This window comes from Misgurnus anguillicaudatus, chromosome 9, assembly GCF_027580225.2.
Source record: "Misgurnus anguillicaudatus chromosome 9, ASM2758022v2, whole genome shotgun sequence".
NCBI classification, from domain to species: domain Eukaryota; kingdom Metazoa; phylum Chordata; class Actinopteri; order Cypriniformes; family Cobitidae; genus Misgurnus; species Misgurnus anguillicaudatus.
The window spans coordinates 15,079,595-15,151,683 of NC_073345.2; the positions used below are offsets into that span (position 1 = coordinate 15,079,595).

Sequence of the window (72,089 nt, forward strand, 5' to 3'; positions counted from 1 at the left end):
ACGGTTCGGGCGTCCCGGTGGCTCTCGGCCCCTCTCAGAGTAGACTCGCTCTCGGGGTGCCGGCCTTGGTTCCTCTCGCGCCCTACTTTGGCGAAGTTCTCCCAGGAGAGTCTTAGATAGTTCCGACATCTGCTCTCGGACGTCTTTCAACAACTCTACTCTCAGGGCTTGCTTCCAATCTGCGTGTTCAGGTGGCGCTGCTGTGTTTCCACTTACAGCTGCACATACAGGGGTTTCACTTACTTCGACCTCATCACCCTCCAAGGCCAGCGCCTCCTTCTTTAGGTCCTCAAAGGTAAGCACGGGGTCCCTCCGAAACTGGACCCTCAGACTTTGTCTCACGGGGCCCTCTTTCATCCCCAGGAGGAACTGGTCGCGTAACAAAGTCTCTCCGTCTCATAGCCCATAGTCTCGTCGGGCTTGCAGGCGAGTGAACTGCTCTCGCAGCCTGAGGGCAAAAGCTCTAATAGGTTGTCGGGGGACTTGCTTACAATTAAAAAATTGTGAACGGAGGACAGCTACGGGGGTATGGTCACCATATTGTTCGGTAAGGAACTGGAACACAGTCTGGGCGGTGGCTCTAATTGCTTCGGGGGCGGCTTGTACCTCTCGCCGTGCTTCTCCCTCTAGGGAGTTCAACACAAACTGGAGCCGCTGGGCGGCGCTAAGGCCCTGTAAGTCGGCCAAGTACTCCAATTGGGCCTTCCATTCGGTCAGTCGTACCTCCGACTCCGCTCCTCCATATTTCTGGATCCATGGGCTTCCCATGATGATAGACGTGGCACGGGGTGGGGCTGCAGGCCCCGCGTTGTCAGTCATTGGGTGACCTTGGTTACTCAACTCGAGGTGGGATCCTGCCGACTGCGCCAAAATCTGTCACCACCAGGGGCTGGCTGTGTTAGACTAGAGCCACGCCCCTTTACAACTCCCACCTCGAGGAGGTCCCCAAAGCCAACCCAATGACCAGACAAACACGGAAACAGGTGAGTAAAATTTAAAACAAGCTTTATTTAATTTAAATACTTAAAAGAACTGGGGAATTGGGGAAAGGGGAATTTAAAACTAATAGGCTTCTTCTCCTCCCTCCAGGGAGACTACAGCCACGGGCAGACTGGGGCAAAGGCAACAGGGGTGCCAACCACCATAAGCCGGGGGGAAGAGGGAGACGTCAGGCTCCGGCCTGGACCCTGCTAACCGTGGCGCCCTCCTTCTTCTTTCCTGGAGGCAGACAATTTCGGTGTGACTGGTAGGGGATTTCCCACTGTCCGTGTACCTTTCCTCAGTTCGGCAGGGGGTCTCGCCCCGCGTGCCTTCACGTTCCCCGTCGTACGTCCACCCTCGTTCTCCTTATTCCCCACAGGTGATCACTGCGACACAGAAACACTGTTAGCTTGGATTTGGTATATTCCTCACCGGTTCTGCTGTTTACTGCTCTCGGGGTAGGTAGCACGTTCCACGGTCTGTTCTCCAATTGTTCACTCTCGTCTTCCTTTCTCTCCCAGGCGGCCACTAAGACACAAAGACACTGTTACTGAAACTTCGAGTATTTCTCACCGGCTCTGCTGCTTACAGCTTTCTGGGTAGGTATCACGTTCACAGTCTGTTCTCCAATTATTCACTCTCGTTTTCCTCTCTCTCCACAGGTGGTCGCTAGGATACAATGGCACTGTTACTGAAACTTCGAGTATTGCTCACCGGCTCTGTTGCTTACAGCTTTCTGGGTAGGTATCACATTCACAGTCTGTTCTTCAATTATTCACTCTTGTTTTCCTCTCTCTCCACAGGTGGTCGCTAGGATACAAGGGCACTGTTACTGAAACTTCGAGTATTTCTCACCGGCTCTGCTGCTTACAGCTTTCTGGGTAGGTATCACATTCACAGTCTGTTCTTCAATTATTCACTCTTGTTTTCCTCTCTCTCCACAGGTGGTCGCTAGGACACATAGACACTGTTACTGAAACTTCGAGTATTGCTCACCGGCTCTGCTGCTTACAGCTTTCTGGGTAGGTATCACGTTCACAGTCTGTTCTTCAATTATTCACTCTTGTTTTCCTCTCTCTCCACAGGTGGTCGCTAGGACACAAAGACACTGTTACTGAGACTTCGAGTATCTCTCACCGGCTCTGCTGCTTACAGCTTTCTGGGTAGGTACGGTTTCCTCTGTAGGTCAGCAGAGGGGCGAAGGTCACACACCACCTCGCCGGGTCGAGCGCTGCCCTACCTCCACTGCCCGTAGGCCGATCGAATCCTGGACAGGGGCGCCCTTTTGTAGAGACCCGGGGGCGGCGGACCCTTTCGCCTCCGACTCTGCGACAAAGACAGACACAGGTAAGTTTACACCACGAATATTTCCAATATTTTACTCACAGCCCTTGACAGCTCTTGGTCTGTATCCCTTCGTGCTCCGAAACAGCACACAGCGTATGGTAGCAGTAATTTCTGAGGTCGTTAGCCTCTCCGTCCTCTGCCCAGTAGAGGGAATGGATGGTACGGGGCTTCGTCTGACAAGACACACAGCAAATACACAGCACCACTCCAACGTGAAAAGCTTATTAATTGTAAAATCTCACTCACCACACTATCAGTGCAACACCACAAGGGAAAGCGCCCGGTGTCCTCCACTGCGCTTGGGCTGAAAGAGGGGCGATGGAAACACGACCAACATAAAGTCTCGTTGCTGTGGCTGTTTGGACGTACACTTCTAGCGGCTCGCCCACCACGCTGTTATAGGGGTAGGGCCGCCCTCCTAGTCCTGGAGGACTCCAACGATCACACAGGTTAATTTATGCAAGTTACTCCACACCAACGGGTATACTCACAGCGGATAGCCTTTGTTTACGTTGTGCAACAAGGTCAATTTTCTTCCCGTTTACTCCTTCAGAAATACTGGTTAGACCAAGGTTCCTTTCTACCCATAGGATTCTTCATTTACTCCAGCAGGTCCACCGTAAACTACAACAAGAGAGGGAGAGAGAGAGAAATACCGACAGCCACCACGTCTAACAATGAGCACAGCTCCGTTCCTCAGCACACACTACGACCCCCTACTGTGATCTAACTGTGCTTTTTATACTCCTCTCTGTACTCCAGTTATCCAATTGCCCGGCGATCTCTTTAACTAGGCACAGCTGTGCCCAATCGGCTGATTACAGCCTTCGCGAAGCTGCCGGATGTCCGGTGTTTCTGTTTTCCGGTCTGGACGGAAACATCCGGGCGGAACCAAACTTCTTCAACTTTTGGTTCCACCCCGAAAAATCGTCACCCCGTGACATCGGCCCCAAAAACTTATTTCAGTTTTACATGCTGTAATTTATCATTTTAAATGTGCTATATATGAAACACCTTAGAAAAAAATTAATGTTTTTATTCCATACTGTCATAAATGTCCAACTGAGGCAAGCGTAGTGAACCATATGGAATGGCACTTACACTCAGAGAACACATCAAAACTAGACAAGAGACAATGGGAACATAAGGGTTATATTAAGGGAAAGTTAACCAATAAGAACAAAATTAGACAAAAGAACCAACAAGAACGAGACACATAGAACAGGGTAACCAATGAGAACTTGACACATCATGAAAAGGGGAAACTGGAGACAAACATGAAAAACAAGAACTTCAATATAAAAGACCAAAACATTGAACAGAAACACACATTACACATACAAATGTATTGGTGATAAAAAAAATCATGATTGTCACGATTTTGTAATGGGCTACTTGTCTGGGTACTTCATAATTGTATAAAAATTGATGTGGCATAAATCAATTATTCAAAAATGTTAAATTTTTCAACTTGAATGCATTACATGTCATTATATAGTAAGAAATGCACGACTCAAATGCATGAGCTTAGATGCACTGCATCAATTTTAATGATATCTAAAAGACAACCTTTATTTTGCATCCTTTATTTGGCTTCTTTTGAAAGATGCATAAAGTGTATCCATCGCATCCCACAGTCATATTAAGCTTACCTCATTTAGTTTCATAACAAAAACAGTTTTGAAAGACGAATGCATGACAGCCGTTTGACAACAGTACACCAACAGAAAAATCAATTTCACGCAGAGGCATCTAAAAAAAAACTAAACCAGTGACAAAACCCTTTGACAAGTTTCAATTATAATAAAATAATAGTGGATTTACTGAATTTCTCATCAGAATACTTTGCTACATTTATTAGTCAAACATCCATGGAAGATGGATTTGCCCACATAAATTATAGTAGTGTAGTTAAAGCCAGTACTTTATAGTAAGGATTACTGCTAACCAGACAGATCTTGATTTCTTCACCAGCCGTGCAACTGTCGTTGGGATAAATATGAATGATAACAGAGAGATTGTGCTGAAGGTCTTTATGTGAAAGGTCTTTGATATCTCCGGCCACAAGGGGGCGATATTGATTATGCTGCAATAATACCTGGAAATGATGACAGAATTTTTGGGTGAACTATCCCTTTAAGAGTTAACAACTAAACACATAGCACAATGCCATGCAGAAGATTGTTGGTTTGTTGCTTATAATACAGCTACATATACCCCACACACTATAGATACATATGGGAACTTTCTTACAATAAAAAGTGACATTCAAGTGTTCGAGATACTAACAATCTTTTGTTTACTGTAATGTTTTCAGACGTGTCCTGTGATTGAAACCTCTCATAATCTGCTCAGTAGTGAATCACTGTGATCTACATTTCCCGTCCCAAATTCTCACGGGGGATTGATCATTAGAATGTGACCTAACTAAACCCAGTACTCAACCTCTGTAACCAGAGTCAAAGATGAGCATGATCTCATCTCATTCCTCTCTATTATTCTACAGTTCCTTCCTCTGGATGAATAGATGAGATATATGGAAACAATTGCATCAGGTTTACTGCTTTATAGGGTGGGTCATTTTCATTACCTCAGCAAGATGGCACTCCCATGACCTGCATGAAGTCAAGACAAACAACTGAAAATGTCACACTGATCCATGCATGCCTCTTGCAGTTTTGTTGATATAAATATTCAACTCTGTAATTGCAAGTCTGTTGGTCTCACGTTTATGACTTCTTAAAAATAATGTGCATGTTGTCTGTTCTTTTGTATATTTGTATAAGCTATTCATATATTTTATTATATATTTAATGCTCATCCAATTGAACTCTTTCTGTTGTAGTTGATTCTATGTATATTATATTTGACATAAGTTTAAAAAAAACTTAAAGGTGACATAGAATGGTTGAACGGAGTATTTATCCTTGTTCTGTGATGTGACATGTAGACAAAAAAAATTTTGTTTGGGTCTGTAATGCCTTAGAAGCTTCCTAAAAACCTCTCTCAGATAGCTCTATTAGGGTGGGTAATTTCAAACAATTGGTTTTGCACCTATTTGGCTCCCCCTACTGGCTTAACTTGCAATCTCATTACTGATTGGCTGACTTTGCTGCCACTCAAAAAATGTAGCCAATTATTTTAAAGTGGATGGGCAGTTAGATGCCTGTGATGTCATAAGCATCAGTTTTTCAGATTGGGCTGTTTTCTGGCTGACATTTCTAAAAGAGGAATTTCTATGAGACTGAGATGTTTAGCATGTTTAGCACTTTTTGTATGTTTGTGAATGTGGGTAGACTACCATTATTCAACAAAGACAAGGTAAAAATGGTTTTTCATTCTCTGTCCCTTTTAAAAAATTGGATGTAATGTATATTTTTGAGTCATGAACAATGTGTTTAACAACATTTCAGTACATTTTAATGATTTTTTCCACAATAGTTTTGAGTCAGGTGGTACAACCAACTATTATCTATTTTCCAGATCAGTTTTATTGTGCTTCCTGTGTCATAATGATTGTTTTTTGATAGTGGCATTTAAAATTATAATCCTAAAAATAGTTTGAATGTGTAAAACTTTACCATAAAACTAACACTTGAGAAGTATAAATTTAGGAACAATATTAGTTTAAGTATAAAAACAATTAGACAACCTTAGTTTGCATTTATTATTATTAAAATTATTAAAAGCTTATTAAAATTATTTAGTTAATGTTTTTATTACTTAGGGACATTCATAGCAGTTGTACCCTTTGACTTTCTGGTAGCACCACCTGACACAGAAAATGTGCCAGCCTACCCATTACATTAAAATTGCTATTTTTTTCTGTATTTGAGAGAAATAGTGATCTTTTAATTCAGCCATAAAGACCAGGGCTTCAATAAATGATGTGATATCATGTTGTCCATTTATACGTGATAATTTCTTAATAAAAGGCCCATGATTGCGGTTGTACTGCCATGACATTTATGAACATCCAGATTGTTGGACAAATGATTTTTATTTATCTTAACATCGCAAACAATACTGAAATTTGTTTATATGAAAGGCTTAAAACTTAAAATATCCCAAAGTATCTTATTTTTAATTTTCAATAATGTATAAAAATGATACATTCATCACGAGTATATAAAGTGACAAGTTATATGTATTAAGTTATTATGTGCAGGTCCCCAGAGACAAAAATATGCATGTCATGTCATTGATCCATATCAAGATCTAAATTACATATGATTTCAGTAACGTAGTGCTTTAAAAGACAAGCAAGATGGCGTTAGTGTCCATTTTTTTTTTAATAAATTGTTAATTTAAGGGCTTTTAGATGTACCATAAAAACACTAGTGTGTATTAATATAAACAAACAATGCACTTGTAGGTATTCAGCAGAGAACCTGCACATATTGTCTGTGTTGACAAAATTCTGTCAACCCAAGAAATGCTTTTCATAAAGCCATAAAAAACATGACGAGTACCTACACGTCTTATTTTATGCTATCTATAGGCATTTGTAAAGGTTTGGGAAGTCATCTTGGGAAATAACATAGTCATTAGGAGTAAATTGAGGAGTGAACCACAGGTAAATGACATTAATTCAAAGCAGCATCAGCAAGTATCTACAAGTGAAGTGAATATCTAGGGCAGGGGTCTCCAACTTTTTTGTAAGGGCTACCACAATGGATAAAATCTGGATGGCTACTTTTTGATATGAATCTACTCAAAACACGTTTTTGTTTTACTTGTTGATCCTATTTTATCTTACTTGTAAATACGTTTTATTGTGGTTTAAAAGGTTAACATCCATTAAAGAAGTTAAGCAATACAAAAAGAAATACGATAAATAAATATTACAATTGAGACTATTAATAGAATGTGCTTTAGCGGGCACCTCACAGACTCTGTGCGGGCAACCTGGTCAAGCATGTTGGAGAGCACTGATCTAGGGTATACTGGGAAACGTATTGGACAGAAATAAAGAGAAGAAATGCAAAAGTCTTGTCACAGTTAAGTTTTATTCATTCAACATTTCACATTACAAATATTTAAAAATTATGCATATTGTTATAAATAGTTGGCTGCAAACAATTAAATAACATTAGATTTTTCTTTTTCGTTTCACTAGCACTTACAGACCAACTCCTAGAATATGAACATTTCGTATAACATAACTTAATTAGAAAGGAAAATACAAAAATAGGAACTTATAAAGTGAAATGACAATAAAAATTAAGGTGATATCTTAAGTAAAAAAATGCTATTAATAAATACAACAACCTTCCCATACACAGTTAAAAACTATTGAAATTTTGCCATTAAGTAACATCATTAACAGACAGATATTTAAATATTTATTTTCCTTCAGAAAATGTGAACCATATATTGTGGAGCACAATATAGCAATTAGTAAAAACTAGACACTTTAACATATTAAAAGCTTCACCTCAAAAATATAACAAAAATCTGATCAAAATTATAAAAATTAATTATACATTCCAATTAAAAATATACCAATAAACAGCTAAATACATTATTGACCTAATAATTACAATGCGATCGATCACAGTAGCTTGAAATAAACAAAATAAGCAAATGAGCACAAAACCTTTAATGTTTTAAAAATAACTTCAATTATTTTATATTAGTACAAATAGTTTGATTTCTCTTTTCTTTTTTACAAACACCAGCATGAAAAGGATTACAATAACAGTAGAAAATGACTGTGAAAAACATATTAACATCTTTAAATGTCGGCAATTAAAAATGGCATTAAAGAATTACATTGCAAAGAGTCTTCTTATATCTGGAAAAAGTTCAAAAAAAGTATTGCACATAACAACTCGAAGTTAACTTGCAACATTTACCACATTCAAGTCTTAAGTTCCCCTTTCTCCAAACGGGTTTACTGATTTACTTCAAAAAACAGACAGTGGGGATGAAATTCTCAAGTCTTTCCAAACAGCGTACTTAGATAGAAGATGCTTTCGTCCTGCACTGCAAATTCATTCGGTCATTCGTTCGGGTTTTCTCTTTTAGGACTCGACGCGTTTCTCTATGCGCATCCTATATATCGGACACGTCGGATTACGGGGAAGGCGTCGAGAATAACATGGGAAGGGTGCAGGGCGTCGGGCGGCCTTAACAAATTAAATGTTTAGAGAAACATCTGGTGCACAACCACAACAAGTAATTATTTCAATAGCTAATTCGTGTACGTCTTTTTTTCTCATCATGCATGCTAAGGATTACAATAGGAACTAGTTGGCAGTTCAAGAATATATAGAGATTTTCAAATGGTAAAATATCTAAACATCAAACATCCATTCTTGTGATACGAGGATCAGCCTAAACATGAACCAGATTTAGCATTCTCCTTAGATTATAGTTTATATTCCAGCTATGGAGAGGAAACCAGAAAGACATCCAAGTAGGTTAGCCGTTTCCGCAATATTAACATGAACGACAACGTGTTCTTACCATGCTGCTGTCGAACGAGTTTAAAATCGAAATCATTTTTGCCATCTAGTGTACGAGAGCCAAGACCTTAAGCGGTACACTACGATCTCTCTCTCTCTCTCTTTCTCTCCTCTGCAAGATTTGTCGCATCAACACAAGTGCGTGCTTTGTTGTAAAGATTCCTCAGCACTGAAATGTATAAAAAGCATAATTGAAAATAATATATATTAAATTCACTCCGTGTTTTTTTTTTCTTCTCTTAAAATGAAAATTTCCATATATGCAGATCTCTCAGTAACAAAAGTACAAAAGCTACCTTTCACAATGTGAAAAATTGAGGTATTGCAAAAAGGAGTTTTTCCATTTGTGAAAAATGTGCCTAAAATGACTGTCGAAAAACAAAAGTATTTAGAAAAGTAGTGCATAATAAATGTCGTTTATATGTGCATGACAAAATAATTTAGCTAGAAAACACTGTACCAAAAAATCAGCAGGCCATGTATAAAATAATCTTTTTTTTTTGCCATCTCATTAACAGCAAATTCTTCAAAAAAGTGTTTAACTTCGAAAATGTTCAACCACCACACCCACAAGCTCAAGTGACAGTGCTGAACGGGTGGCGTCAAAACGCCATCGAGCCAACACAAGGATCAATTTCTCACTAGTGTATCAAGTCGTAATTGATCACTAACTCCCTGACTTTTACTCTAGTAGCTCTACCAAATTGGATGCAACGTTACGTTTCACATCTGAAACCTGACGCCTGGCGTAAACTCCTTAACAATACCCGACCGACCAGTGAACTACATACCACACACGTCTCCTTCGTTTAAACCTTTGGAAAAGCGGCTAGACTCGCGAAAAGGCCGACGCGCGATGGGTTTTCACTAGTGTTGCTATGATTTTAACTGCATGCTGATCAATTCAAGGCCAATCTTTGGTTTCTGGAGCCCGTCTGGTCTTTAGATCGGATGGGATGAGGGTTGACGTTATCACTTCTGAAGGGCGCTATACAGAAGAAAGAAAGCAAGAAAGGCAATGTCCGAGGTTCCGCTAGCTACTACACAACCATCTTTGGTTCCCTAATGTCTAAAAGTCAAACTTCGGCAGGTGAGAGTTGGGGGGCAAGGGGCCAACGAGCGGAGAGATGCATTGACTACCTTCAGATATGCTCGACACTCAGGCTGAGTGAGCACGGGTGCTGGAGGACAGGAGGTAAATTGTTCGATCATTCGTTTTCTCTTTAAAAAGTAGCATTCGCTGTTTGCGTGTACCTCACTTTGGGTTCTGGGGTTTCTGGGTAAAGGCTCACGAGACACATATTGCGAGAAAGACAGACAAACGAAAACAGAGACTTGCTGCTTACAGCCTGAGAGAACAACGGGTGGTCCTATCTTTAAACCGGACCAGAAATTAAGTCCCTTACGTTCGAACCAGCTTGCAGGCAGACTACTGCAACTTTAACAACACACACACACACACACACACACTCCCCACTGGGATGCAGTTTCACAACCACCGTCGGAATCTAAATATCAAACTAGGAAGTGACAAAGCAGATTTTCTCAATGTGCCATTTGCTGATGTCATTTTCCTTTTCTGTGGTCCTGGGGGTAAGGAGGAGACCAGCTTGTTTGTTTTCTATTAAATATTTGACTTAAAACTAGCAGCTAAGCTTGAGGTATTAGTTTTCTTGCATGTCAAAATAGAGATCGAATCCAGACAGCTGTTGTCGTCGCCAGGAAACGTTAAAGATTAGCATGGTCTTATAGAAGAAATGATACAAAGAGTCGAGAGAATTCGCTTCTTTAAAATCCCAAGCTTTGGTTAACAACTTAGATCTTAGACAACACATCTGCACTCTGGGAAGCAAAGAAATAAGTGCACTCTTCTCACACCTTTTCTTTTCCTATCTGCTCTTTCGCCTTTTCGATTAAATTAAAATAGGACGTAATACTAACAATTGCAATGTGAAGAAAAAGCCAATTCTAACGTCATGCAGATACTTACTGACAAATTATACTAATACTCAATATATTCACATCTCTGTGCACTTGAAAATGAAATGAGTTATAAAAAAATAGAGAGATGGATTAGACATTTTCATTTCCTGAAACTTTTTTTGGATACACACACATCCATTTTTTATAAATATTAAATGACAAATTAAAATTGTAGATTTTTCGTTTGTCTCTGTCTTTTTTTTAAATTAAACTAAAAAGGAACCAGCAACAGAAAAGTGCATTTATTCAGATGATGATTTTGCGACTCCTCCTAAACCTACTCTCCCCTCCTCTTTCTCTCTCTGTATCTCCCGACCCACCAGGTTTAGTTCCAGCGGAAGGAGATGTGGCGAGGTCTGTCGCCGCCCTCTTTCACCAGGGGCTTGTGGAACTCCCGGCCGGCACGCGAGTGGATGGCCGCCCAGCAGTATTCACAGTAATACTGGAGACAGGTCACGTTAGCGCAGAAGAAAGGAGCGAACTTGCCTCCGCAGCGAGTCCCCTGACATTCATCGCACAGCTGGTCATCCAGGACGTATGGCTTCACTTCCACCTGTATAAAAAGATACCAGACTCTTTAAATGCTTAGCAGCCATTTTTTCAAAAAAGCCTTTAAAAGTTTAGAGTAAAAACTTAAAGCAAGAAATTTTATTTTTCTCTTTATACAGTAATATATATATTTTTTGTTTTTGAACAGGGGGAATTGTCCGCCTTGTGAAACCATCAAGATTTTGATCATAATATTTTGATCATGAAAACGTTTCACCCAAATTTGAATACAGTCCTTGGGCATCTAGATGTTTTGAATCTACCTTTACGGTTTCATTGCTGTAATGCTACTGTAATACAAGATTTTTTTTAAACCAGATAAAAGGCAATATAACACATAGTACCCAGGGCAGCACTTTGCAGTTCGGGCGGCCCGCCTAAGATGGGAAACCCTACCGCCTTAACTAGGTTGTCCCAAAAAAAAAGATAATTCGCTGCACAAAAGGCTGTCAAGTGCATCTCGGAGAATAGCGCTGACGCCCTTCACATCGCGAGCGCGCACAAGCGCCACACGGCCAAATGAGAGAAAGACGTGGTCTGTCACTGTCTGGAGGATAACTAGTAGCCAGTTGATAAAACATCTCGGAGAATAGCGCAGACGCGCTTCACACCACGAGCGTGCACATGCGCCACACGGCCGAAATGGTCCGTCAACTGTCTGGAGGATAGCCAGTTGATAAAACGTGTGTTCGTGAGAACTGTAAGTGGACCTATGTTTTCGGTTTATTTCAGTCTGTTGCATTAGTCTATAACTCTTGCAAATTTAAAGTAAGTTAGCTGGTGATTTTTGTTGTTTGAGCAACCTGCTAGCTAGGTTGCACGTGCCTGTTGATTAGATATAATTGTTGAGCGTTATTATTTATGTGCATTATTTACGTGCTACAGTAGTTACACTCCTTTAAGATAATGTAATTAATAGTGGGAAATAATCAGTTTTTACAATCTTTCCGCTATCTATTATCTATTATTCATTAATAAAGTAATGTATGTGTTTATTTTCTGTCATAGTTTCTTCAAAACTAAGTTTTATTTGATTATTTTAAATAAATATATTTTCATTTTCATCATGACGCGTACGCCCCGCCCCGTTGATTGCCACAACCACCCGCCCAACCCTACCACCTTAACTAACAATTTTTTTGCGGAAACACTAGTACCACAATGCAGAATTACTTTTTATTACTTTTACGATTCGATTAATTTATCAATATTTTCATACTGCGTGCCTAGTTAAGCATTTACATTGAACATGAACGCTTAATTGAAGGTCACGTTCTTCCTGATACCATTTTTTAAACCCAAGTTAGTGTGTAATTTTGCTATACTAGCATAAATAATACCTGTAAAATGATAAAGCTCAAAGTTCACTGCCAAGCGATATATTTTCTTCAATAGAATTCCTCTTTAAAAGCCTACAACGAACGGCCGGTTTGTACTACAGTCCTCTATTTCTTGCTTTAATAACGTCAGTAAAACAGTTTGTTGACTAAACTCCGCCCACAGGAATACGTCAGTCACCAGCTTTGGCTCAAACGGCTCTGCTAAGCTAAGCTGCTATCGAATCACAGCACACTAAACAAACTACACAATCAGAACTCGATACATATTTCTGAAGGAGGGACTTCACATAACAAGGAAGACATCAGCCTGTTTTGAGGACAGTGAAAACAGCGCTATACAGATACAGGGCCGTGCAGAGACAATTGGAGGGGCAGGTGCTCAAAGAATAAAAAGGGCACTTTGCTCGCTGATATGCAAGCACACAACTGAAACAAATAATAAAGTAATACAGAATAGAAAGATGATTTTAAGTCTAACGTTTTTCTTTATTTTCCTTGCAAATAGAGTGAGACAGAAAAATCTATATAGACTGAGTTTTATATCTATATATTTATGCATTTGGCAGCCACTTTTATCCAAAACGACTTACAGTGCATTTCATTTTGTGTTTGTGTGTGTGAACAGTATGCAGTTTTAAAATTATATGATATTATTGCATTGTGACATTAAGATATTATTACGTTTACAGGCTTGTGTTTTTGTTGTCATAAATATAATTCTATTCTAATCCTGTTCGAAATTTGTATACAAAGAGAGTAGCCTACATATTTTAGTTTTGAATCGTGTTTGTGTTGTGTTTTTGCACACTTTGATGCCTTGATGACAGGGCAATAAAATAATGACATTCATCTCTCCTTTCATTCAGTTCATGAAGCCTCTAGTACTTTCTTTATTTTCAGGTAAACTAAAACTGGTTGCAAAGCTGGAGAGTTTTTGACTGAGTTAATAATTTAGCACGAGTATAGCTATATTACCCAACATCAGCTCACATTGTCTTTTATCAAAGGCGAGTCCAATCGTAAATTCAATATGATACAAAAATTAAACGAGTTTTTTACCGTATTCATCGGATCTTGCTCTTCCAACAAACTCCGCGTGACAGGTGGATGACATTAGAACAGCTCGAGAGCAATTTGAAATCAAACTCCTCCGTATGATCTCCCGAATATTTCTCGCGGTACTTTGATGTCATGTGCGTTTCGGTTCTTGCATTGCTGCGTGAAGTTGAGTACACCTTAAATCTCGAGACAGCTACCTGTATGAACTCCCGGCAGAGAACGTCCCTGCCTTTGCTTCATCCATTGTTTTTATATGGGAAGAATGTTTTCTTTTCAGCGTGAGAAATGCAAGGTTTGGCGAGTAAACTGGCTGAAATGCGTGTGTCTCCCGCCGAATGCGTGAGACTTGAGAGCCCTGTTTGCATCTAACGTTCTAGAGATGTTAATACACACAGACAGCAATAAACAAAAGCTATGCATGCTCTCCTCACGTTGTTCTTGTAAAATAATAACAATATAACAAGCATCGCTTCGGTTCAATGCCGGCTCGAGGGGGATCCTCCCTCTACTGCGCACCGTGTCATGCACGTGTGGGCGCTGTTAGCGCTGTGAGCTAGCTAGTGATCGTCCCTAAAGAGATTGTCCAATAAAAGGTCAATACGTCATCATGTGACTAATTTTATTTGCGTCTAAATTATTTTTGATTAATTTTACTAATAGTTAGATTGGGCAGGCCTTCACAAAAGGGCATTTAAAGGAATAGTCTACTCATTTTCAATATTAAAATATGTTATTACCTTAACTAAGAATTGTTGATACATCCCTCTATCATCTGTGTGCGTGCACGTAAGCACTGGAGCGCGCTGTGACGCTTCAATAGCATTTAGCTTAGCCCCATTCATTCAATGGTACCATTTAGAGATAAAGTTAGAAGTGACCAAACACATCAACGTTTTTCCTATTTAAGACGAGTAGTTATAAGAGCAAGTTTGGTGGTACAAAATAAAACGTAGCGCTTTTCTAAGCGGATTTAAAAGAGGAACTATATTTTATGGCGTAATAGCACTTTTGGTAGTACTTCGACTCGCCTGAAAAGTCCGCTCCCCTTCTCCCTCTCATAATGGGAGAGGGAGGGTGTTACTGCACCGAGTCGAAGTACTCCCAAAAGTGCTATTACGCCATAAAATATAGTTCCTCTTTTAAATCCGCTTAGAAAAGCGCTACGTTTTATTTTGTACCACCAAACTTGCTCGTATAACTACTCGTCTTAAATAGGAAAAACGTTGATGTGTTTGGTCACTTCTAACTTTATCTCTAAATGGTACCATTGAATGAATGGGGCTAAGCTAAATGCTATCGAAGCGTCGCAGCGCGCTCCAGCGCTTACGTGCACGCACACAGATGATAGAGGGATGTATCAACAATTCTTAGTTAAGGTAATAACATGTTTTAATATTGAAAATGAGTAGACTATTCCTTTAATTACAAAAAAAATGCCTTGACAAAAAGGGCACTTTGGTCATCCAGGGGTAAAGGGGCAGGTGCTTGGGCACCCACCGCCCCCCCCCCCCCCCTCTGCACGTGCCTGTACAGATAAGTAAATTGTGTGAAAAATACCGCGTTTTTTTACACGTGAAACATGAACACATGTTATATTGCCCACTATAAACACAGTCAAAGCCTCAAAATCACAGACAGAACGGGAGCTTTAAACTCTTTGAAAATGGCACTCTATCCCAATTGGAACATTTCAACAAACTAACATAAGTACACTTTTTTAAATAAAGAAAAATTAATAATGAGGGGCAAAATGTCCTATAAAATCAAGCTTATGGTGGTCACAGTCAAAGTCTTTCAGTATTTTGTGCCAAAATGTGCAATAGTGACAATTACTGACGTAGTTTTATTGAATTAAAAATGTAATTAAATTGAAAAATAAATTAATATAAAAAATAAAGCTCTTAAACTTAAGCACTTGATTTGTCACACAACATCAGATCTAACAGTCAAACAAGTGCTGTAGTGGTCTCATTTGAGAGATTTTTCTTAAAAAAAATCAACAACTGATCAACATGTTCAGGAGAGGACAATGCGTTTTGCATGGACAATATCACCTGCAGTGCTAAACACACGCTTGTCTTCTGTCTCTTTCGCTGTTTTTTCACTGCTACAACCGCATTGTTGCCGCATCGCATTCACTTGCTGACGCTAGCAGATGAAAATAAACAGAAATGCTCGCTTTGGCGGTAATGTGTAGATGGACATTACGTCAAGGAATGAGGACGTGGGGTGTGTCAAAATAAAGGTACCTCAAATCGTTTTTTACGTGTGGCATCGATGCATCGGATTGTTAAAAAATAAAATCAATGTATCAATCCATATCGATGTATTGTTACACCCCTACCATTTATAGTTATTTATTATTAAGTAAAAAAAAGTTTTAATGGCTGAATCGTATGCCTTGTTTATTTCTAACATTTTAATAGAAGTTAAATGTGCTGACTCAAATTTGGGTATAAAAATTAAATTCACTCAAGTTCAGTTTGACAATCTATCACTCCTGTTCAAAATGGTGAAGCGTAGAGAACTCTCTGAAAAGGAAAGAGTCCACATTAAAGCACTTCTCGATGTTGGATGGTCTTTGAGACAAACAGAAACTGTACTTGTTTATCAGTCAAACCATGTTAGAATGTCACAACTAGGGTTGGACCATAGTCCAAATTCTGAGTGTTTGCGAGGCTCATGTGATCAATGCGATTTCATGGAAGGGGGAGTGTGCGTGGGTCTTTTTTGTGGAAGTCAGCACTGACCCGTTTATCGATTTCTCCATGCTGCAGTTGTACAAAACGAGCACTGATAGCAGCAATGTAGCTCTGCTGATTAGAGAAGGCGACCCGCCCTGCTCCCTTAGGGTACTTCAGCTCTGGGTCTGTGTCAATGCCTGCGTAGCACACGCCGCCATACAGCCTGTCCATGATCATCGCCAGCTCCACTGTCAGAAAGAAAACATGCTCAATATTTCATGTCTAATAACATCATGTATCTATTACAACAAAGCAAATGACGACATTTTAATGACAACTTTTAGTAAAGTTATATATTACGTAAGCTACATTGAAAGTGTAGCTTGCCAAAATACTACTACCACATAAAAGCTTCTCAGCTATAGTTGAGTTTTCCTTTGCGGTCATGCCCAAGTTGTTGTTTTGTAAAGTTTGGAGTTACCGTATAATGAATATATATATAAGTCACAAAATTACATAGTTATTTACAGATAAAACAGTATTATTTACCTAATCACAATGCAACAGGAGGAAACTGGAACACAAATTTACACTTAAGTGCAACTAATAAAGCTAGAAATATCCCAAACCCAGCAATTACCGTATTTTCAGCACTATAAGGCGCACTTAAAAGCCTTTAATTTTCTCAAAAAACGACAGTGCGCCTTATAATCCAGAGCGCCTTATATATGGATCAAGGCAAACTCCGGGTCAATGTCAAAATGTTCCGGCCGGCTCCCGCGAGGACGCTTCCGCGGCCAGACTGTTTCATTTACAACGTGTTTACTGAATTAGGGAAAAGTTCCCTTCCACGTTTGGGGTAAGCAAGGCTAGGAGATATTGTTAATATGCACATCAACGTTTGAACAACGTCACCATGGTGAGTTTTCAGAAGGCTTAATAAAGTTTGACTTTATCTGACGTTCCCTTTAGCACAGCTGCATCTAGTGGATGCATAATGCAAACCCAGTCAAACGTTTGACTGCAGTATCTTCTATTCTATGCGCCTTATAACCCGGTGCGCCCTATATATAAAAAAAATTATAAAATAGGCCATTCATTGAAGGTGCGCCTTATAATCCGGTGCGCCTTATAGTGCCGAAAATACGGTAAGTATTTAAAGGTGCTGTGTGTAGATTTCAGCAGCATTTAGTGGTGAGACTGCAAATTGGTTCAGTCCACCGCTCACCCCTTCCCTTAAAACTACATAGAGACGCAACGGTAGCTGCCAAAGGCCAAACATGTTGAGATAACAGTGACAAAATGCGCTCTGTTGAGCAGTTTGTCCGTTTAGGGCTACTGTAGAAACATGGCGGCAACTTGTAAGGGGACTCGGGGTGTATGCAGATAAAAACGGCTCATTCTAAGATAACAAAAACAATAGAGTTCATTATGTAAGGGCTCTATACACCACTGATAATATAGTTATGTAAATCATATTCCATTTCTGTCAAGAGATCCTCCTAAAAGTTACACAGTGCACCTTTAACAAAATACGCATTTCAACACAAAGAAGTAACAATAAAAACTATGCAGGGATATTTTGTTGGTTAAGACTAAATCTGTGAATTGTTTAGCATATGAGAAAACAGTGTGCGAAAAACTGTGCAGGTCAGCAGCTTGACACGACAAAACTAGAGTGCGTCTACTAAAAGGTCTTCGCATTGCACACAGTGGGATATGGGTCTCTTGCTGTGTAGACAGCTGGTTATGGCGAGAACGATCATGTTGGGTTGAGTTATATGCTGGTAGCGTTGTTTAGGTATAATAAGGTAATTACCAAATCATTTAATGAATTCATGTTTCTAACCCAGAAACTCATCTATTTCTGACAAAACTTAATAGTTAGATAATAGATAATAGTTAGTTCATGTCAACCAATTTACCTGCACGAAGCGGGCGCGGCACTCCACCCACAAATATGGTCTTCCTTGGGTCCAGGGGCTGTGAGCCATCCATCACAAAATCACTGTCATTAAGATTCCACGGGCGAATTTGGACCTGTTACAAAACCACACAGAAACAAAATAAAACAATAGTTTAGCGTATTATAAACTTATATATACATACACATTATATACTGTCAGAACTTAGCACAGCAATTTATGGGCGGTTTCCAGACAGGGCTTATCATAGTCCCAGACTAAAATGCACGTTTGAGCTGTCTTAATTTAAAAACATCTTGCACTGACACATCTTAACATATATTAGTACCATTGTTTTGTCTTAAGATTTTAAGATTTTAGTTTGGTAAAAACGACCTAAATGTCCTAATATAATTAAGGCCTAGTCCTGGGGCCCGTTTCAATAAGGAGGTTCAACCAACTCTGAGTTTAAACTTGAACTCTGAGTTGACTTACTCTGAGATAGGAAACTCTGAGTTTTCGGTCACAGAACAGCAGATCTGAGTTAGTTCAATCGACTCTGAGTAGGTTGACTCTGAGTTAAGCGCGTGCACAGCCACAATGAAAAGCCATCATCAATGGAGCTCAGATATTACGATTTACCATGGCAACAGCACGTGACAAAGAGGTTTTAATCCTTTTTACTACTAAAATGGAAAGTGTTGCTACAAGTGTACAGCAACTACGAGCATATATTTTAAAGAAAAAAATATTTGTTGGAAATTGATACTCTAGTAAATGTGTACATTTAATTTTTCATCACAGTAAAAATATCAGAAGTAAATAAACTGAGGACTGTACGTTATTATATCCACTTTCATGCAGATGCAATCTCATGGACAAAAGATGACAGCAGCTCAGCTAAAAATGAAATTAAGCATAATACTTGGGCATAAAAAGCTACAAATTTTACAAATGTTTGTCATGAATAAAACAGAAGCATTCCGGTATTCGAACTCATGTCGTCGACAGTATGTCTGCCCTAACCACTGCGCACAGCACTACCCACTGGACCAGCGATAATGATGAATGCATTGATAAGAAATGTAAAGTCAACTGTTTAGATGTAAGAACATGGCCACAAAGACTGATATTAGTCATATAAGGATATTTATCTAAAATGACTGCAAAGAAAAATAATACCACTCACATAAATGCAAAAGAATATGACAAAAATCCACTCAGGGTCTCAAAATCCTCTTGCGACATAAATGTATCATCTACACAGGATCCTCTATAAAAGCACTTAAAATTTTTAGTCTCTACACCTAAGTATATCAAATTGGCTTTACTAGTGATTTCAATATACTGTTTAATTTTTTTGTTTAAATTTAAGTGTAATTATAAAATTTATAAAGCACTAAGGTAAAATCATGAGCACTGGCAATTTGATTATAACTTAAAGACAGCTAAAAAAATATTTTACAGTGTATGTACTAAAAATGTGCGCAATGAATGAATATACTAAAGCAACTTACAAGATTAAACACAGCTACTCCTTTAAAAATGGGGAGGAGACCACAAGAATCTCTGAGTTTACAGGATAAAACCTGCTCCCGACCAGGTTAGGTTCAGAGAGTAAGTTACTCCGGAAACAGACTCTGAGTACAAGTTACCTCTCCTTCTGAAACAGGCTTGACTTACCCCGCGGTCTCAGGTTTAACCTACCTCTCATTTTGAAACAGAAAACTCAGATTTCCCCTTATTTCAGGGATAACATACTCAGAGTTTTCACTTACCACCTTTCTGAAATGGACCCAAGGACTTATCTAAACCCTGTCTGGGAAACCACCCCATAAGGTTTAAAAAATATATCAAAAATCTGTGTTAAATATACACTGCTTTAAGATGAGGTGCAGTTTTATAATTCATCCTTACAGGTTTGTCTTTTATAGTAGGGCTGGATACACACAAGTAGAGCTTTCCGTCTTCTTCGATGCAGGCGTCAATTAGAGCCTGAACAGAACTCTCATCTTGAAACAAGAGGAACGCGTAACCTTTGGAAAAATGAATTTAAAAATGAGTAAAAAGATAATGTTACTGGTACTAATTAATAAATATACTAAATATATCCATTTTTTTATCCCTTTAAAACCTGTAATGTTTAATATCTCACAATACATACCTTTTGGTGGGAAATATGACTTGCTTTCTGCTTTATGAGGCCAGTCCACAAACAGATGCCCAAAGCGGCGAAAACTAGCTGTTATCTCATCTGGGAAATATAATATTGCAGAGGTAAGAGAAACTTAGCAGCTATTATCAAAGCCAAAAATAAGCTTTTATAGAGTAGAAGTTAGAATAAATATCCTTAATACCTTCATCAATGTCAGGGGGGAGGCCGCCCACAAAGACCTTGCGAGAATAGCGCTCCACCCTTTCTCCGTTCTGATGAGGGAAGCAGTGTGGAGATCCGAGGCCTGGCAGGCTCGGATCGGATCTCTCCTCGTCTGGGAAGCCATCTTCCATCGGGAACAGAGATGAGTGTCCTGAAGAGGGAAAGGCAGATGTTTGAATTTGGCTTGGAGTATCTCAGTGTTTATGCTGCATCCCTGGCACCAACGAGTGAAAATTATAACATTGACTGATTATTTTCAGCACAAGCAATACGGAGAAGACAGAAATGTGAAGTTTAGAGATTTTTGTGTTTGTGTAACCAAGCAAATCATAGCCCACAGTTCTGAACCAATGATTAAGCAGGACATTTGTTTTATACTGTATATGAATGAACATTGAATGTTGAATCACTTTGTCTTAATTGTTTTGAAAGGATGGCATGAGCATTAAAGTAATGAGACAGCCAGATGGCTGCAACCGCAACACTGACATCTAATATTCAATAAATTACATTTATTATTACCATTATTGCAAATAAATAAAAATAAACAACATTCAACAGAGTAATAAACTAATTAGCTGTGATTTTGTGGACACATTATTATAAAGTAATGTGCTGTCACAAGTGTGTGTATGTTGGCCGTTTTACGACAGCTATATGTGGCTCATCCAAACCCACATCAGACAAAACTAACAATTTAAGAAATATATACACCACAAGCAAAGTTTAAATATACTTACTTATACTTAAATAAACATACTTGAATTTATGTTTCTTTCACACATGTAACCTTTTCTGTATATTTAACAGCTTTATTCCATTTAGGGTCTTAAGCAGCCGGAAGACTTCAGGAAATGTTTCGTGGACAGAACCGTTAGATTGACTGTTTGAGTACGGTTAGGACACAACTGCTGTCAAAGAGTTTGAGCCAATCACAAAGCCACAAATGAGATCTACACACAACAAGCCCCCTTATAAGTATGAACATTAGAAAGACATTCAGACAACCTGATACATTCATGAGTGGAAACGGAAAGTTTTGATTAAATGTTTTACGATGACTCGGTTTTGTGATAGTTGCACATTGACAGTGAACCTAATGTCTATTGTCTCTTAAAGGGGCCATGGCACAAGACTTTTTTAAGATGTCAAATAAATCTTTGGTGTCCCCAGAGCACATATGTGAAGTTTTAGCTCAAAATACCATATATAAATAATTTATTATAGCATGTTAAATTTGACACTTTGCAAAAATGTGCCGTTTTGGGTGTGTCCTTTAAAATGCAAATGAGCTAAAGAAATTCAAACACTGATCACAATGATGGTGTTTTTTTGCAATTAAAACTCAATTGTGCTTTTCTCTGCACTAAATGGCAGTGCTGTGCTTGGATAGTGCAGATTAAGTGGTGGTATTATTACAATAAGTGCTCCTAATGACATCATAAAGAGAGCCAAATTTTAATGACCCATTTTTTCATGTGCTTTTAGAGAATGGTTTACCAAAACTAAGTTACTGGGTTAATCTTTTTCACATTTTCTAGGTTGATAGAAGCACTGGGGACCCAATCATAGCACTTAAACATGGAAAAAGTCAGATTTTCATGCCATGGCCCCTTTAAAAAATTTAAAGAATTAGTGCGATCAATGAGATGATGAAATTAGATACTTTTATCTTATATTTGAAGTAAAACTTTGCATAATTATTTTATTATGAATACATATTAAATGTTGTGTGACTAAATTCATGTTAGACTAGCGCAAATACAGGAATACAAATAAAATTAGACGCAACAAGGAGCTGGAACTATCTAATAATTCATTGTGTAAACAGATGCATACACGTTGTAATGAAACTACAAGTGTGCTGTTCCAGACACCATTTGCCCTTTACTGCTACATTTTATAAAATGGGGGTCCAACTGGTGATCAGGTTACAGAAGAATATTTTGTCAGTCTATGGCTGTATCTGTAGCCCTGCAGCATAGCAGTGATAAAGGGTGAGGGGTATTGGATATAGTATTAGTCATGTCCTCTGGCTCAATAAACTCCAGTAAATTTCCTCCTGACGTGACAGAATACAGGCCTGAGCTGCTTTATAAGAGTTTATATAAGAGATTTAGCCAAAAACACGGCCTGAATATGTGTGTGTGTGTGTGTGTGTGTGTGTGTGTGCACGCGCGCAGAAAAGCCACAATCAAATTTAATTTCACCAAAAAGACAAAAAAAACAACACTGGAGAACAGCAGGAAATAGGGTTACAATTGATACACAAATGGAAATGAAGGCTGCACGTGTACATGCAAATGATTAACAATCCCCCAAACAATTCATGCAGACACTGAATTATTTCATTTATATTTATAGAATAAGGACTTATGTTGCCAATTTAAATTGTTAAAAGATTCCTTTACCTCGTCGCCTCCCATAATTCCTTGCTGCATGTAAAATAAGATGATAACAAGTGAAGTAACATATCGCAGATGAAAATAAAACTCACTACAACTTACAGATTAACGCCATTTTCATGTATTTTAACACAAGAGTGTGTGTCATCCTTTGTGACAGGCTAACTTGAATGATTATATAATATTATAAAGTACTGTGTTTACATGAAAAGCTTTACTAGACCTAAATGGTAAAACTAAATTGTTTAGATTCTCTTGGCTCAGTGTCTAAAGATTGAGTAAATTATTTTACAAAGACCAGCTTGTGTTATTCAGCCTACCTGTCCGAGCGCGTCTCAATTCAGAGCCACTGATTATAAGCAAAATGACACGCTGGAATCATGCTACATTTTCAAATCTATGTAATTGTGTTTTCAAACACTGTTATAATAATTTTATTTAAACGACTAAGCAGTTTATAGCTTTGTAATCTGCGACAACACCTTATGAGTACGGCTAGACAATTTAAATTGGAACCTGTGAATTTTACCTAAAAATCTATACAGATCATATTCATCCAATTCTAAACATAAACTGGATTAATTTCATTTCCCAGATACATTGGTGTATTTATGCTTTAATTTGGTAAATGCATGAAGGACTCCATCTGTCTATGAGAAAGGAATAAATTCTCTGTATTCTCAGTCATGCTGAGGGTGTGAATATTAAAACAAACAGACAGTGGATTATGGGAAGCCATCAGCAAAACTTCCATATCCTTCATGCTTCATTTGTCTTATTTGGGGTGAAATTGGAAAATTATTAACATTTGCTTTATATTTACGGTTAAGCTAACAGCATGAAATCAACCTGCTAACTAATAAATGAGAAAAAGTGGCCCAGCAAGGACTTAAAGAAGGTTAATACTTCGTAGGCACAAACATTGATCTTGCTGACTGTGTCAACATGCAGCTTGTTGGACCCGTCCTTCCACCCCCTTGTTTGAAACACTAACACACCAAACCAATAAAATACATGTACATACCGTTTATGGGCAAGGGGCTGTCTCCTCCTGGATGGGTGAATCCGAGGCGACCTTTGGAAAGAGAAGAGTATAAATCAATTGCAGGAATGAAATGACAACGCATCTGTCTGGCCTGTTCAACATGTGCTTTGCGTCAATGCACAGTAGAGTGACTGGCCTCCAGTTTCAAAGTGTCCACACCCATTTGAATGTTTCGAATATGTTTACGATAAGTTAGGCTTAATGAGCCATAGTTAAATATAGCACACAAGAACATAATAACGAAGACCAAATTACCTCTGTCCTGAAAAAAGCACATACTTAGATGAAACTATCCCACACTGCTGCCACAAGGAAAACAGTCATCAAAAGCAAAGGTATGCAAGGTTTCCTGTGATAAAATTGTCTTCCAATCGCCTGTTTTTGTATCCCCCCATACACAAGAGTGCATAACACTCTACCGATCTAGATCACTTTTGATCTCCTGCTGAGCTCAGCAACATTCAGCCTCCGATAGAAGAATGAGAGGAAACTTTGAGTGAAACCAACGTGGCTTGTATGGAGCGTTTTACTCCAGGGGCATGCTGTGGTGTTAACATGGTCCTCACAGCCCCCTTCTTTTACTATTTACCCCAAGAACGGGCTGGTGGCCGGGACCGTCACAGCATTTTGTTGCTTTAGAGGGAACAGAGAGTTCTTTTACAGGCACAAGGACAAAGCTGGAAGCTATTCAAAGCAACTTGTACACTGGACTATTTCTCTTCCCCCGTCTCTTGTTCAGTCATCTCTGCCACACTGGGTTTGTGTCTGTAGGGTCACACATTTGGATTTGGTGGTTAGCACTGGTCTGTTGACCCTGCAAGTTGGCCTAATTTGGATATTGAATGGCAGTAATGTATATGCCGGAAACATGTGGCACAAGAGGACACTCACTGTGCGATTAATGTGCTTCAGTTAAAGCAACTATATAAAAAATATTTAATTGTGTTGCTTTTTGAATGTAAACAAATAGAATAAAAACGCAGCTGAAGTTTTTTGTGATTTACTGTTTTCTAAGCAAAATTATCCTATATAATGTAAATAACATTCTGTGAAAATATAACATTGAATTTATCTTTAATATTGGCCGAGTAAGATCATGTCAAAGACTGAAATCAACTTTAAATCATTGAGTGAAATCAGTAATTGAAATCAAACTCTGCTCCCATTAGATCATTAGACTTGCCTGGATTTCACATATGAGCAACCCATGATGTTATGTGGCATGAGGCTGAATATTCAATGACATGCTTAGGCGAATTCGATTTTTTTACCAGAATACGAGTCTCTAAATGAGAGCTTGCAATCAGTGGTAAAATAGTGCACCACTAACACCCACCTTTGAAGAGGGATTGTGAGGGCAAGTAAAGGCTGAAGGTCAATCTAGAGCGGGGCAACTCAACCGTGCCCCTGGATATCTACATTTCAGAAAAGTTTGTTTATTCAAATGGCTTCTAAAACAATAAAGGGGTTTTATTAGGGCTTGAGCTATATTAAACCACCCCTGGCCTACAGTATTTCAACATAACCCAACAATATCTTTAACAGTGATGCAGGCTCTATTTTAGAAACAAATTAGATATGTTTTTAATAATTAACAAAAAAAAGAAAAGGTTTTCTCCATCATCTATATAATAGTTACAAAGATTATAAAATTTAAAAACGCATTTTATCTACACTATGACTATAAACAACTTCCAATCTCTTAGGGCTGCCACAACTAGGGATGTCCTAATCCGATCATGTGATTTCAGACTCGATCGTAATCGGACGTTACCTCCCGATCCAGACTTGAGGTGTTTCTCAAATGTCAAGGACACTTCCTTGGCAGGACTGGTCCTTACAAGTCACTTCGGAGTTGTTTCGTACACAGGCTCCTCTTGAGCATTCGGAGAACAGGTAAACGGAACAGGCTTAGCAAGTGCACGTCATTGCGTCATTACGTCAGTGAAAAGGTGATTGTGGGTGATTTCAGAGCGTAGCATCCTCGAAATTCTGCAGTGTTTCCCATACATTGATTTACTCGTGGCGCACCGCCACGGAATCAGCACTGGCTGCCACAAATAGATTTTTCATGATCTCCATTTACATTTATATTTTACTGTTTAAAAATATCTTAATTCATTGTTGCAAGCACCCAGCGCGCCACCTCCCTTTCTATGTTGCATGCAGCCCGCGCCTCTCTCTCTCACATAACAGTAAAAAGGTGGCGGTGTTTTCAATGTCCGTTCCTCCGTATACTTTCTTTTTCGCGTAAACGTCAACAGTCACAGATTTTACTGACAGAGAAGACGGCGATGACTTGACGAAAGGTTAGCATTAGTGTTTCCCACACACACGTTCTCTCCCTCTCTATAATGCGGTATGCCTGCGCACGTGTATTGTAGTAACTTTGTGTAACAGTTACTGTGTATTCTCTCGTATTTCTGAATTTGCACCAAATTGTCTGCGCTATACGCGACAATAAAACTCGCATTTAAATAAAAAAAGACATTGATGAGAAGAGCAACAGCAGTAAGACTTCAATGTAAATGTATGGTGATTTATAGACCAGCTGTAAACATACACGTACATTTCGTAATTTCCTGTTATTTTTCGGGTTTCTTTCAAATATAAAAGCGCTTAAGCATTTATTTGCATTCTAGGCGAAAAAACAAGTCAGTGGCAAGTCAGTTCCTGAATACCACGACACACACTTTAAAAAGTCACAAACTTTAAAAAGTCAAATTCACAGAACTCTACCTGAAACTGACGTTCTCCCCAAACTGAAATTAAACACAGTGTTTTGAGTTTTTCTCGTCTGTGTCATGTTGTTATCAAGAAGCAACGTGCACATGACGTCGACGAGAGAGGTGACCTGCTGCGCAATCGAGTTACCCCTCCCACTTCTGAATGTTTTACTGAGATTTCTAATCCCGTCCGAATTGACCATCAATATTACAGATGTCCTGTGGTAAAATTACACTACGGCATCTACAACTGTAAAACTAATCCCATCCGAATAGGGTTATAGTCTGCTCATTTTATGTCTGACAACAGAACTGATAATATGTAAATAATAGCAATCAGTTGTGTTAAAATGCAATATAACGTGACAGATCAAAGATCAGAAGTGAAACATATTTCAGGTGCCAACACTCGATCAAAGCAAACACGTGATGACATCACATATATGCTAATTACCGTGTGACGTCATCACTGCCACAAGTCTCTCAAAATCCTGTGGGAAACACTGTTCTGGCTTCCGAGGATGCATTCTTGACATTGAGAAACACCTTCGGATACATTTAAATTGGGCCATGGCCATCCGGGGCTAAGCCCCAGCACATAGGCTGAATGTCTCGCTCTGCTCAGCACCAGAGTACGTGCTGCGCTGGTGCATTGTCACAGAGTTGTTGAATGTTAAAATAAGGTGAATTAAATAAAAAATAAGGAACATCCTGGATCTGTTTTTTCGCTGTTTTTTATTCTTTTTTTATGTATTATAGAAGTATCAGATCGGGACTCGGTATCAGCATATACTCAAAATCAAATGACTCGGACTCTAGGGCAAACAAACCTGATCGTGACATCTAATTTGATAACAATCGATTATGAAATTCGTTGTCAATTCATTTAAGGAACTTTTTCTTCGTACAATGACAGCTGCACGTATATCAGGTGTTTCTTCTCACCTTGCGATAGCACAGACATGCATCCGCTTCATACAGCAACAGCTGCATGCTCAAAGTCAAGCATACAACGCAAGATTTACGCTCAAAGTCAGCCACTTTTTCTTCCTTAAATGCGAGCTCCACGTTTATCAGGCACTTTAAACTGCGTTGGTCACACAGTTTGGTTACTTATTTAGCTATAATAAGTAAAAGTTCTAATTAAGTAAATATTTAGGTTTTTATCGGATTATAAAAATAATCGCTAGTTGCAGCCCTACAATCTCCTATAACCAAAGTGTTTGTGAAATGTCTGTACTCTGTAGCCTCAGAGTTACTGCTGTAGAAAGAAGCTCTGGCTAAGCTCTGCTGCACCGACACAGCCATTTGTAGGTCAACACAAAGTTTTATCTCTCTCCTCACTCTGTGGGTGTGCGTGCGTGTGTTTGTGTGCAGGAGTGCAATGATTCAGCGCTAATGGGCAGCTTCACACAGCTGCTCTCTCTCTCGAACCAAAAACTGAACACCACATCTGAGGTCAAGGAATAGCAAAAATATTAAAGTTTTAACAAAAACACCAACTGACCACTGTGGTGGCTCACGGATCAGTTCTTGCTCCTTTTCTCTTCTCAATATGTACAACTGCTCTATGCACATGACTTCTTATACCATTGCTAGGCAGATGCCATGCAACCCATCAATAAAACACCATTCCTCACCACTCAAACTGGATCTTCACCACTCAAACTGGATCCTCAATTCAAACACCTATTAAGTCTGTAAGTGTGCACTCACATTAGGGCAAACCCAACCAAACCGTGCCCCATCACGATATTCCCCCCTCCCTACCCTATCGCATGCACTCACACTGTACTTTGAGCAATCCGAGCCTGAGCACGCTTTCATCATTAGGATGCAATCGTTTTAAAGAAAAAACAGGAATTAAAGTACAGTCTTTACACTGAAGCCCATCGTAATGTTAAGTAATGGTAAGTTATTCGGAGTCGTTGGGTGCACGACGACACACAGCCCTCTCAAATCATATTGCTTAGTTAAAATGTCGCGTGTACAGCTCAGACGTTCACATAACCCTGCTGTGCGCATCAGAAGGTTTTTACGAAGGCAGATGAAGAAGAGTGGCCGCGCAATTTGACGTCTTTCCTTTTGAACCGCACTCTGACGATCAGATCATCTTAAATGTATTACCAACACGACAACAACCGCTTGGTCATTCAGGTACGTGCTATACAGCATTAGGAAAATCAGATCTTTCCAATCTGAGCATGCTATGCAGCTTATGACGCTTTTCCATTGGGTGGTTTGACTATGTTCGGCACGACGCAGCTTGGCTCACCTTTGCTTTCCCTCTGTAGTTTAGCATCGCTTCAAAGCGACTAGGATTGTAGACTTATCGTTAAAGTTGTGTAGCCCGCATCTACTGCTGTGACATCATTGTAAGTGGTAAGCTAAACGGTAAGTTAATCTTGCATTTAGCAATTATGCTGGTAGTTACTATTCTCTCTGACTAATCAGTGATCCGCAGTGTTTACACATTTACATGTCACGTTTCAGTATCGGTACTAGAGTTGTGACTTTAATTAAAACATATGGCCGATAACGGGCCTCAAGACGATAGTTGGCATTCCTACTCGTTATAGTTTTAAATTATAATTCTGCTATTATTATTATCCTTATCATAGTTTAACAATCACACTGTGCATTATTTGTTTTTCCTTGCATAAAAGAGCTTGTGGGCTTCCTTTGCACGTGAGAGGGCTTGTAATGTGCGCGCCTCGGACTAATCCTCACACCTGAACGCACACAGCAGCACAGGACTTCTTCTGCATCTGAACTTAAAATGCACACGACTCTGACTGTGGGTTCACACCAGCCACATTTGAGGTGTCAAATTTGCGTCCACCGTGTCTAGTTTGCCGCTTGAACAGTTTCCGTTTACTTGCTTCATTCGCGCGTGAAATTCTAGTCATCCAGACATTCACGCGGAAATTCACGTCATGGGAGGGGCTTCTGCAACTCCGCTCGCTTCCTGTAATCACGTCACTAGAGCAAGCTCCTGGTTGGTTAACGTGGAGCGTTTTTTAGTCAAAGTTCACATTTTTCAACTCGTGTGTTTGCCACAGCAACGCTCAATTCAGGCCAAAGCAGTGACCATAAAAAAGATTAGACCTAATGTCCGTTCCAAAATACAGGCTGATAAAGATTAGGAAAAACTACTTGGGCTTATTAATTATCATTAGCATGCATATATTACTGCTTTCAATTAGAAGTCCTACACAACCATTCATTGCAATCAGTTAGGGTGGAAGCATCAAAGTGATTGTGCAACACCCAAACAGCTTTAAAAAATTATGCAAAACCTGTCGACCAGCACTGGTTTTAGAACAGGAGCTCCAAAAATCTTCCGGTGGCATAACTGGAGTAAAAGCCAGTTACACAGGACATTGCAACTCAAAACACATGTGAGTGGCTGCATAAATTTAACTGCTGATAGGACAAAGGTTTTTGGCCATCAATACGGTACTTTGACACACAATCTACTTTCTCAGACGCTTATCTTACCTTTTAGTGTGTCTTGCTCAGCCCTCATGATGTCAATCAGAGAGTTCTCCAGAGAATGCATGCTGAAGCCATCGAATGATCGGGGACGATCCTGTTTGGGAGGGGAAGAGGACAACGGCTATCAGACAACAAGAAACAATGATGGCATTTCTCAGATCCCTAAGCTCAGCAGGAGTATCCCTTTCATCTACAACAGACAAAGCGATTGTGCTTTTGTTCCTTTAAAGAGAAATAAATAAGAAAGTAACAAATGAGAGGTGTAACAACTACTGGCTCGACCTATGGATTAAATGACAAGTCTAATGATTGGTGTGATCTTAAAGGTCAAGAAACTGCTTGAGAACAGAAGCAGGGGCTTTTTGATAAAATTTGATAAAAACAGATTAAGATTCTACTTGACATTCTACCAGAGTTACAGGATTATTTTATTATATGAAATCTAAGTGAAAAAATGATTAGAAATTTAGATTAATGATTCAGCACTAGGGGTGCACCAATAAATGACGATATGCAGTAATAATAACTATTCTGAATCACACAGGCGATATCATTCACAGCTATTTCATGTACTACGGCTTTGATCAGTAGGTCCTTATGGATCTGAAATCGCCGTTAGTTTGAGTCGTTTATAACATGCATTAGAAAAAGAAACACTCGTCAAAAATACTCAATATACATATTCTTTATTATCATGAAAATACCTAAAAAGGTTTGAAGAAGAGCAATATAAATATATCCTTAAACCATTTTCCTGGCGCTACGTGTCATAGATGCGCGTGTATGGTTCTTCGTCTACAGCGCATATCTGCACGAGAGTGCCCCCTGGCTTTTGGATGTAGCGGCATTTCACCGTAATTCATTGAAAAGCATAGCAGGTATCGTCGGCATAGCAGGCAACTCATGTCAGGTTTAACACTCTTTTACTGTCCTCCACTTATAATATATTGTAACAATCCAAGGCATTTGTGCTTTACAAAGAAAGTGTATAAAAAAAGGAACGGCAACATTTTTAAAACAGGTTTTCTGAAAACTTCACCCATTTGGCACTTGCCAAAAACAGATAGCTTTAGTCCACACGTACACCATTGTTTGAGCCAATGTTGGGATGCTCAACCAAACAGCAGATTTGATAGCACCACAGGTCCACAGTGTTTACACTATTAGGGAACAAGCAATTTTAAAACTGCTGACTTTACAGTGTTTGAAAATTAAGCTAGGAAAAAGACAGCATATAAAAGAACTGTAAAGAGTGTGCTTCAAGACTAAGACAACCCTTTAATAAGCCAATAAGCCTCTTTATTTTTTACAAGAGGCGATATAATGGCAATAACACCTTTAGAAACGTTTCAAACACAAGGCTTTACTAAAAATAGTGCACCTCCCTTGTATTTGTCAAAACAAGCAAAACACTATACCAAGGTCAAACAATACGCGCTTATTATTACACAAATAATTCATAGCTTGAGTCCAGGTAATGTAGTATACCTGAGCTTCAACATAACAGCTTCTAGTGCCCAACTAGACTGGAGGGTGCCGTGATTAACCACACAATCTGCTCATGCTCAGTCACGATCCGGCATCTGCTGGGATCTTCAGAGCAGCACTCATCCCCCTCAGCTTAGAGAGGATGTGCGCTCACGCAGTGCACTTATGCTACAGCGCAGGGCTGGAACACCGAGAGCGGGCCAAAGGCCATCTTCAAATAAACGCATACTACACTCCACTAAGAGCCTTTTGATGAAGAACCGGCCACATAATGATTGGCACCATCAACAGCCAAACCATGTCTTATTAAAAAGGTGTTAATAAGCACACCCTGCTAACGGGAGAGCTATTTTGGGTTTAACTATAATTAGCCTGTGCACAAGGCTTGCTGACTCAAGGTCTTTACCCACCAGGGGCATGTTTTCGGGTCATCAAAGTTCACATACAAAAAGTCAGCTGAGAGCATTCAGAAAAGGACCTTGATGAAACACCCTAACTCTAGTAATTAAGCGCGGCATGTTGCGTATTTTTGGGAATGACATTAATATAAAATGTCACATTAAACGAATGAAAACAGGGAAGGGGGATGGGGTGGGCAACGGAGTATTGATTTCATTTTTTGTCACGGTGAAAGGTATTTCAAAGCCGTCCACATTAAATCACTTGTAAAGCCTATTAATCCGGTCTATCCACACGGTTGGGAAGGCAGGGGGTATGGAAACTTTCCACAGTGGAGCGGCTCTGCTGATAAAGTAATTAAGGTGTAGAAAGAGCTCTCGGTCAAAGAGATGGCATGAAATAACCATGACCGTTGCGCTCTGGATTCTATTTCAGATCTCTTCCCATTAGAGAACTTTATCAATGGTATTTTATCATATTAAATGTACAAGGTTTTCAATAGACAACTGAAGGACATGAAATATAAGCATCTACTTAGGAATGTCCAGAATGAATCGGTAACTAGACAAAACATACATTTTGAAATTGCTGTCCACGCTAAAAATTTAATATGTAAATTAAGGGTATTCAACTAGAGAAATCATTTATTTTCTTCCAGTACAGCATTAAATAACCATTACAATATGCACTGTAAAATTATAATTCAAATTGAACTAAAACACTTTAGTCCAAATAGTATTTATCTGTTTTTTTTTTACATTAACAGACCTGGAATTTTTGATTTGCTTAGCACGTATACGTTTTTAATTGCATTAACCAGACTCAGCGTTGTGCTCCAAAATTTAGTCGCCTGCTGTGAGCTGAGACCTGTAAATATTTGACTACCCAATACACATTATGTCATGACTTGTCAGAGAGATTAAGCACATAACTCGACTAAGCAAAGCCTTGAGCTCAATTATAGCAACTACCCATGTAAACGTACTCGTTGTATAGAAGACAGCAGCTTAGACGGGTTGCATTATTGCATTATTCATATAACAAAAGGTGAATAAACAACAGAAATGCCATTTTAGGATTAACACCACAAACAAGTTTCATAAACGAATCGACTAGAAATGCCAGAAAAAAGCACTTTGGGTGTTTGGCCAAATAAGCAAAGACCAAATAAATGTTCCATATTAATTTTTTTATTACGAGATCAAATAGCAACCAGCAAAGAGCGAGATGCAGATATGCTTTATAAATGCAACAAACATATTAAAGCTTCCGAGAAAGATGCTTTTTTGCTATTTGTGGCCAAATATATATTGGATTTAACGTCATAATGTAAAGTGTAACATTTAATATTATAACGTTTATAATCCTACCCAATTCCTACACTGTTAACCCAGAAATTGTCTTTACTCAAACAATCAAGGAAAAATCATTAATATTTTCTGTTTTGAAGCCAAAGCTTAAAAAGTTTAGTTGATTTAACTGTTAACCTTACAAAATCTATTAAACTAAAACATTCAAGTAAAAATAACTTAAAATTATTAGTTCATGTTGTGAGGAATACCCATAATCCTTTGCGCCTGACTATTTAGATTATTTTTTGCTTTTTCACAAATTAAAAACTGATAAGAACTTTCTCTATTCAAATATTTGTTAATAAAATGTCATATAGGTTCAAGCTCTTATATTATTGATGTTGTTTTGTTGTAAATGATAATTTTATTGTATTTCTCTCCACTGTACTTACAATGTATGTCAAAACACATGTTTTGTGTGTTTCTGTGGAGAATCACGTTTATTCAATGATTGACTTAAAGTCAGTCATTAATTTTTGTTATAATACCATTTATAACATCAAAAGTAATTTAAAGTGATAAAAACCAAAGTTATATGCAACAGGTTTCCTCACACATTTCTAGTAATGTCATCTAATCTGGGTTAAGAGTGCATTGGAAGAAATTAAAACATTAAGTACATTAAACTTAAAATTAATTGTTATTTCAACCAGGCAAAATCTACTTTTTTAGGGCAACGAGTTTCCATAAATTTTTTAGGTTCAATCAACCTGTATGGGCTTACAGTGTAGTAATACTTAGAGATACTCAAAAAAGTAAGATATTTTGAGGAATGTTTGTAACCAAACCGATCAGAAGTTCCATTGCTATCCATAGTAAACAGAAGTGGAAGCCAATGGGGCTTCCGATCGGTTTGGTTAAAGGGGCACAAGACTTTTTTAAGATGTCAAAAAAATCTTTGGTGTCCCCAGAGCACATATTTGCAGTTTTAGCTCAAAATACCATATAAATAATTTATTATAGCATGTTAAAATTGCCACTTTGTAGGTGTGAGCAAAAATGTGCCGTTTTGGGTGTGTCCTTTAAAGGGACACAAGGCAGCATTTTAATGTTAATAAATCATCTTCGTAAGTCGATATATGGTTAAATGACTCATTACCGGACGAATGAAGTCTCTCTCGCCCGCCCCATACCCCACTTGCAACTTCGCTGTATCCGACCCGGTGTCCTTCAGTCTCGCAAAGTCTCAGATATCGCGAGAAGCAGTATCACTTTACAGCAAACAACACAGAGGCAGGCGAGCTAAACACGGCTAGCGATTGTTGCAAATGGCAGAGCCGGGGGAAAAGCATCGAAAACCCTTGACGGAAGGGAAGCATAACTGGATTGGAAATAAGCTGATAAACTTGGTTCCGAGGGGGGAGGGACAACAGTTCGTTTTTACGACAGTGTGTTTGAAAGCATTTACTTTCAGACACTAGGGGGAGCTCGCAGAGAAATATTACGCAGACTTGCCTGGTTTCCCTTTAAAATGCAAATGAGCTGATGATATTCAAACACTGATCACAATGATGGTGGTTTGTTGCAATTAAAACTAAATTGTGCTTTTCTCTTCACTAAATGGCAGTGCTGTGGTTGGATAGAGCAGATTAAGGGGAGGTATTATTATAATGAGGGCTCCTTATGACATCATAAGGAGAGCCAAATTTCAACAACCTATTTTTTCATGTGCTTGTAGAGAATGGTTTACCAAAACTAAGTTACTGGGTTGATCTTTTTCACATTTTCTAGGTTGAAAGAAGCACTGGGGACCCAACCATAGCACTTAACATGGAAAAAGTCAGATTTTCTTGCCATGGCCCCTTTAAAACATCCTCAAAATATCTTCCCTTTTGTTCATTAGAACAAAGATATTTATACAGGTTTTTAAAACATGAGGGTGAGTAAATGATGATAGAATTTTCATTTTTGGTTGAATTGTCCCTCTTAAATGTAACTACTTAAATAAGTATTAATAAGCAGTAATTATGAGTCTATTGTGGCAAAAAGAGTTAATGGTTAGTTAACAGTGAGAATTGGCCCCTAAACAGTGTACAGAATCATTTATTATGTAGTTTTATTTTTTTTTATTGGAAAGAATTAAGAGAGACTTCTTTTTGCCTATCCTTGTATCATTTATTAAACATGATTTAGAAAGTAATTTAGTAATAATGAAATACTTTTCGAAAATAGTAATTACATGGTTATTAATTACTATTTTTGAGTAACTTCGCTAACACTGGATATAAAAACAGAGAAAGCTGGAGATGCATGATAATGGCTTAAATCTACAAAGCAAAAGTCTTGGCAAATACATAGTGCCCTTACAAACACACTGGAGCGTGCATATAATATTAAAGAATTAAATTTTCAAAAAGCATACATGTAAATTAACATTTGCATGCAGTTCAAAAAGTAAAGTAAAAAGAAAGTGTGTCACATTGGGCATTTGTGCAGCCAAATCCTCTGTTCTGTAAAATAAAGCCGAGCAACAGATGACTATTTGCCGTGGGCACCTGCGCCCCATATCAATAGCCAAACAAAAGCTGGCCTTGCCAATAAAACAAACAGCTTTAAAATGTCTCCATGTCTGTTTGATAGCTAACTGAGCCCTGGGCACATAACAGCCCGTTTATGCAAAAAAGACACACTTCCCATCAGCCATATTTGTTTTTCTGTTTTCTTTACAGTGTCTTCAATCATCTAACCTCATCACGATACCCATCTTCGCCACTATGAATGGCATGTCCCATTTCTCATTTCTCTCAGAGCAACTGCTTAATTACACATCTCACCAGCGCCTGTTCATGTGCGAGTCTGTCAATGTGCAAACGTGTATGCGTGCGTCCAACCCCCTCCAGAGACAGCCTTTGCTTTCACACCAAACATCAGATATTCTTGGCTGAGAGTACACAGAGCCTGTGGAAACTTCCAGCGACATTATGCAGTGCTGGGAATCACATCACGTATTCAACCAGCTGGACCGAATAGCTGCGAATAAGAGCCGCCTGTTCTCAGCAGTTGAAGCCACAGGTCCTTAATGCTATCAAATACCTTTAGTTTGTTAGTTTTACACAGAACACAATGCATTTTAAGCACAAGACTTCTGGCTGACCCAAGTTCCTGTACCAGACGATGACCTTTGTGTGCAAATGGCTCAATAAGAGGATCTTGAAGGCACCTGTTCCTTTGAATCAAGTGGAAAGTATGTAACATCCGGGACATTTAAATGGTTATACCCTTACACAAATAAGGGTCGATGGACCATAGAAATGGCAATGTTTATTGCAAAGCTGGATGTATAGCTAAAAGACCATTTTGGTGATTCCAGCAAATGTGTGTCTTATAAAATAGACACCAGCAAAGTCACTCGTCATAAATTAAATTAAGGTTTTGACAACAAAACCTTGATCGACAAATTACAAGGACTAGGTCACATGCAAATTTAACAAAGCTAAAAGAAACCCTCAGAACTCAGCTGTTTGTCCTTGGTCTTTTGTGGGTTTAATATAGTATGCAAACAATACTTTTGGTTCAAATACTGCCAAATATACTGCCAATGCGTCCATTTCTGTGCCTATCACACTATCCTTATTACATGTAGACACCAAACAGTAGTGATTTTAGCACATCTCTAGCATTTTAACACATACTGTATTGTAGTACTGCTGTTGTAAACAAAATGTAATGAGCCATTGCAATAATGTCCCATTTAATGTTGTATCAACGTAATGTTCAGTTATAAATCTGATACTCTCAATCAAACTATCTAGGTACTAGGGATGAAAAGCCCAAATTATACTATCAGAAACAAAACGCATCCGACACAAATTATATAGAGGCAATCAAACGCTTAATGAAGATATAAAAACCCAGTGTCCATTTTGTAATTATTTGCTTTGTAGGATTAGCATAACACCATCGTAGACAGCATCATCGTTAGCAGCTGATGTCAGCTACTAAAACCTTACAGTGCTGTTTAGAAAGCAAAACAGGCAGGGCCAAGTTAGTCATCCAAGCCTCTGGGCATTTTGCATTAGGCCTAACTCAAGCAGAATGTCACAAAATGCCAAGAGAGAACAGAAACGAACAAATTACAGATGCGTAAATGTGCACAAAACAATGATCCACGGGTAACAAGAAAGTTACGATTAGTGTTTTTTTAAAGCCAATTTCTAGTAAGCAGGGTGTCCATAAGCCAACACAATGCAGATAAAGAGCAGGCCAGTGCTGGGTGTCACACTTTTCATTTCAGTGAATATTTCTCAGTGTTTGCGTGACAACCTGCCCCGCCCTGACATTTACGAATATAAAATAATCTTATACCAAAAAGCAGTCTTTGAATAAAATCTACCTGAATGTATGTGTGTTTTTTGTTGTGTTCACATTTACTGACCTTCAGCTAAAATTATATTACTGGAGCCTACAATTTACATATTTAGGTTCACCACATACATAAACCGAAACATACAAAATCCCTGCTAGAGAAACTACAAGTGAATTGACTTTTGACAATAACCGTTTCCCTGTATCAAAAAGAGCAGTTTTGACAATCACTAAAACATAAAACATTGTTTATATGAATATAATTTTTATTTTAAAAAATATATAAAATTCAAAAATAAAGCTGTTGGCTTTATTGAGTTGTACCTCAAACACCAAAGAACATCAAAATAACTAGAAGATAAAATTTCCTGATCAATATATCATTTCATCAGTGCCAGTTTTATTAGCTAGATTGAGTTATCCGTATACGCACCTGGAAAGGGAATATGTTCTCGCTTCTGCTCTCATCCATCCAGGACTTTGGGTTGAAGCCGGGGCTGGTGCGGGAGTACTTCTGCTGAGGCATGTGGTTGTTGGGGAAAGTCTTCTTCAAAGGTGAGATGGAGTTGAGAGGCGTCAAGCCACCATTCAGGCCTCTGCGGTACTCGCGCCCCTGGGAGCCACCCCAACCACCGTAACCCCCACCTGGGCTCCAGGACGTGGATGAGGGAGAGGGCGAGGGGCTCTGATAGCTACCCCAAGGTGAGGGAGGCTTGCTCAGGTTGTTGGAGAGATGCGGCAGCTGACCGAAGGGGGCGCTGCGGTGGGGGAATGGCGGCGGGTGGGGGCTGGCAGGAGAACGACGATGCTGCTGGTGCTGACTGTGAGGGTGCTGAAAGTGGGGATGAGGCGGGTGATGCTGTGAGATCGGACCGATCTGCGGGGAGAAGTTACCACCGAAGCCCGGGCTGACGTGGTGGGAGAAATTCTGAAACAGCAAAGGGCCGTTGTTGGCCGAAGCGGCGGGGTTGAAGAAGCCCATGTCGTCGTTGATAATGGTGGAAGCGGTGGCAGGGATAGCGGCCGACCAGTTGTTGAAACTGGTCAAGGAGGAGCTGCTGGACTGGGGGGCCGTGCCCAGGCCTGAGGGCTCCTGATAGTCAAAGGGCGTCAGCACGGGTGACTCCAAACGCAGCTTCTCCTTGCCATTGGTCCCCTCGGATGACCCGTTCTCACCTTTGCTCTCTTCCGAGCGAGCCTTTTCGAGCTCAGAGATAATGACGCTCTCCTGGTGGCCAGGCGAGAGCTGCTGCTTGTCCTGGGTCTCTTGTAGCTCCTGTTGCTGGGCTTTGGGTTTCTCTGAGCCCAAAATCTCATCTTGCATGTTGCTGTGAGCAGTGGCTGCCGGGAACAGCCAGGTCGAGCCGCTACTGCTACCATTCCCGGCCGGGGTGCTGTTCATGAAAGCTGCAGGGCTGGGGGTGGCATTCTGGTGGTGGTGCGGCGGTTGCAGGTGTGGGTGAATTCGTACTGGGAAAGCAGACTTGTTGCCAGTGTTGTTTTGCACTAAGACTCCAAACCCGTAATCCCCCATTTATGTTCTCCAGTTTAACCTGGCTCCGACGCTGTTGTTTTTGCTTCCTATGTCCTGAAATAGAACACAAACACACATACACATATAGTTAAACCTAAAAATAAACAATGACGCAGTAGGACAGAGTAGAAGCTGAAACATAATTCTTGACACACTGGAAATACTGAATACAGAGAGACTATGTGGCACTACGTCAGTGAGTATATCAAAAATACGGACTGAAAAGAAAAATATAAACAACATCTTCAGGAAATGCATTATTTGACATGTCCAGGCTGTCAAGTATTACACAAGATTGTTTCTTGAATATTTCTGAAGTTATAAAGGTCTGTCAGGCTCTAATTATAGATTCGTGACGTCTCTTCAGCTAGCAGCTAGCAGGCTACCGGCTTATTCACCAGGAACTACTAAAAGGCTTCATATCCAGCGAAAGGCCATCTCGACCGTGTTTTTCTGACGCAGAAATAACACGACAAGGTACCTTACACGATAAAACACCGTCGCTGGAATGAATTAGAAACGCTGTGAGAAAAAAAGTCCTCAGAAATTTTCTCCCTTTTCAGCGGACGAACATTTTCTGTGTGTCGCGAGCCGAAAAATGATGACGTATTATGCTCTCGCGCATTAATAATCGCAATACCGCACGAGATAACGCGTATATAATGACATCGTACATTTCATATCGATGATCTTGCGTAAATACGTCTGTCAAAATCGAAAAATAAATCACTTTTCACCTTAGCGGCTGGTCCAGGCGATGACTGAGGACAGACACTCGTTCCGGTTATTATCGTCACGCAATACTAACGCAAAGGCTGCAATAAACTGATGATCTGGTGTTTTAAACTGGGGATCCGACACGAGTGTCTGCTTCTTTCTCTCTTTCCTCGTCTTGACGTGTCCTGCTTTCTCAATGACACAGCCCTGTCTCGCTTTAGCCAGCTGCTAACCTTTAAATCACTCGTTGAAACGATTCTACGTCATTGACGTCAATATAAAAGCACTAGTTTCGTTACTGATGAACTGCAATGCGCTCATTCGTCGTTTGCATTGTTAAATTTGCGTTTCTGTCTTATTTTTTTCACCAGCGCACTGCTGTTCCCCTTGCTGCGCTGCCGCTGCTGTCCTTCTCTCCACAGCGCAATCTACTGAAGCCAAATGACAAGGAGACCCAGTACACACACACTTCCGGTAAAAGGCCCTCCCCGTCAGGGTAGAGCACGCCCACGGGATGTCCCGTGCTATCTGTTCCACCCACGCTCTCTGTGAACGTGGCGTTTAATTGGCTCATGCTCATGTTGTTCACGCCTTCTTTTTCCTAATTTGGATGCGATTCATAATGATGTTTCTGCCCTTTAAGGTCATATGAGTAAAGAGGTTTCCGCCTTTACTACGTAAATCTCCTCCCTATAAGGTCAACAAGGCTTCTAAATATTTTGTAATTTTTGTAAAATTTTATATATGTCTGTATGTGTTTTTTGTGTATCTATATATGCTTCATCTGACATTTTATTATTTAAGGATACTTGAGCTGACCATTTTTTTTTAAAGAAAATATATGAATAATAAAGAAATATTAAGTTTTTCTTTCTTACTGGGCTGCTTAGAAAATAAAACTTGTAAATTTAAAAGTCTTAATGTTCACTTTGCTTGAATACTTTACTTAAAATTAGTTGTAAGGCTTATAGACGCTAAGGGAAGGATATTTATGCAAAATGTTTGACTTGTAAATGCCCCAGTGCCGTTTTCCTGCAATTCCTCTTGTTCCCTGGTGACAGAATTCTGTGCCATGTGTGAATGTGTGTCCTTTCCTGAGACCCTTGAAGGAATTGAAATCAGCAGGGGTGTCTTCTCTCAGTTGTGATGACACCTGCTTGCACCCTTCTTTGCTGTTTTAAGCGACCTGGATCAATCTCATTACCAGTGTTCCTGCAAACCGATGGGTGCGAGAGCAGGAAGGAGAGTGCCTTTGAATACAACAGCTGTGCCCTCAGACAAAGATCTCATTAAGGCCTGCTGCTGCTGTTTTCACTCCATAATGGCGCTCTTCCACTATCATCATTGTTTTATTTGGTCCGGGACTTCTCATAAAACCAAAGGTCTACAATGATAAATTGATACATGCAGAGATAAGCTTTTTGGGGTGAGGTCTTAGATTAAATAGATAACAACGTTATTTTGTGTATTTGGTATAATACAATGTGTTTGCGTGGTTTATGTTTAAAAAAAAAATTCCACATACATTTAATAGCTCCAGATTTCACTCTCTTCCTGAAACGCACGGATTTGAAAATCTCTGTGTCCCTGATTGGCCAGAATACCTCTGACATCAGCCGGAAATGTGATGCTCCTTACCATGTTTGAAAGATTTGCTCACAATGCAATGCTAACAGGAGTTTACTTACAGACTGTGAGTCCAAAGCGGGAGAATTTATGATAATGTCGCTCTTGTCAATGTCAACAGGCCTATAAAGTAAACTGTTGCTTATAATCCGTGTGTTTGTTGTAGTCCAAGAAAAGAGATTTACGTTGGAGACGATAACTCGCGTCATCGTTTACTCTGGGGTATGTACCTTTTGCATATCGTAAACATGTACTTAAATACACCAAAGGAAATGTTAAATCGTGAATCGGACCATTGGTGCTCTTTAATTGACGCGTTGTTACAATTTTGGAGTGGTGTGCTTTAGGCTTACGTCCTATGTGTAACCATAAATCACCCTTTACATTGAAAAAGGATAAATGAAGCTAGCCTAGCTATGCAAGAAATCAGTTCCCCGGGTCAATGGTTACGTATACAGTTCAGCATCATTATACAAAATAATTTTAATAATCAGAGTCATATTAGAGAAAAACATGTTTATATGATTATATTCATGCTTTTGGCAGTGAATGATATTAAAAGTGACTTTAAATGCATTCAAGATAGACATTTTCACGCATTCACTGAGAATTAAACCCATCATTTTGGCATAGCTAGTACCCAGCAAGCAATTTTGCATTTTAAAGACCTCATATAGCCATCCAAACACAGCACAGACCCTAGGCTAAAACAAGGCAAAATTTCGGCTGTCAGTGAAAACTTAATACATGTCTAACAATAGCCCAAAAAAATCATTTTAGATTTGGCAAATGCTTTTATCTGAAGCAACTTACAGTGCATTACAGGGCCTACATTTTTATCAGTATGTGTTTCTGCGATTTGAACCCATGACTTTTTGAGCTGCTAATGCAATGTTCTACCACTGAGCTATACAGGAGCATAAGTAAAGTAAAATAAATGAAATTAAATAAATAAATGAAACCAAACATCTTGTAATCACTGTTGACTTTGCTTACATGCTGTAATATAATACATCATCGCACAAGTTATTTTGGCAAAACCCAATTATTTTGTAACCAAATTCAAGTTTATTTTGGCAAGAAATGGGTTACTCGTAGCCAGACCATACACTCTAAAATATTGTGCTAAATCATAATTTAATCATATAATCATAATCATATAGGGGAACCATTTTTAGTGCTATATAGCACCAATAAAGCACCTATGAAGAACCATATTGCACCACTATAGCACCAGATATGGTCATGGTTCTAGACAGGTGCTACATAGGTGCTATATGGCACTTAAAATGGTTCCCCACGAGCCAGTGAACCACTTTTAGTGCTATTTAGTCTTTGTTTTTGGAGTGTATCGGGTCCATGGCCATGTGTTACATCCATTTATATAAATTGTTTTTGCTAACAAGATTTTTAAAATGCAGACTTTGGGTTGTATCTTCTTTTGCTGGCTCAGAAAAGTTCTTTGGCATTAAAATCCCAATATAGATTTATATTCTTTTCTTTCTTAACCACTCATCTACCATGAATTAGGAAAGTTTAATAGTAACCCAAGTGAAATTGGCAATTAACTGTCACTTTATACCTATTCCTTCAAATCTCCCATATCCTCTCCAGCACAGGGTTTACAAAACGAAGTTTCGGGTGTTTGGGTCGATCGCTGTGACCATGCAGAGGGGTCCATTGGAGTCCATTTGATATCTGCACTTCTCTTTTAATGTGAAATGAAGATGCTAGCGTGTTGGTAAATGGATTTAAGGGAGAGACAAAACCTGTCCGACTGGCTTTAATGGAAACACACCTTTTCAGCCGAGCTCACATAACCAGCATGCAAAATTATTCAGGCTGACAAGCACATTTACATATATTAGGACTATTTGAATGTGGTTTGAAAAAGCAGATGTTCACTTGTGTCTCGCTGTAAAGATTCAGCCTCTGCATTTGCGACCCTGGCTGGTTGGTCTCTGGTTTCATTCGCCGCAGCGCCAGCGATGAATAAAACATTGAATCCATTAAAAAATTAACCACCCCTACCTAAGGCATAATTATGGCACAATGTGAATACGTTCCTCAAAAGGGGAGAATGTAGTCGTAATGAAGATGCATTGTGTCATTTTGTATGCCGTTTAAATATTTAGCTAGCATACACATGCCTAAACAAAAGTTGTAAGTAGAACACACAACCGGGATTGCATTTGCAGTTGCAGCTTTATTTAAGCCAACAGGAACAGTCGAGCCAAAATGGCTGCGTTGTAGCTCACATTTGCTTTAGTCACCCATCCCTGGATGTAGTTTTGTAATCCTTTTTATTGACCTCCATTATTTTTGATACCTTTCTAAATAAAGCTTGGCATGCAAATGCTACATGATTTATCAGTCTGGTGTGGCACTCACTGCATTGGGCCAAATCGTGCGCACATTGTTCTCCGTCTATTTGTTCTCGCCGGACTCCCTGAGGGATAAAATCCTAATTAAGCTGAAGAGGCCGAGCAGTCAGTTGCGCACCAATCCCGCTTATGGGAAGGAATGCGGCTAGGCGAGCGCGTCAGAAATGCATTTAAGATTTTATTAGTCCTCTGGGCCCGAGTCGAATAAATTGAATGAACAGCAGGCCGGCATACGTTTGCGTATTTGTACGAGTAAAACCTAGAAAGCATAATTGTCCAGTTGAATTTATGCGATTGTCACGGCACCTCAGACCATCCCAGTACTAGATGTTATCCTACAGATGTTCAATGTCAATTTAACATGCAAGTTTGTAAGTTAAAGCACTGACTGTGTGCCGAAACAAGGGTTAAGCTACAAAATCATATAACTCATTCCCTCCGAAGCCCCCCAACCCCACAAAACGCTGATACAGCCGATCAGACTGGGTGGCCAGTGGCAAAATGCTGAGTCAGTCTGGTCTGCACCATCCTCCCCGGCAGAGATGCTCGGAGTGCAGCTTCATCAATAATGAAACGTTCAGCCAGCCGAGAGCCACAGCCAGGACTGAAGCTTTTAAAGAGCATGTCATGGCCCGCTGCAGTATTCAGACCCCAGGGACGGTGTGGCACTGCAAAACTTCTGTCTGATCAGTCTGATATCAGAAAGGTCGAGAGATGGTCGAATAATCGAAAGACCGCCGGACATTTTGTGATCGAAATATTTAAAAAAAAGTTATGATTCAAACACAATATTACTTCCAATCTAGGAAATTTATATTGTTCCAGATTCCCATCCATTTTTATGCTCCTCGAGCTTTTCAGCATTCTTGAAAAAAATGCAAAATGAGGTGGTTTCCCTAGGCTTAATAAAGCCTAATTTTCCTCACAAGTTTGTTAGTGCCCTACTTAACTGTTCCTGCTTGTGTCTGCTCTGAATTCAGTAACCAGAATGAAATTACAGTGAGACAGTGAGATGTTTTACAATACCACAAAAATTAAAGATCGGTTTAAATATTACCCTTAGACAGAGCTGTAACCATGCATCACCAACATTATTAGAAGCACGTTTCCCAAAGAAACACATTACGTTTTCTGAGGTTTATTTCTAAATTTGGTCCCCTCCCAAATGTGATTATCTGGTTTCTTTCTTGCCCTTTGGACCACACTGTTAGCAAAGTCAGCACTTATAAGTTTGCACATTTTCTTTATACTGTACAATGAATATATAGTGCCAATACATAGTGTGGTTGTCACTGCAGATACCTCAGAGGCATCGCAATCATTACAGTTGGTTTGGCTGTGCTCTGTATTTAGCTAACTATCTAAACCTATCCAAACTTTCTAATGTCTGCCCTAATTCAAGATCACAGTTCTATACATTTTTATTGAATGAATTGGAAACCTGTGTCTTAAATCTCTGTGAATAAATGCACGTTAGTTGGGAAGTGATTTTTTGTAAAAGGTTGACTGAATATGTTGCCAGGTGAGCTTTGTTTTGTGTTAAGAAGGGGTGCACACCCGTTGAAAAGTGCTGCGCCATGTTACGTTCCATGTAGGACAACTTATAGGTATTGCACATAGGAAGTGCAAATTTAAGCTTAGTTAGAAAGTCTACTTCCAGATGCAAAATTCTATGTTAATCATTAACGATTTGGGAGAAATAAGATGTTATTCAATGTTAAACTATGTGAGTGGTGTGGCAGGGATTTGAGAAGCATCCAAAGTCACAACTCGGTGTGCGTCCCCCTTTAGTGTTAAAGGAAGATTCCACTTTTTTTGAAAATATGCTCATTTTCCAGTTCCTCTAGAGTTAAACTTCAGATTTTTACTGTTTTGGAATCCATTCAGTCGATCTCCGGGTCTGGCGGTACCACTTTAATATAGCTTAGCATAATCTATTAAATCTGATTAGACCATTAGCATTGTGCTCAAAAATGACCAAAGAGTTTCGATATTTTTTCTATTAAAAACTTGACTCTTTTGTAGTTACATTGTGTACTAAGACCGACGGAAAATTAAAAGATGTGATTTTCTAGGCCGATATGGTTAGGACTATATTCTCATTCTGGTGTAATAATCAAGGACTTTGATGTCGTAACATGGCTGCAGGAGGCGCAATGATATTACGCAGTGCCCGGAAATAGTCCCCTGCTATTGAAAGTTACCAAGGAGAATATTTTCAGACGCTGCGTAATATCATTGCGCCTCCTGCAGCCATGTTAAGGCAGCAAAGTCCTTGATTATTACGCCAGAATGAGAATATAGTTCCTAACCATATCTGCCTAGAAAATCACAACTTTTAATTTTCCGTAGGTCTTAGTACACGATGTAACTACAGAAGAGTCAAGTTTTAAATGGGAAAAATCTCGAAAGTCTCATTTTTGAGCGCGATGCTAAAAGTGGTCCCGCCAGACCCGGAGATCGGCTGAATGTATTCCAAAACTGTAAAATCAAATGTTTAACTCTAGGGGAGCTGGAAAATGAGTATTTTCAAAAAAGTGGAGTGTCCCTTTAACACATACACATTTTTAAAAATCAAGGTGCTTTATGATGCCATTGAAGAACCATTTTGGTTGATAGGTTCCCTTAAGAACCTTTAACATCTGAAGAACCTTTCTGTTTCACAAAAGGTTCTTTGTTGTGAAAAATGGTTCATCGGAATATTAAAATGTACAGAAAGAAACGTCTGTCCTAGAGTGCCGATGTCCTGCAGATTTTAACTACAACCCTGATAACACCTTGCCTACCTGTAGTTTTCAGGTGATTCTTTTAGACCTTAATTAGTTGTTCAGGTGTGCTTGATTAGACATTGGCACTCCAGGACCGACATTGTCTACCCCGTTTTATGGCATCACTGTGAAGACCCTTTTTTTTATTAAGAGTGCATGGTTGTTATATTTGCAGAATCTTTGAAGACAACTATCAGAGTATTTTATAAAGTTTAACATGTCAGCTTTAGCGGTTATTTCCGCCCATATTGCAATATTACAACGTGAAACATTTCCATTATCTGATGGTATAATACTTCTATCTCAATGTGTTTTTCATACCCCCATTTCGATTCATTGATTACAGTGTGTGACCTTTTCATTGTCATCATGTGACTCTAGTGAAAAAGGATTGATTTTCCACCCAGCTATGTTCATAGATCTACGTACAGGGTTCACAATAAGGGCACCTTAGCTGGACTTGCTAAGATAAAGGACATAAATTAACCTTAGTGCTGACTTTAATATACTACTATAATATTTATTTTATTATCGTTACAGTTACTCTATGTTTATTATACAGCTTACCTTAAATTTCATTTAAAATCCTTTTTTGTGTAGCCTATGTGTTAATGCCCAAAATGAACTTTGTCTGAAATAGTTGGAATTACTCTTTTGCTTGTTGCTCAACAATATTGAGGCTGCCGGGGGATTTAGACCGATTTTTATGCTCTAGTTTTTTTGGGGTTTTTACTTTTACTTTTTTTAAAGAGTTTTAGAAACCCTTTTAATAAGGAAAGTGCCAAAAAATTCAGAAATAAAAGAGAAGTTTACTAGGTAACTTGTATTACAGTAAGTACATGTAGTTACAGTATTTAGTGTATGTGTGTGCGTGTGTGTTAACACATATACTGTAAAATAAAGGGAAACCCTTAATTGTGTATTTTAATGTTATAATAAGTTAACATTGCCTAAATAACATACTGTGGTGTTATAAAGTATGATGCAGTTATAGTACTAGATGATAATACAATAGTACTTTGATATATACCATGGTAATCACTATAAACTATACACATAGTCCATGGTTTTACAGAGCTACTTTGACGTTTGTCAAAAAAATGGTTAAAACGTATACATATAGCGCATGACATAAAAATGATGCTTTTAGCTAGAATTTTGCTAGTGTAGCCTATACATTCTGTCTCTTCACATGATGTCAATCATAAATATACACTGAAAATAATGGCCAATTGAACATCTTTCTGCTTTACAGCAATCTTTTAACATACAGTACAATACACAATGCCACATCGCCCACAATTTTTCTTTGTTTAATTTGTAGGCCCCAGCTAGAGACAGATGGTGTGATGCCATACATCAGAGCAGCAATCTGCACTCCCATCAAACATTTACACATTACCTCCCTTTCTGCAGCACACACACACACACACACAAATTCAAGTGCTACCCTGGTAAAGTACCCTGTTTATCCCAGTCCTATTCTCACTTAGCTCTGGATCTCCGTGAATTCCCCTTCCCCCTCTCCTGCTTTCCTGATCATTCCCAGCTCCTGATAGAAGCTCCGGGAATGCTGCCGAGACTCCCTCATGTGGGAGTGAATGGGTCATTTAAAGGCCAATCAAATTAATACATATACAGATGTACCTACATTGATTATATGAAAAGACATCAGTTATGTGCTCGTCCAGATATCTCTAATGCTAAAAGAAGGGAGCGTGCCTCATTTAGTATCATACACCTGAATGTGTGTCAATTGGCCACATGACATTTTGTGATGAATTGAGCGGCCATTTGAAGTCACACTATTGACAATGCTATTTGTTTGGTGTATTATATATACACTTACAGTGAGTACAATGGTATTACTATTTCCATGATCTAAAAAACTATTTTACCATAATTTTTGTAATAATGCTATCATGCACACTTAAAAATAAAGTTGGTACAAAAGGTTCTTCATATGCCATAGAAGAACCATTTGGTTAAATTAACCTTTAAAGGAATAGTCTACTCATTTTCAATATTAAAATATGTTATTACCTTAACTAAGAATTGTTGATACATCCCTCTATCATCTGTGTGCGTGCACGTAAGCGCTGGAGCATGCTGCGACGCTTCGATAGCATTTAGCTTAGCCCCATTCATTCAATGGTACCATTTAGAGACAAAGTTAGAACTGACCAAACACATCAACGTTTTTCCTATTTAAGACGAGTAGTTATACGAGCAAGTTTGGTGGTACAAAATAAAACGTAGCGCTTTTCTAAGCGGATTTAAGAGGAACTATATTGTATGGCGTAATAGCACTTTTGGGAGTACTTTGACTCGGCGCAGTAACACCCTCCCTCTCCCATTATGAGAGTGAGAAGGGGAGCGGACTTTTCAGGCGAGTCGAAGTACTCCCAAGGGTGCTGTTGCACCATGGGATATGGTTCCTCTTTTGGGTCCGCTTAGAAGAGCGCTGCGTTTTATTTTGTGCCACCGGGCTTGCTCGTGTAACTACTCGTCTTAAATAGGAAAAACGTTGATGTGTTTGGTCACTTCTAACTTTATCTCTAAATGGTACCATTGAATGAATGGGGCTAAGCTAAATGCTATCGAAGCGTCGCAGCGCGCTCCAGCGCCCACGCGCACGCACACAGATGACAGAGGGATGCACCAACCACTCCCAGCCCAGGCAATAACATATTCCAATACTGAAAATGAGTAGACTATTCCTTTAAGTCTAAAGAACCATTTGTGAAACATAATGGAACCAGCCTGATCTCACAGGAATTTGTACATAGGCCTTTTTTATGAGTTGGCTAATTTGTATGAATTGGTATGAAATGCATCATACAAAAATGTACGATTATTAGAAAAAAACAATAATGAAACGCCGCCCCTAACTCAATGTCACGGGTGAAGCAAATCATACAAAAACGTACAAATGTGGTCATATGAATTAAAGAGCAGCTATTTCATTGCTAAAAAACAACGCTATTTTGTGTATTTGGTATAATACAATGTGTTTGCGTGGTTTACGGTAAAAAAAGCACATTATTTTCCACATACCGTACATTTTTGTAGCCCCAGATTTCAGTCTCTTCCTGACACTCATTGATTTGAAAAGCTCTGTGTCACTGATTGGCCGGCTAATCTGTACGTTGTGATTGGCCTGAATACCTCTGACGTCAGCCGGAAATGTGACGCTCTTTACCATGTTTAAAGAATCACACACAATACAATGATAACAGGAGTTAACTTACAGGCTGTGAGTCCAAGCGGGAGGAATTATGATAATGTCGGTCTTGTCTACATCAAGTAAACTGTTGTCTACAGTGCGTGTGTTTGTTGTAGTCCAAGAAAAGAGATTTACGTTGGAGACGATACCTCGCATCATCGTTTACTTTGGGGTTTGTACCTTTAGCATATTGTTAACATGTACTAATACACACTAACCAGTGATGCATGGGTCAATGTATATACAACCCGCACCCGTTTTCAACTAACCTGCCCGCAACTCCGACCGCAATATATATAAATTGTACCCGACCCGCTTCCTGGCCCGCATTTTTTAAAAGTAATAATTTTTAAAATACGCATCTTTATTTAAAACAACCTGACCAACCGCGACCCGAATATCATTACAAATATTTTTGAATGACTCGTAACCGAGTCTTATTTTGGATCAACCCGCGCATCACTCACACTTACACCCCAAAAGAAATTTAAAAACGTGAATTGGACAAAAGATGCTCTTTAACACAAATTAGTCACCTCGTAAAACACCAATTGTCATGAGATTGTGCTGAATGAAACATAATGTTAAAGGTTTTGTATAAAGCCAAACACCCAAAAATGGTTCTTCTATGGCATCTCGTAGCACCATTATTTTTAAGAGTGTGGTATATAAGACTTTCTTTTTCGTATCATTTTATGTATTTATGTGTTTATGTTTTTTTTCTATTCTCTTACCATTGTCGCTTGGGGTTAAAATCACTTTCTGTTACATTTTTAGACATCCTAACCCAAACCCCAACTCCAGGCGAGAATAGTTTTAAAAGCAGAAGAAAAACCAATGCATAAAAGTACATTCTAATCCCAAACCCCAAATCTAACCCCAAGCAAAATGATTTAAAAATAGGGGGGGAAATGAAAAAACAATACATAAAATGACACGAAAAAGACATTTCGTACCATGGACACAAATAAATTTAATTAAAATTTTCGTGACTATAACACCAATTTAGATGAGATCATGTTATATATATATATATATAAGTATTATAATTGTTTAATAAAATGGTATTTTACTGTCTTAAACTATCACTGTACCATAACTACAATAATGCATTACTTAACAGCACCAACCGTATAATGTTATGAAATTTACACTACAATGGTCATACATGGCCTTATATTTCATATGCATGATTAAAACATAGCTTTACTGAATATATGCATTATGAATGTACATATTAGTGCATTCCATTAAATATAAAAGACAACTGTTGTACAAGTCCTAGTGATGAATTCCTGTTTTCGGCTAATCGTGTGGTCTCCTTGGCTACTGTGGGAGTAAAGGCGTGGGATGCAATGATGCAGGGAGTGAAGGCCCGCTGTCCTTGTGTGGGGTGGCATGCGGTGGAACAGTGCGGCACAGATCGCAAGCGTCACAGTGAGATGCATTGATGCATTCACCGGCCAAACATAAAGCTCAGAGCTGCAGCGTGAACACACAACCATCCCCTGGGTGACCGCCTGACAGACTCGACGTTGAAACAAAATCAGGCCAGTTGGACTGGTTGTGGATGAGTGATTTAGTGACTCGATGGTAGAAGATGGAATATGTAACTTATGACTTAGAAATGATGATTGCATGTTTTGTAGAAAGATCAATGGAAATAACGTGATACTCATTTTTTTATCATATAGCATAGGGCCTAAAGACGCTGATAAAAGTTGCTACTGACTTTGTTACATTTCCTCTCTGTCAGTATTATTTAAGGAGCTGTTTATATGTGGTATTAAGATGCATTTTGGTTGATCAGATCACAAGTGGACGAGAGAGACATTCACGTTTACTTTCGAGTGCTTCTTTCCTGATTACTTTGAGGGAGTGGACAGTGGGCGAGCCCTCGCCTTTCGATTAAACGTCAGCGGAAAAAATGATTGGTTTAAATTGACGTACACTATTACTGGGTCAAAGTCCGGTGCTTGTGTTGTTAGTAAACATGTTGCACAACGTCTTTTAGGTATATGTATGAGCTATATATTTCAGAGCGATTGATGAAAGAAGCTTGCGCAACATTCACACCATTCGAATGCGGTCGAAAGTGGACGAGCCCAAAACTTTTATACCTCGTATACACCTGTCTTCAGTGTCGTGATCTGATCTACCAAAATAAATCTTAATACCAGCTCTAGGTGTCACATGCAATTTGTGGAAACATTTAAAGAAATAGTTCACCCAAAAACAGTAGTCAGGCATTGTCAGGTATCAAACATTTGTTCTATTAATCAATTTATTTCTTATTACCTTTTGTTTGAACACTGCTTAATACATTATATAATTATCCACTTTGACACTGCACGGCAGAAAATAGATGCGGTGAAATATGAGCTACAGGGATCCATTTCTATGACAAAAGGCTTGCGTTACCAGGGGTTACTGGCATTTTCCAAGGGCGGCTCTTATCACGTCAAACGGATGTCAGGAAAATGTACCGTAATCAAATTCCTGACAGAGGGTAATTAGTTCAGCTCCTGTGCTCAAAGCAGGGCTAACCGGCACACAGCCAGTGAGAGAAGGCCTCCACATTAGTGTTGTGCTAACATGGCTGACGCTGCTGTACGCCCCATCCACAAAAATGTGCTCGGTACTAAAGTGCCTGTAAATAGGGGGTCAATTTGAATGTTCATTATATCCAAATCCAATTCACTTCATGAAAATGACATTAAACGTATCAAATAATCATGTAGATCTTTTGCTAAGCGTGTCATTGTGTGTAAAACGTTTGGCTCATAACCCTACAGATGTCGTTCGCACTCTTAGCAGACGCTATTTCACCAAAGCGACTTTGCACATATTGCATAAGTGGTAATTACCGGAACAGGTAGCTAAAAATACAAGTGAAGTGCTCAAGTAGGGCTTCGGGTGCCAAGAAGAATGCCAAGAACACAATGGTAAGTGCCAAAACTGCGCGAGTGCGAGATCAGGTCACCAAAGAGTTTTTAAAGAGCCAACTAGTGCTGTAAACACAGTGTCAAAATGTGATCGTGGTGGCAGTTCGTGGGAAGTGTTAAAGAGAACTGTTAGTTGTGCTATATTCTTCAGATATATAAAGTGTATCTTTCCGGCTAAACAAAATTAAATGAGCCTTGAGTGGTTTGTTCAACTCAATATAACATTTTTTTAACTATATTAACTTTTTTTAATGTTTAAACACTTTTGTCTTGATATATTGTGTTAGTTAAGCTGTTATAATGTTTGGGTCTTCACAACAGCAGGTTACAGGTTACAGGTTACTACGGTTGGGGATGCACAGTTTGTTGACAGGCTTGGCAGGGTTGCCAGATTTGCATAAATAAAACCAACCCAATGGCCAATCAAATCAACATGATCTCACGGAAATCCGTGCTATAGTCACGAAAAATTTGATTAATTTATTTGTGTCTATGGAACGAAATTCAGCTTTTCGTGCCTTGAGCATGAATGTCTATTACGTGTCATTCAGCACGAATTGATAAAAAGAATTTTTCATGTCCGTGGCACGACTTTCTTTTTCATGTCATTTATGGTTTTCTAATTTTTTTCCTATTTCTAAAACATTTTGTTTGGGGTTTGGGTTAGGATGTACTTTTATGTTTTGGTTTCTTCATATTTTTCTTCCGCTTTAAAAACTATTCTCACCTGGAGTTGGGGTTAGAGTTGGGGTTTGGGTTAGGATTTCTAAAAATGTAACAGAAAGTGATTCTAACCCCAACCCCAATGGTAAGAGAATAGGAAAAAACAATGAGAAAACAATACATAAAATGACACGAAAAAGAAAGTTGTGCCACCGACACGAAAACTATTTATAGAAATTCATGTGACTGACACAAAAAAAAAACATTTGTGCTCAAGGCACAAAAAAGCTAAATTTCGTGCCATGGACACAAATAAATTAATAAAAAAATTTGTGACTATAGACGGTTTCATCGTCACGGTTTGCATCTGCTCAGAACTTTACTTCTGGTTTCAGTTTTTTAATGGTCTGACTAGTTGCTAAACTGAACTTTTGAACAAATACCTCATTGAAACTAATAAATGTTTTGGTTTGCTAGGTAATCTATGTGTTAATCTATTGTGCTTGTTATATAAATAAACTACTTTAAAAGGACTTTGTTGTTATTTATTCTTAGCTGAGTTTACGGGCAGTTACGTGTTTTCCACGAAAGCCGCTTGTTTATGTTGTTACTACTGAAACCGTCTATAACACAACTTTCCGTAAGATCAGTCTGAATCAATATACCCCAGTGACACTAGGCCAAATACCAAAACTTTACTTTCATAAATAAATACATTTTACCTTAATATTGACAGCAAATGAACAAAATACTTCCTATTTAACAAGCGGTCGACATTTTAAAAAGTAATCCGCTGGAACACGGCAGACTTGGCAACTTGTTGGACCATTCCAATATGGCGGGCGACATATGTCCCATTAATAAAACATCTATGTATCTATGGGCAAAACTAGTCTTTAGCTTCTAGCTAGCTGGGGTCACTAAAACCATCAGAAAAGATCAGCTAACCAGCTGCGTTGTTTTCTTGAGCTAATTTAAGCTGCTGTTTTTGAATTGGCTCTTTCAGTCAAGTTTTTATCTTTGTAAAGACCGAGAAGACTCCATTATAAAACCAACTGTCTAAGCTAGCCTAAAACTGTTTTAAGCTAGTCTAGCCTTGTCAAGCTGGTTATTAGTACATACAATATTTTCATGTTAAAGTTACTAGCTCGTTAGCTGTGGAACATATATCAGACACTCTATTATGTTCCCTCTTTATTATCAATTGGCCTGAGACACGAAATATGAACGTATGTTTTTTCAAAAATGGACTGCTGGGGTCACACCAGAGAAAATTATCACCCAATATGCACCAAGGGGGCCTGACCCAAATAGCTATCCAACAGGAACAGTGTTAAAGCCTTATAGCCACTTCTGGCAAAAGCTTTGTCCCAATTCTGTCCTAGAAATCTTGATGGTTCTCCACATGTTTGGAATTTGCAACCTCTCTTTGCTGTTAAATAGTCCCAGATCTTAAACTTACCACTCAGAAATGTTTATTAACAATCTCCAAACAATTGATTATTCCTCAAATTTGTCTGATACCAGCTCAAACATAAGGTCTGTTTACACACACACAGAGCTACTAAAGGAGCTGCTTTGTGAAACAGCCAATCAGGGCAGAGCTCAACATTATTATTCATGACCCAAATAATAATAGGCCATTTTATTCTAAAAGCAAATTCTATGTTTGTAAATGGATATGTAAAAACATCTCTGGATAGCTTTTGCACTGAATAAAGCCACATACCTTCAATTTAGATACAAGAGAACAATTTAACATATTATTTCAATGCATTCTTTGGCACCTTTACACACTGGTACTGATATAACACACACCCCTTATTAGCAAAACACTTACAAGACTCTTTTAAGGGCCCACATCCAGACCTAGTTTGCGAACAGCACTACTCACTCTCAGCAACAGGCGTATATTGTTTCTGGCACAAACTCTGCTGGGGTAACAAGTCAAGATTATGGCCATATTACCCTGCCAGAAGGATGGATAGATGTTCCCTCAGGCACCATCAGCTGACATTGACACAATGTTGGTTAACTTTTACACCATAAAAATGTCTCCACCCAAACTTGGTCACTTACACAAGTCATTTATGAAGGTCAGTTGCAAATCTTCAGATTTAAATATGGAGTGGGCTGAGACCACCATAAAGGTGATCGCTCATCGATATGATCTTAAAGTACTTGATCAGTCCAATGAGGTGTTTACGATTCTTTTATTCTCATACATCAACAATGCATTGGGTCTGCATGTGTAATTACCATGACAACGTGGCAAGAGGGGGTGTATTTATGGCGATGACCTCCACATGATTCATCACCCGATAACGTCACAGTCTGAAACATTGTTCCACAGCTGAGCTCTCACTCACAAGGTCAAATCAGAGAGAGAGAGAGTGTGTGCGTGACTCTCGTCACCATTTGCTTGCCATGGCAACAGAAACCGTGGCATGGCAAACAGCACACAGGCAACAGGGTAACTGAGATAAAAATTGAAAGATGAAATAATTGACAATCTATTTAAAGCTAGAGCAAAGATCACCCAGTTTTCAGCTGATGCTAAAGCGTGATGCTAGCAACGCCAAGGTTAAATGTTCGATTATCCCATTACATTGCAACATATATTATTTGTCACTTCTCTCAATACGACCCACTGCATTTACTAAATTAGCCCGTTTACCACCAGCAGGAGATGCAGTGGAAATTTTTGCCCAATGCATTGTGGAATTTAATCGTCTCGATAATGGCTAATTTCTGTAGCTTGCTAGAGCATGGGTCACTAAGGGCGCATTTCCATCGCATAGTACCTCACGGTTTGGTTTAGGTCAGGTCGGGTCAGCTCACCTCACTTTGGCTTGGTTAGCTTTTCTATCGAGTTTAGTAACACTTCGGAGTGGGAAGGATTATAGGCGTGTAGTTATATTTGCGCTGCCTACTGCTGTGACATCATACAAGTGGGAGCGTTGTTGTTCCCATACATTTATTTATTTTTCAGTCTGCTAGCAAATTAAAATTGACCACCACAAATAGATGTTTGCACATCGCGTTTATCACTACCTCTGTCTCACATGACAGTTTCTGTACAAACACCTGTGGCGTCAGTTGTCGCCTCATTTAAGTTGCATTTATGCGGATGTGCGCGTCGCAAATGTGCTGCCCCAAACTGCAAGTCTGTAAAAAAATTGGTATGGTGTTCATGATTCTCAACCTGTGGATGTTTTTCATCACTAAAAGGGAGTTTGGGAACTTATAGCAGAGCACAGATGACAACACGTTTACTCGAGACAGCGCAAGCTAGCATGAAGGTAAAGCAATTTTTTTTTACATTATAGCAATGATGCTGGTACTGACGATTCTCTCAGACCAATCAGTGATCTACACAGTTTTCGCGTCACGTTTTGGTATCAGCTCGGGTTGCTTGGAACCCCAACCGAAGTGGTACTAAAAAAGTAGCGGGTACTACGTACTGCACCCAGTAGAAAAGCTCACAAAAGCTGACCCGACCCAAACCGTGGGGTACTATGCTATGGAAAAGCGCCATTAAGGTGCATTCAGACTAGCAGCGACTAGCAGTAGCAGAGCGATGCAATCTCATTGATTTCAATGGAAGCTGCGGCAGTGACCGTTGGCGACTGGATGGGGTGTGTCCAGTCGCGTGATAAAGTTGAGAAATGTTTAACTTTTTGCACATTATGTGACTTTTGGGAGCGACCACCAATGAGAACGAAGCAGTGGAGTTCACGCCCTCCGTCTTTCGTCAGTTACTGAAGTGGACGTTACTTATTTGTTTATGACAACCAGATATAGAAACAGCTCTTTTGAAAGAGACGACTGACACACAGCGACAAAGTCGCTTATAATGTGAATGCATCTTAACAGGTGGACTGCAATCCAAGAAATTTAATTTTCTTCTTAAATTTGAGTTGAATACCCTTGTGTTAGAGCATTGTGTTTACACAATGGGGCGGTCACGTTAGGAGTTGAGCATGCAGATATTTTTCGAACGTTACTGCGAATATGGGTGGGATACAAACGGCATATAATAACAACGCTGTCAGCATGACATTGATGTTTTTGTGCTTAACTTAGCTATAAGTCGTAAGTTGCTTGCACAAACCACCTATTCGTGGTTTGTTTTGGAGGTCAGGCTCGAAGATTGTATTGTAACCAGTTAAACTTTAAAGTAAAATCCACTATAATTGTAAAGCACTTTATTTAAATGAAAACTCAACAAGGAGGAGTATAATAGTAGCCTACCACTTTTTTAACAGACTGTACTCATATAAGAAATATAGTTGAGAGGGGGTTGAATGCAATTTGCTTAATTCCCTATATTACATGGCGATTCCAAGTGCAGTGATGTAGAGGTTATGGATACTTTACTGTGATTGTGCCGCATAAATCAGCTCTTTAATACAAGTGCTTGACTGGATATGTGCCCAGTTATAACATTCTTCTCCATTACTTGATCATTTGATAAATTACTGAGATCAGTCATGATCAGTAGAATATAAACACATATGTGCACTTTTGTCAATCCCAATCTATAACAACACACATACCACATGCTCAAATTGTTTTTTATCACAAAAGTGGATTGTTAAATTAACTGGTGTGTGAACTAAAGTCTATTGAGTTTAGCAAGAGTTTCAACCACATAATAATTTAGGTAATAGTGTTAACTAATCGCCGTATTAATAATTACACCACAACATGTACTTATAGCTGTTACAAGAAGATTTGTATAACATGTCAGGGCAATTAGAACCTGTCTTCTTTTTGCTGATCAGAATATCTTTAAACATCTCCACTTTGGTGGGTGTGTCCGTGTGTGTCCTTTGAGAGCTGTATACTGGATTCTACTGCAGTGATGGCACCAATGATGCAGTGAGATTTTCTGAACAGATGGGGCATGTGATAGGTCACATCTGGCAGTGGGGGAGGAGGGAGGACAGGGTGACTTACGCTGAGCCGGAGAGGGTGCAGTTCAGGCCGTTTTTCTCTGGTAATACCACGCTTTCAACAACGTGTCTGTAATAGATAACGTACAGCACATGCAAGAGTTTGATGCATTTGAGCTGCACATACAAAACTAGATGCCCAAGTTAAAAGAACCCAATTTCTGTGATATTGTACTCCCAATATTTAGTTCTGTTCTTCAATATATATATAAAGATATTTTAACTTTCTTTTAGACCAGGTGAGAATCTACTTGCGTGATTAAACCTATTATTCATGCCCGCAGAAATAAATAGTTAGGCTCTTGTTTGAATTCACTTTAAGAAATAAGTGACTGTGCTGTGCCAAGACCGCCAAGACTGTGGGATTTCGATATCATTTTATGTGTATGTGTTAGAAAGATTCTGTGTAGGCTATGTTGTGCTTTTTAAAATGCGTGCGCTTATGAGCGTGTGTCCATTGAGTAGGCTATGTGTGTGCATCTGCGCCATTGTCTGTGCGCACAGTAAACAGCTCACTTTAACATCTTAATTCGCTCAAATTGTTAAAATTGCTTGAATATTAGCATTTAAAAGGTTTAGAAACACATGAAAATGAAAAACTTTATATAAATATTTATTTATTTCTGAATGATGCGTATTTGAGCGATTATTTTTATTAAAGAGATTATAATAATTTATGCATGATTTCTTTTGCTTTTACTTTGTGTCTCCTCTGACCGGGTGGGCCAGCCGTAAATCTGAGTGGGCCCGTGCCATCCTGGCCCTTATGTAGCCTCGCCACTTTATGTGATAATGGTATGAAATTGTCTAAAAAGGCTATTTAAATGCATTTTCATATGGGTCTACATCTGCATTTGGACATACGGTATCACTGCAAGAAGTGTGAATCATAGGGTTCGGCAAAATTGTGTTAGAGTACATGTGAGTGTGTCTTTGAGACTATCTTGCCGCTGCATGTGATCTGGCGATTCTCATGACAAGATTACAAACAATGAGCTCCATACAGAGGCCAAACTCACGCTCCCCTGAGGTGTGTGTTTCAACATCATCATAAACAGGGCGTTCCAGGGCTATTTTTCAACCAGACTCTGTTTCTTCGACCACTCTTTTTTCTATAGTTGGGTACATAACAGAAACAAAACTGTAAACTTTTCTCTTTAAAGCCATACTCCAGTCAAATATCGAAATAACCCCATAATTTACTCACCCTTAAGCAATCCGAAATACATCAGATGAACACATGAAAAACAGGGATCAGGGAACAACTTTTGACTTTGAAGCCCAAAAAAGTGGATCTACATGGTTTCAATGGGTTAATAAAGGTAATTTGCGAGTAATCAATGTGTCATTGTAAGAAAAATATCCAAACATTATAAACTGTAATAACTAGTTTGCGGTAAAAACAACATCTTGAGCTCATGAGTCCAAGATGGCACCGTTACCGGAAGCTAGTTATTACAGTTTATAAAGTTTAAAATATGGATCTTTTTCTTACAATATCGGTTTGGTTACTCGCAGAAGACCTTTATTAACCCCTTGTAGCCATGTGGATTACCTTTGTGAAGGATGGATGCACTTTGGGGGGTTTAAAGTCAGAAGTTGTTCCCCAATCCCTGTTTTCTACCATCATAAAGCTTGGAAGAGCAAGGACATTTACTAAAATATCTCCAAATGTGTTCGACTGAAAGTGATGGACATATATATCCAACACATTCTCACTCCCCAAGGCGTCAAAATCCGAAGCATGCCCAAACGCCTTCAGCGTCAGTATTAAGACGCGTAGGGTGCCCATATGCGTCACCACATCGACGAAATGGGAACTCCGCAACCCTCACTCTAATCCCCCAGCGTCGGACACAGACGAAAGGGAATCCCGGAAGGTGATGCCGTCACGTTATGCGACGATCGGCAGGATCATGCCGCTTCTGGACGGTAACTACTCAATTTTTTTCCAATTTTTAAACCATTGTTGCTTGGGGTTAGGGTTAGAGCACTGGTTTGGGTTAGGATGTCTGTATTGGTTTATACTTTTTGTCTTCTGATTTTTAAACCATTGTCGCTTGGGGTTAGGGTCAGGGTTGGGTTTGGGTTAGGATGTAATTTTATGTAACAGAAAGTCATTCTAACCCCAACCCCAAGCGACAATGGTAAAAAACTTGGAACAAAAATTGAGTAGCCACCATCCAGAAGCGGCATGATCCCGCCGATCGTCACATAACGTGACGGCATCACCTTCCGGGATTCCCTTTCATCTATATATCGACGCTGAGGGATTAGCACGAAAGCAACGTAGTTCCCATTTCGTCGATATAGTGACGCATAGGGGCACCCTTCGCGTCTTCATACTGACGCTGAAGGCTTTTGAACATGCTTCAGATTTTGACGCCTTGGGGAGTAAGAATATATCTCGGTTTGCTTAAGGGTGAGTACATCATGGGGTAATTTTGATATATGGCTGAAGGGAGACAAAAGGAACATTTAAAGGGAACATTTCACAAAACTGTTCTAGCTCAAAATATCATATAGATAATATATTATAGTATGTTAAAATTGCCACTTTGTGTGCCGTTTTGGGTGTGTCCTTTAAAATGCAAATGAGCTGATCTCTGCACTAAATGGCAGTGCCATGGTTGGATACATAGTTGGCAACACAGAAAAAATGAAAACATTCCTATTTTAGTATTTCATTTTAAGAAAACTTGCTTCAATCATGTTGAACTGGTGTACATACAGTAATTAAATTACATAAATCTAAGAACTTTAAAAAAATTTAAGAAAACTTAATTCAATCATGTGCAACCAGATATTTTTTTGTGTAAATGGAGTGTAAAACAAGTGTACAGTATAAAATGCCATAAACACTTCAGCACTACGCACTTATTTAACCTTGTTGAGATGAGGGGCACTTGACTTGGGATAACTTCTAAATGGATCCCTTCACTTTAGACTTCATCTACAAGTACTCCCACACAGCAACTACACAAAGGCCGCTGTTTAGACTATTTTCATGGTTCAAGGGGACACACCGAGCAAAACAATATTCCAGAAGAAAATGAAGGGTGTGGACTATGCTTTCATAATTCCTGTAGAATCCTGATTCCGGGCCAGCAGTCATCCATCTGCTTATGTAATGCGGAAGCTGTGGAGATAATATTCTGGGAAAGCCGAGCATAGCACACTGGCATTTGGCCTCTTATGAGATTGACTTAGCTGAGATTGTCCTAGTTTGACCTAAAGAGTTTTTTCAATATCTAATCCACCTTCGTGCATTTCTTGGTATAGATCTACAAGATCTGCAAAGTGGTTTAGATGTGAACAACTTGTGATCAGGTATCAGCAGACTATTTTGGCTTGAATAAGTAAGTACAGTGAGTGACTACTGTAGCAAACACTCACAATAACCTACATACCTACAAAAGAAACCTACACATCTTGACAACCATAATAAGTTGTGCATGGGGGGAAAAGCCACGTAAGCAAAAATAATATGATATTTATACACATACATGCAAGAATACACACAAATGCATGTACATTTGCAACAAGATCTGGGTCTCTGAGTGTGTTTTGTAAGTTTGAGGACACACCCCTTCACGGATTCAGCTCTCAGCACTTATAGAAAAGCCTTTTGACAGATGCTGTTTACAGTCTACTGCGTTGTTTATTTTCCCTTCCACAGTATCCGCCTTGCATTCATCTACACACACAACATATACAAACGGTGGTTAATGAGAAGGTCAACACCTTCTGAAAAATAGACGCATACACAGACTTCCTCTAAAAACATGTTCTTTACTCAAATCTCTCTCTATATAATTATTTTATTTATTATTTCACTGGGTTACAGTATCGTACATTTAAAGTACCCTAGCTTCTACACTGTCAGAAAAAAATTAAAAAAGTACACCTTTGCACCTAAACAGTATACCTCAGAGATACATAATGATACCAAATGTATACATATCTGTACCTAAATTGTACTTTTAATTTTCCATCGGTCTTAGTACACAATGTAACTGCAGAAGAGTCAAGTTTTAGGAAATAGGAAAAATATCAAAACTCTTTGGTTATTTTTGAGAGTGATGCTAATGGTCTAATCAGTTCCAATGGATTGTGCTAAGCTATGCTAAAAGTGGTAGCGCCAGACCCAGAGATCAGCTGAATGGATTCCAAAATGGTACAAATCAAATGTTTAACTCTAGGGGAGCTGGAAAATAAGCATATTTTCAAAAAAAAATGTGTGTCCCTTTAATATGATCCATAAATAATGTCTGTTCCTCTTCAATGTTTCAGCTACAGCATTTACAAGTCACCACAATGCGCTGTTGATGTGTAAGTTGAGTAGACAGCTAAACACACACTAGGCTAGCTGCACATGGTAAACCCATGTGATCATACGCTCAGACCATGTGACTCTCTGTCTCACTATCCGTCTGCATTATGACATGCAGAAATGATCCCACCCATTCACATGCACAGACTAAAGACAGGTTATATATATTTCCTTTGCGTGTTCTTCTTTTAGTCAACATCTACCCAGTAAACACTATTCGCATGATTGTGTATTCTTTTCCAAAGTGGCACAAAAACATCCACTGTTAGTTGTTTATATGTTGGTGTTCATCCATGCCAACCAGAAGGAAAGATTACATTAGCGCAATGCTTGTCTGTACTATCCCCTCCGCTGAACCATACGAGGGAACACCGTGTTCCTGGCTGAGTTCTCTATTAAGTTGGAAAATCTGGGTAGTGTGGCGATGGTGGTGGGGTTACATAAGACACCTCAAAAACTTTACGGGGCATTAAAATAACACAGATAATCTTGTGTCATTGGAATTACTGTAAATGTTGTGGCTTATTGCAAACAGAATACAACGCCCAAAATGAAAACTCACCAAGTGCAAAGAGCGAGTAAAAATTTGCCAACGTAATGCATGGGTGAATCGGATTATACAAATGATAATCTTGTCCTTTGCCCCCCCCCTCAGCTTTCACCAATGGCCTGAAAGAAACTATTGTCTTATTACAGCTACTACGTTCTAATGCCAGGTTTAGATTCTACAAAATATATCCTGACCAATCATCGCTTGCCATCTTAAACAACATGTGTGATGTCATAAAGAAGGCGGAACCAGTGACTGACTTTTGGAAACAAGAGCGTAAACAAACAGTGGCTATGTCATGGTTTCTTGTAAGCACAATTAAGAAACAAAACTTGACAGTGGATTGTACAAAAAGGACAACGTGTGCTGTTCGCCATGTTTAAAACCTGTGTACGGAAAGGCTTCTGTGCTCCTATTGGTCAATGTCAAAGATGTGAAGTCGACCAAACGTCACTTTATATGATTTGAACTAAGGTAATCTACTTCTTGTTGTTGATATTGCTTGTTATTCAGAAATAAACTACTGTCGTCATTGATTCTTTGCTGAAGTTACCCAGAAGTTACGTTTGTTCCACGAAAGCCGTTTGTTTATGTTGTTACTGCTGAAATCGTCTATACAGTTTTGGGATTGCCTTTTGTTTGAAGAATAAGAGATGTTGCCTTGAAAGCTGAATTACTCTGTTATACTGTATGGACCAACCATTGCATTGGTAGTACTCCAATGATGCCCTAAAATGCTTCCCACATACAGTAGGCAACCCACTGTAGGTTTTGAAACAAACCCGACGTCGGAGACTTGACAACACATCAAGCAAATGAGCAATAAAATTCAAATAGCACCAATATTTTGCACAAAACATAAACAATTGCGTCAACCTCCGAAAATCCATTTACACCAAATATTGAGTTAAATCTAATTACAATTTGTATTAAAGTTTGCCCAATATCTGTGATTTCATGCCATTGCATCATAGTGTAACCATAATTTGGCAACATCTGCAAGCTCCTATCCTACAAAACAACTTAAAATGAAGAATTAATTGAATTTGCGGTTGGAATGTCTCACAATCAGTCACAGTCGAGTGTTAAACTGTCAGAATGGCCTTTAGCACGTCTATCAGATCAGTTCACACACCATCATTGAATGCGGCACAAATGAAGTCACTAACCAACCGTTCTCAACTAGTAGTGACAGAGTTGGAGTTCCCTGTATACAAACACATGGGGTGTGGCTATTGAGATTAGATATGTCAAGTACTGTAGATCAGGTTTCAGAATATATATATATATCATTGTTCCACCCATAGTTTAAAGTGCACCTGTTTCATTGCTAAAAACAAGGTTATTTTGCGTATTTGGTATGTGTTATTGTGGTTTATGATAGAAAAACATTATTTTCCACATACCCTACATTTTTGTAGCTCCAGATATACTGCTTTCCAACAACGCATTGATTTTGTACAAAACTCGTCGATCTGAAAGCTCTGTGTCCCTGATTGGCCAGCTAATCTGTACGTTGTGATTGGCCTGAATACCTCTGACGTCAGCCAGAAATATGACGCTCTTTACCATGTTTGAAAGATTCGGTCACAATGCAATGCTAACAGGAGTTAACTTACAGGCTGTGAGTCAAAGCGGGAGCAATTATTATAATGTCGGTCTTGTCTACATCACCAATCCCAGGAAGTAAACTGTTGCCTACAATCAAACAAAAGAGATTTACGTTGGAGATGATAACTTGTGTCATCGTTTACTTTGGGGTTTGTGCCTTTTGCATATTGTTAACATGTACTAATACTTACACACCAAAGGAAATGTAAAATCATGAATCGGACCATAGGTGCTCTTTAAAGCAAAATAATTAGCTTGCAGATAAATTCCTTAAAGTTACAGTAAGTAAATGCTTTTGATAAACCATAATATAATGTTTGTGTAGTAGATGACCCTGATAAATAAATAACTACCATTTCAGATAAAATCCATAAACCGTAAAAGCAATGCAATGCAAATGCCAACCTTACCATAGACTTTTAACCTGAGAAAAAAATGTTTTTATACATACTGATATCTTAGATGTCAACATTTGGTGGCTTTTACCATGCAATGTCTCTGTTTAATTTTTATTTTTAAACATTTCTAAATTATTTTTCAGTAAGGTAAGCACAGATTTCAGTATTGACAAAGAGAAACGTCACATCAATTTCGCTATTTTTCCTCATAAATGCGCACATTAAAATTTTAAATAAAATGAATAATGTTTTCTGCCAACCCTTCTCTGTTTGTTAAGTGTTATTGTTTCTGGTTGTGCATTTTTATTCACATATTTAATAAAAAGTATGTTTTCTTCTAAAACCATGTCTTTTTTGTCAAATTCGTAACTCATTTCCTCAGAGACGGACACTACATTACACTACAATAAGCTGTCGACTTCAAAAATCGAGCGTTTAGACACAGAAATGGAAACAGGCAACTTTTCATAGTACTCCTATTAGTAAAACTGCGTCCAATAGGGGGAAACGTAGTCGGCGATCCACTTTATTCTCCTTAAAGGCTGGGTTTTACGGCTCGACAGCTTGTAAAAACTTATTTCTGGGTTCTTTGGCTTGTTAGCTGTACATATTGTCACAAAGCAGCTTTTAGGCATTATTCAGTTTTTTGTTAAGCCAGAAATGACAAGTAGGCGGCCTATTGCAATACAAAGTCAATGGAGACGGTTGGATTGCTTTCCCCCCGGTGGGCGTGGTTTTCAAGTTATGACGCGCTGCGCTCTGTCTCTATTGATTTGCGCCTCGCGCAAGAGTCATTTCTCCCGCCGGGAGAGACAAACACTCTGATAAAGCACAGATGCTTGGAAAATTTTCTCAAAGTACTCAAGTAGTGTCCGCCTCTGTCTAAAACACCAAACAAATGAATGGACAGATTTTTTTCTGATGTCTAAGGTTAATGAAAACATAAACAGATGTTCAATACAGGGTTCTTGGTATTAGTAATAAATGCATTCTCTGATTAAATACATTTTAATTTTTGGCCATCACATCACATCTATAATGCTGAAATTACAAAGATGCCCCATTTGGGGTTTCTCAAATGTCACACCTGGAGAACCCACACGAAAACATCCTTTTAAAGATTTCTCAGATATTAATAGTGTACTTTAATATGTTTTTTTTTTTGCCTCAAAGACTTTAATGGGGTGACTGGAGAAACCAGTACGTTGACAGCAGTTCGAGTTCCTCCATAGAGAGCTACTGTATGTTCCTCAGAGAACTGCCCTTTATTGAAGAGCTTTAGAGAATGGATCTTGGATGTGTGTGTACGTGCGTGTGCTGTGTGTAATTATACTTCATCACATGATCTGTACTGTATGTGTGTGTGAAATTCAGTGCTGATAAGTGTTTTCTTCCCTCACACTGCAGTGAAATGATGATGAGAGAGTCACACCTTATAGATCTATGCAGTGGTGGTAATGGCTAAGATTTACTGGAGGGAGCTAGGAACATATTTTATATTATTAAACCATAGACGATCTAGAAGCTGTAATTTGTAAAAAGATGGAAATCCTCTAAAGAAATCACTTCATCTCCCTGAATCCCACCCCATTTCAAGCTCTGGTTATATACAGTATCTGTGTATGGACAGCCCTCCCCTGTTCACCGCCTCACACTAATAAACCAGAATCATGGAAAAATCTTTTATTTTTAAATTACATGAGTGAATTAGAGCTTATTCATCTAATTGACATTTACGACACTAAAAACGTGGGCATCACGTACGTCACTGTTCCTCCTCTATTTTATTATACTTGACAATCTTTGCCACTGTAGAGGTGCAAAAAATATTCACATTTGTGCAAATCCATACCTGGTGTTACGGATGCTAAAGGAGAGATGACGGATGACAATTAACATGTCAATTTAATTAACTTGAAAAGGAATAAACAATGATAAGTGTAATATATTTCTAAACCAACATAACATCAACATACTGTAAACAAGAACGGATCCCAACTATGGGAACAGCAAGGTATGTATTGAAGTGATGGATGGTAGGTGAGGATGATGATGATGAGACACATGTGAGGGAGCGTGGGGGATCATCTTAGGGAGAGATGACTGGGAAAAACAACAGGCAGGCAGACTAACTGGAGCTGTAACACCTGGTGCATGAGACATGCATAACCCTAACCTGTAAATGTGTGGATGATAAAATTATCACTGAATAATAACATAAATTTCACCGCATCTACAATCATTCATGCATTTGTCAAATGCGACTTATGGTGCTTTCAATCTAAACATTTATTTTATTTATTATCTTCCTGAGTGGCATGGCCTTTGAATGACTTTGAATAGCGGCTATTTATTAATTTGTGCTTATTTAATTCTCCTTTTGTCAGTTCAAATTCATTTACATAGCACTTTATTGCTTCGTTTCATTATTAACAAATTAGTATTATTAATAGTAGTATATCTTTAGCAATGCTATATTATGTAATTAGTATAGTATTAGTATAGTTTTATTTTTATAGTGTTTACTATATTTAAGCAATGCCTGGCTTTTGGATGCTATAGGCAACAGTTGTGAAGTGAAAGGTCTGCACTTTTTATTAATGCACTTAAGCAAACAACATTCTCTGAATATCAGTAAGGCAAAGTCTAACCAACTATGCACTACTTTTACAAAAGCAGATCTTATCAGATGTGAGCTGGTATGTACTGTGTCCTTAGGTGTGCGGGGACAAACTCTCTTACACGCAGAGCAAACGCTGTGAATAAAGGACTTTCTTTTTCTATATAACAAGGACCTGTAGTTCAGTGGACTGTAAATATCCACTCCTCCCATTCGGCATTTATGATTGGTTAAAGGGTGTCTGTGTTCCACCGGCCAGGGTGCTTGCGTGAATGAAAGGGATGGTGTTTAACACAACCCTATGTTTGCTTAAAATGACTGGGAAAGAGAAACTTCATTCAAACGATGAAGCCTTTTATTCTCAGAGCTATTTATTATAGTAAATAAGGTTGTGGGGTGGGACAGTGAGCAACAGCAATCTGATCAATCGATTCTAGATATGTCCAATGACATTGCTCTTTTTAGCACATTGCTCGGATTGGTTGGTCAAATTGAAGGACAGTCTGATTGGACATCCTGAGGGACACAGATGCACACTGTTTGGCCTTTTTATATTAATTGTATTTATATATGTTTATTTATATGTATTTGTATTTTCAGACCTTTTGTTCCCGCCCATCTCTTCCTGTTTCTTTCTCTCGATCCAAAAAATGCTGAAACATCTTTCTCCACACATTCCAGTACAGATCTTTCTGCCCAAAGGATTTTGTAAAAGCGCATTGTTGGAATCCACCCTTGCCTTTTCAAAATCTATACAAATATAAATATGTTTCTAATAAACATGATCCCTTTAGGGTCACATTAGCCCTTAAGGGCTGCCTCTCACAAGGAGCTGATAATGTAAACCAATGCTGAATGTGTAACAAATACACACAGTTGGTATATAATAACCAATGCAATCTACACTGTAAAAAAGATTTGTTGATACAACTTAAAAATCAAGTTGGCCTAAAATTTTCAACTTAAAAATATTAGTTTATTCAAAGATTGTGACCCGTGCTGGCAAAATGAGACGTAATGCGCACCGTCTAATTTTGAGGCACAGGCGACAGAAGTTTAAATATAGAATTTGGTCCAAATTGAGGTTTTCATAAAAATAAATACATAAGCCCTCGTATAGTGATCCCAATACTAAAACGATCTTTATTTGTATGTTTTCTGAGAGGTGTACCCTCCTAAATAATCTAAAGATGCATGCATCCACATGCGCGTTTGACATTTGGGTTTCGGTTTTAAAACTATTAGAAGAAAAAAAATGCAGGACTTGCTTGATGTTAAAAGAGTTATTAAAGCTGCAGTGTGTAATTTTATGAAGGATCTCTTGACAGAAATGCAAAATAATATGCAAAACTATATTATCAGGGGTGTATAAAGACATTTCATAATGAACCGTTATGTTTTTATTACCTTAAAAATAGACGTTTTTATCTACATACACCGAGGGTCTCCTTACATGGAAGCCGCCATTTTGTGCCACAATGTTTCTACAGAAGCTCTTAATGAACAAACTTTTTTACTAAGTTGTCTCCAACGATGATATGTTTGTCCTGTGGCAGCTACCGTAGCTTCTCTATGCGTTTGAAAAGCGAGGGGTGAGCTGTGAATTGAGCTGTTGGTTGCAATTTGCAACCTCACCACTAGTTGCCGCTAAAATTCACACACTGCACCTTTAAAGGTCCTGGTCTTTCTGTGTTTTTGCAGCTTTGATTGTGTTTACAGTGCGTAATATAACATGTGTTTATGTTTCACGTGTAAAAAAAATGCAGTATTTTTCCACACAATTGACTTATCTGTATATCGCTGTTTTTACTGTCCTCAAAACGGGCTGATGTCTTCCTATTCTATGAAGTCCCTCCTTCAGAAATACGTATCGAGTTCTGATTGTGTAGTTTGTTTAGTGTGTTGTGATCCGATATCAACTTAGCTTGCCATTAACTTAGCTGGCGAGTGGCGACTGACATATTCCTGTGAGCGTTTAGTCAAAAAACTGTTCTAGTGACGTCATTAAAGCAGGAAGTAGAGGCCTGTAGTCCAAACCAGACGTTCGCCGTATAGGCTTTGAAAGGCGAATTCTGTAAAGAAAATATATCGCCTGGCAGTGAACTTTGAGCTTTATCATTTTACAGGTATTATTTATGCTATTATAGCAACATTACACACTAACTAGAGTTAAAAAAAATGGGATCAGAAAGAACGTGACCTTTAAGAGAGATAACATTCGGGAAGTGAAGACTGGTAAAAGAGTTATTAAGAACGACAAGACTCGAAAACAATCTTCCTCTTGTTGACTGACAGATCTGAAGTATGCACAGAGATGAGCGTGCGACTCCGATAATTACACTTTAAAAAAAATCTGTTTTGACAAGAATTCACGCAGATATAATTTTTTTATATGTTAAGTGATTGTTTGGTTAACTGTTGGAAAAAATATCTGATGTGTAACATTATCCATTACAGTATGAATTCCCATGAGAGCAGACTGATAATAACCTAGATATGCTATAATAGCCAGCCTTTAGATAAGTACACACTGCCCTATAATGATTATACTGTAGCTGAAATATACTGTGATTTTGAAAAATGTTTTTAATATTTCTTTTCTTATTTCCTAACAAAGACGTGAAGCTTTAAAATACAGAGAATGGGCATTATGAGTTTAACTGCTTTTATTATTGTATATTATAATTTTTCTGCTGCCAGCGAGAATGGTGGGTAATGTAATTTTATTAAACAAGCCTGTAAAAAGCCCCTCATAAACAGGAAAACATGCGTATATTGTGGCAAGCTTTGTAACTTTTTCATTAACAGTGCACAAATTGTTAAAAACATTCACATACAGAACATTTGTTTAAAAAATATTTCGTTATCAGAATTCCAAATTCCATCCGGAGAGCACTTAACTGTATGTATGCATTACAAAATGCTATGTTGCTACTGTAAAGTGTGGAGACGTATGTGTGCTAATCTATAAATGCTTGTCATTCAGACATGACTTCATATAAATAGACTCAAGTTACTAAACTTGAATTTTATTGGCTCTGCACTGCAGTAAGGAGAAGACTTTGTGTCTGGCTTGGGATTTCTACAGCTGGGCTTGACTGTGGCTGTTGCTGCAGTGAACATTACCAGGTGGGTTAACAATCTGATGGCAAGCTTGGTGTACATAGGGGCTGCCTGCCATAAATAGCAACACAACTATAACAACAGCACAGATGACACTGGTGGTAAATCTTAACAGTATGTGTGGCCATTTGTGTATTTGAACACTGAACGTTTAAAACTGGATTCTCTAATGGTGTGCACTAAACCTCTAGGGGATGGAGGGGTGTGAATGTGTAAATGGTCTGTGTCCTGGTATGTACCTACTGTAATTATTTAAAATAAAATATCACTGGTACTGTACCTGTATATACTGTAAGTGATTGATCCTACCAAAAAAGTTCTATCAAAAAGAAACTCATGAGATTAAGAAGACAAATTGTCATTCTGTATTGAAAACTCAACATCCCTGTCAGTCCAAAGACTTTTTTTTTAAACCAAGCTGCCAAAACAGTCTGTGCCAGATTTTATTTCTGTATCATGTCGTAGTGTGATGGAAGAATGCATCTGCAGAATTAGATCAACGCCCAATTCTGCATCATTGCCTCTTTAGCCTCATATGTATTATTTAGGTACATGTATACATTTGGTACCAATATGTACGTCTTAGGTACTAAAAGGTGCAAAGGATATTAAGAGGGCACCACCCCGGTGACAGCTAGCTAGGGACCTTTTCTGACCATTAAGACAAAATGAAACTCATTTAGGAACTTCAAACACTGTCTGAACCATAACAGTTTTCAGT

At 38.8% G+C, this 72,089-nt stretch overlaps 1 protein-coding gene and 1 long non-coding RNA gene across 4 annotated transcripts; both read right to left on the bottom strand.

The window, feature by feature from the left end:
• Positions 1-988: 988 nt before the first annotated feature.
• LOC141366084 (uncharacterized) lies at positions 989-2,270 on the bottom strand. Its single transcript, XR_012371078.1, has 2 exons — positions 1,555-2,270; positions 989-1,367 (listed from the first exon to the last, which is right to left on the bottom strand). It is a non-coding gene; the product is annotated as an uncharacterized lncRNA (long non-coding RNA).
• Positions 2,271-7,318: 5,048 nt separating this feature from the next.
• On the bottom strand, positions 7,319-40,608 carry cpeb4b (cytoplasmic polyadenylation element binding protein 4b). 3 transcript variants are annotated; one of them, XM_055179313.2, is made up of 11 exons: positions 40,184-40,608; positions 38,346-39,500; positions 30,372-30,462; positions 24,124-24,174; positions 23,106-23,129; positions 20,675-20,845; positions 20,482-20,571; positions 20,235-20,353; positions 18,339-18,453; positions 16,480-16,661; positions 7,319-11,334 (listed from the first exon to the last, which is right to left on the bottom strand). In XM_055179313.2, the coding sequence occupies exons 2-11, from the start codon at positions 39,444-39,446 to the stop codon at positions 11,107-11,109; spliced, it is 2,172 nt and encodes a 723-aa protein (XP_055035288.1). In that variant the 5' UTR covers positions 39,447-39,500; positions 40,184-40,608; the 3' UTR covers positions 7,319-11,106. The 3 variants fall into 3 exon arrangements, with proteins under 3 accessions (XP_055035288.1, XP_055035289.1, XP_055035290.1); XM_055179314.2 differs by lacking the exon at positions 40,184-40,608 and adding an exon at positions 39,933-39,952; XM_055179315.2 differs by lacking the exon at positions 23,106-23,129.
• Positions 40,609-72,089: the final 31,481 nt, after the last annotated feature.

Excerpts from the sequence above, each read along its gene's own strand:
- cpeb4b (XM_055179313.2), bottom strand. The coding sequence starts at position 39,446 with ATGGGGGATTACGGGTTTGGAGTCTTAGTGCAAAACAACACTGGCAAC. Across the intron at positions 16,662-18,338 it reads GCCGCGCCCGCTTCGTGCAG|TGGAGCTGGCGATGATCATG; the intron begins GTAAATTGGTTG and ends TCTTTCTGACAG. Across the intron at positions 11,335-16,479 it reads ATGGAGAAATCGATAAACGG|GTGGAAGTGAAGCCATACGT; the intron begins GTCAGTGCTGAC and ends CTTTTTATACAG.